Source organism: Dermochelys coriacea, chromosome 2 (assembly GCF_009764565.3).
Source record: "Dermochelys coriacea isolate rDerCor1 chromosome 2, rDerCor1.pri.v4, whole genome shotgun sequence".
Taxonomy (NCBI): Eukaryota; Metazoa; Chordata; order Testudines; family Dermochelyidae; genus Dermochelys; species Dermochelys coriacea.
In genome coordinates, this window is record NC_050069.1 from 217,655,258 (window position 1) to 217,727,346 (window position 72,089).

Below are 72,089 nucleotides of genomic sequence, written 5' to 3' on the forward strand. Positions count from 1 at the left end.
GTGCTAGTCCCAGCTCTGCCGCTGGCCTAAGTGACATTGGGCAAGTCACTTTCCTTTCTTCAGCCTCAATTTCCTAATCTGTAAAATGGAGATGATACTGACCTCTTTTGTAAAGCACTTTGAGATCAACTTATGAAAAGTGTTATATAAGAACTACATAGTATTTAATAAGTGAATTTGGTCCTTAATCTGTAAGTTTAAAAAACAGAATTGTCCATAATCAGATCTTAAACTATATCTAATCTGAACCATGTCAATTGCCACAAATGTGAACTATTTGCCAGTTTTAATCTAAGTCTAAACATCTGGGTAAAACATTTTGAATGCTGTATCAGGGAGAAGTGAAGTGTCAGGAACTGAATATGGTATAGCAATGCCTTTTTAATCAGTTTTCTCCTGTTCCAAGGAATTGTTTTGGTGTGCGTTGGTTTTATCCCAAAAGTATTTTGTACCTACATTAACAGTTTGATTAATAAATTACAACACAACCCATAAAAACAAGTTGAATTGCAAGTTAATACCAATATTTAAAACTATAAGAGGTCAGAGATAAGGAATCAGAGACAATTGCCTTGGTCACTGTTCTCCTCCCAGCATATCTGCCTCCCTTACTTTATGTGTTATGATAGAGTATTTCATTACATGGTCACAAGACATTAGACAACAGAAATATTCTTGGATAAAATGTTGACAAGTATGGGGTACTGAGATGAAGGCAGAGAAATATGGTTATGTTCCCTCTAGTAAGTTATCAGACGATACAGGTTTCCAGCTCAGTTGTCCTATCCTGATACTAAATAGTGCATGAAGATATGGTGATAACTGCAGTTTGAAAAATTTTCACCAAAATCCTCATCCCAGCAGGACTGGAGTTTGCTTGCCTACATTTGGACACCACTGTCAGGACTTCTACGGGGAAAGACTGGAGATCTTTGCCACAAGGAAGATCAAGCGTACAATGATAGTGTTTCTTAACATGAAGCTTGGAGGAAAGGCAGGAAATAGAGAAAAATGGAAAATTAAGTGGTCTGATTTGAGAAAGATTCAAGGCAGTGGCCAGATCCTCAGATGGTGTAAGTCAGCATATTTGCATTGAAGTCAGTGGAGCTAAAACAATTTACATCTGCTGAGGATTTGGCCCATTATCAGAGGCCTTCCCTTCCCCTTCATTTGTTGACCAAAGGGTCACCTGGGGCCTTATTTTCCACTGACTTGAGTAATAAGGGTGCAACAAACAAGAGAGCAAGTAAGAAACTGATCTTTAGTGACTGATTCTAGTCACAGGACATGGGTCAGGATTATATGGCAGGGGCCAGTATCCATTGGCTTCACTGGCTACTGATCTACTTTGCTCATGTGTAAGAAATGATTCAAGGTGTGGGTAACATTACCAAAATCAGATAGACAAGGGAAGTGGGGTAACATCTTTTATTGCACCAACCTCTGTTGGTGAGAGAGACCAGCTTTCGAGCTCTTCTTCAAAGCTCTCTGTAGCGTGAAAGCTGTTTTTTCTCATCAACAGAAGCTGGTCCAGTAAAAGATGTTACCTCACCCACCTGGTCTCTTATATCCTGGAATCAACATGGTTACAACACTGCAAATTCCAGATCAGATTGGTAGTATTTTATGTACTTTAGGCAAAGGAAAAAATAAGTTTTCTGGATGTTATTTTTAGAGCCAAGAAGTGCTGATGTGCTGCTGACAGAGATTTGGTTATTTTTCTTTCTACTGGTCTGAGTCTTTAGAAAATAGAGAAGGGGAAATTCTCCCATTGCTGTGCTTTTAGCAATGTAACCATTAAAATAAATAAATGTAAATAAAAATAACATCCAGAAAACTCATTTTTTAGAATTAGATTGAACCACAAAAACCCTAGGAAATCAATTGAAGTTCTAGCAAACACACTACATAGCAATCAACAACAATGTACAAAAAGCACAATCTTCTTCCAGTCCCATTCAATGCAGCATCCATCATACTCATAAATCAACTGTCCACTAAGCTTTACTTTTCCTTTACTCTGTCCTGGTAATGATGCAAGCATTAAATATGAAAAAGATAGCAACCTTCTCCATCCATAATAAAGTGTTTTATCATCAGTGACAATGAATCTCAGAATATCACTAAGAGAACTTTTGTCCAAAGGAGCTTATATTACTGGCACACACATTAACAAATTTAATGCTGTTTCCTTGGGAGTTTTCCAGCAGCTGTAGAGCAAGTTGGAAAATGAGACTTGTTTTTCCGTGAAGAGTTTTTCTTGTTGGTAAAGTTTCCCCTATCCAATTTTTTTAATCAAAAACTTTCTAATTTGTTGTTTTGTTTTAAAAAACAAACAAACAAAAAAAGGGGAGGAGGGCTTCATTTAGACCATGACATTTACGGCGTGGAGTTTATTTAAACTAAAATATTTTGTTTTTAGAGTTTGGAGGTACCTCTACTTTAACTTTCTCTCAAATGGAAAAAGGGAGGCAAAGTGTGAGGAAGGGAGACAACCTCAGTGTTTACTCCTTTTACTGTATAATTAAAACAATAAAAAGATGTAAACAGCGGATCTTCCTGCACTTTCCCAATACTTTGAAACTGGTTTCCCAACTGACAAAAGTTGGAAAATAGTACTAACAGGTGGGGGAAAGCTCTATGGAAAATCAAAATGTTTTTTAAAAAAATAAAACTTTAGTTTTGAAAATTCAATTTTTCATAACATTTTTTATTTTGAAAAAAAAATGGAAAATGAAAATTCATTTTCATCAAACCCGTTTCTTGACAAAAAGTTTTCAACCAGCACTAAGCACTTTGCTTCATATTCTGCAACAGCTCACGAACTCATTCCAACCAGCAGTACTGTGGTTTTTGAGATATAGCCATATGGTGGCATTAAAGAGACAATTACAGAAAAATATCCTCATTTTATGTAGGGAAATCATAATGATAAACTTGCTTGTCTAGCTCCCTTTCTCTTAAAGCTTTTTCAAATGATTAAAAATAAATAAATAGTCACACTTAGGAGTAATCCAAGATTCAGCACTGTGTAATAAAATTTCAAAATGACAGAGTGTAGCATTAGCAGTTGTGGAGGTTACTGAAAAATAGGAGTCTAATTCCTTTATTAGGAAAGAAACAATTTCAGGTTTTTTACTTCAACAGTACTCTGAAGTGCTGGGAAACATACTACTTTAGTGTGAAGGCTAATAGCCAGGGAGGATGCCAACACAGCTCTTTAGTTTTAAGTGGAGCAGCTGTTCTTCACTTCCTTTTCTCAAACTCTTGTGTATTGATGCTCCCTAGAGGTGGCTACATTTCAGTAATAGCTGGACTTATCCCATTTACTTTATGTGAAGTGTTTTGGGATCCTTCTGAGTGAAAGTGCTATATCAATGTCTGCACACTTTTGAATGCAAGGTATATTAAGTATGTGTTTCAACTACTATCATTTAGGTCCAAGGCACTGATACAAGAAACAAGCCAGTTTATTTGCAATTTGAAAGGTCAAAAATCTGAGTCAGATTCACCACTATGGTCTGGTGATGGAAAGTTGTGAGTTTAGTTTAACTGGCCAGCTGAACTGGGTAGCCAACTGTTTTGCATCACCAGAAAGGCATAGGGCAACTAATGTGTAATGGTGTCTCTGGGCCTTTAAACACATGGCTAGGTCCTTGCTAGCTGAGGTCGGCAACTTTCACTTGAATATTAAAAAAAAAAATCATTTAACTTTTGGTTTCATTGTATTTAATTTTACCCTTATCTTTTCTTCATTGTCTTTGATCTGTTGTTTTTAACTGTTGTAACTGTTCTGCCAGTCAAAGTTAGCAGAGTTGGTTCAGTATCTAGGGGTTCCTTTTCAACAATACAACACAAAACCGGCTCGAGCCCCCACCCAGTGACCTGGGACAATTACACACCACACCCTGGGTACGTCTAAGAGGCAATAATTCCCCCCTTGCAAGCACAAAGTCTGAGTGTAGCAAAACATTTAATAAAAGAAGGGAAGTAACTCAGCATTTATTTGGGAAAACACCATAAACAGGGTCCATAAGCATGAACCATGAGCAAAAGACCCACCCTTCCCTCAGGTTCTTAAGTCCAGTAACCAAAAGTCCTTTTAACATGCCCATCCCCTTCTCTGCACCCAACTCACAGTTGCTGTCCTTGGTCAGTGCAGCCCAGAGATCAGAGGTGCATCTGCAGAGTTCACTGCCCACCCTGGGTGGATGGGGGAGTAAAAAGGTACCTTAGTCGCTCTGCTGTCCGGGCACTTGCTCACCACACCTCTCTGCCCACTGCTCTGTTGGCTGATCATACCTCTCTGCCAGGCTCTGCTCCTCTCCACTAGCTGCCCTGATGGCTGATCACCATGCCTCTCTGCTGGGCTCCGCTCTGGCCCTCTCTGCCTGCTGCCTTGCCAGCCAATTGCAATACCTCTCCACTGGCCACCCTATCACCCAGATGTCTTCAGGTCCCACCACTTAACCCAGTTCTCAGTGATTTCAGCTATTGGTACACACTTCTCAGTCTCTTGCATCAGTGACACTGTTCCAAATCAGGTCTAATACTTAAAGCTAGGTATTCATGATTTCAGTCCTGTGCACGTTACAGGACTCTCAATTGAGTCTTAATTAGCTCTTTTATTACATCAGGGAGAGATAGATAAAGCATTAAATGCTATCTAAGACACTTAAGCCAGACCCACACCAGCAGGTATAGGTACCTATCCCCACCCTTTCTCAACTCAACAGGCTTTGGAATCCATGTCCCCTGCCTAGCGAGTGCTGTTTAATTGAGGGTGTATGCCAAGTATGGTTCTACTGCCCTCGATTCACACAACAAGGATAACTAAGCTTCATTACTCCTGGCCCAATAACAAGGAAACTGGGAATCCAGCACCAGCCAAAAGTGATCAATTGGGCAAGCAATCCCATCATGCTGAGCATGTAGGCATGGTGGGTGTGCCCATGCAAATGAGATCAGCTCCTGAAGTCCTTTTCCACAGCTCATCACTAAATGTCAGGGGAGAGCTCATTCAGACTCTGCTTACATAACATTTGTATGAATCTTAAAATAAATTAGAAATGTCAGTTTACAGATCCTTCTATTTTATAGTAATTCATGGAAATATGGGCTCAGTGATCATTTGCATAAATTTTTATGCCAGTGTAACTCCAGGCTCCCGTGATGTAAGTAAGTCAGTGCAGTAAGTTGCAATAAAACCAGTGTCAACTATGTCTAGAGAGCTTGGGCAGAAGTTACTTAGAAACCCTTTATGATGTGTTGGTGACTGTGGGACTGGAGGGATGAACATTTTCCAGTTTGTTCAAGGCATCAGAATTCTTAAACCTAGCATTTAAAGAAGCTAGTTTCAGACTCATGTTTGGCTAAATACTACTGTGTTTTTGTCCATCTTCAACTAATAAAGGTCAAAATGCTTTCAAACTACACTTAAAAATACTGTTTTAAAAATATAGAGATGGGTCATGTTTAGTGTCAGCCTGAAAATGAATGTTAACAGCCAAGTTAGTTATACATGCACAAGATGCTGACAGGCTGTTGAGAGGAGCTCTGCTGAGCACTGCTCTCCTAACCGAGAGCCTCTTAGCATGAATGTACACATGGAGTTTTGAATTCATTTGATTCCACTTGGACTGAGGCAGGAAACAAGCTCAGTCCAATTGTTCAGCCTTCCACACTAAGGATCTGATTCACAGCCCACTGAAGTTAATGGGAGTCCTTCCACTGAATTCCAGGGGCTTTGAGTCAGGCCCAAAGTGGGCCACCCACCCAGCCAGAATAGATAAGTCCAGAGATGGACATTTCCATTTCCAGGTTAAGTCAGCCTGAAATATAATTTAGAGAGAAACTGCCCCTCCTATACCTCTGTGGAAGCAATAAAGGGTATTCTTCTTCTGCAGAGCTCCTTGGAGCTCTCTAGAGTGGCTGGGAGCAGTGTCTGAAGCAAACCTCTATTGATAGGCCGGCTTGGTTGAAGTCAATTTTTATTTATTTTATAATTTTGACAGATGTTTATTTTTAAGTGGTTTTCACAGTTGCTGGAAATAGTGGAGGGGGATTAGATAATAATCCTGTAATGACAGAAGACATTGAGATTAAAAAGTTAAAGCTTTATAACCATTCAAACCCAAACTGTCAACATTGCATGTAAAAATATACAATGTAAATATTTTAAAATCAAACTCTAATAAGGTCTCCAGCAGCATTTTTCTAGACTTGGCTTATCTGTAAATTTTGATTATCGTTGATGGAGATTTTTTTTCCCTTTGTTTGGGCATGTATAATGAAATTGACATTTACTAATATAAATCTAATTCTTCCAAGCCTATTGATAGGATACGGTCAAGGCAAACACTTTAACCTAGAGGAAGGTCTATTTTAAATCAAAGCTTGGGATTGGTTCCTGTTTCCAGATACTAATAAACACATTTAGTGGAAAATGACACATTTTTTCCTTTCCCTTTTCTGACTGCTACTGAGCCTCAGAAGCATGGGGAAGGTGCTCTGATGTTGGAAGGCACATTATCAAAATAAAATCCTTTTCAAGCTTATTTCACTGGCTTAAAGGACAAATGGGGACACCAGGATAGATCACATTAACTTATAAAATGCAGTAGATGATTTTTACTGACAACTGGGCATGTTAGGGGCTTTTATTTTGATTTGTATATTTCAAAATGCATCCATCCTGCATTCCAGGCCCATGTACCAGAATTAAATAATAAAACATACAAATTAGGGGAAACATTATGTTAAGCATGGTCTCACATCCAGGGACCATCATGTTTAGCACTGTCAGCAGCACATAGGTAAATTTTACTGGAATCACAGTTTATCCAGGATTAGCTGATAAGATGTCAAACCCAACTTGTCCCTAGCTGCCAGGTCACATTAGCATCATGTTAGTGCCAGGGTAGACAAACTTTTTGGCCCTAGGGCCACATTGGGTCCAGAAATTGTATGGAGGGCTGGGTAGGGAAGGCTGGGGGAGGCTATGACTGCCCAAACAGCGAGGCGTGGCCTGGCCCCTACCCCCTATCCAGTCCCCGGAACTCCTACCCCCATCCAACTGCCCCTGCTCCCCAACAGTGACTGCCCCCTGGGACTCCCACATCCTATTTGAACACCCATGCTATCTGCCTCCTTATCATTTCCCCCGGGACACCCATCCCCTATCCAATCTCCCCTGCTCCCCACCCCCTGACTGCCCCCCTGGGACTGCCCTCCCTGCTCTCCCAGCCCCACATTACCTGTGGGGTGTGGGATGGGGCGCTCAGTCCTTTCCCAGAGCATTTCCCCTGCTCATTTGGCTGCTCTCCCTGGCAGTTGGGCAGGGCTTGCTCCCAGGCTGGGCTTGGCTGCTGGGAACAGGAGCCAAGCATACTGGGGTGGAGGGCGGGGGCCCTGGCTTGCTCTGCCTCTGTCCCTGGCAGCAGGACCCATGCCGCTTGACCGCCCCGCTGCACCCCCCAGAACTCTCCCTGCTCCCCTCCCCCGACCATGCCACCCTGGAGCAGCAGGTCTGGAGGAGCTAAACCCGTGCCACCCGGCCAGAGCTGCAGCCACGCTGCCCAGATGCTGGGGGGGGGGTGAACCGTGACTGCAAGGGAGGCAGGGAGGGAGGGGAGCAGAAGGCGAGGGGCCAGGGGCCTAGCCTCCACCCCACTCACCCGCTGCCGGGGAGTTGGGCTGGCTCCTCCGCCAGCCAGTCCTGACCCTGCTCACTGGCAGGAGCTCGGGGGCCAGAGGGAAGGGTCCTGAGGGCCGGATGTGGCCCACGGGCCAGTTTGCCCCCCTGTGTGTTAGTGGATACATTTCCTTAAGTTGATATGATAACACAAACTAATTTTGTACCAAAGACAAACCCTCTAGAGCATAAATTGTCTTTTCAGCAAACTCCTTTGTTCTGACTGTTCCCTGTCTATTTCACTGTGTAGGCTGATAACCAGCCAGCAGGTACAAATATCAGAATGCTTAATTAACACAAGGACACACCTGGTCCCTGCTTTCCTGGGCACAGCCCTGATGTGAAGGCTTTTCCAGCAATATAAACGCACCCTTCCCAACTACCAATGTACATAGGCACCAGCATTAATCATTTGTGGCTGTAAGCAAGAGACTTACCTCTACAGTTACCATCACTTACCTGCACCTCATTTCCCCCATTTTCAATCTTCCACAGGCTTTTAGGTCTCTGGTGAAAAGCCCAAAGTGTCAACCCCTTCTAGAGTTAAGTAGAAGCCCAACACCATCAAATAGCCTCCCAGCCATCAGTAGTTCTTTATTCCTGTCGTCATCGGGTGCATCCTCCTCAGGCTGCAGCTCCTCTTTGTGCCTTCTCCAAGCTACAATAGTCTATTTAACCCCTCTCCACAGTGAATAGTACCCATAGCTCCTCAGCTCATTTGCCCTGTTTGTTCAGAGATAGACAAGAGGAACTTCCTCTCACCCTCACCAGAGGCCATGTCCCTGGTCGCTAAGTGAATGCAAGTGTCAGCTCATGCCTGAACACATTCTGCATTCTTTTTTCAGGGACTTTTTCTTTTCTCATCATTCATTCCAGGAGTCTTTCTACATCCTATCTTTTAACCCCTCAGGGCCCTCCAGGCTCCATTCCTCAAGCCCTCCTGCCTAGTCCCTGCAAAGCAACCAATCCTAAATTTTACCTCCAACCAAACCACTTTTAAACTGAGCTCCATGTTTGCTTTACACAGAGTGGCTGATGTTACTGACTTCCCTAGCACTACATTTCCCAGGACTCCTCCGCCTTAAAGAGCCAAATCCCCACTAACAATGAGATTAGTGGTTCCCACTGTTACAGGGCCCAGATGCTCTGGTACAGTCAGTGAAAATGATAATGATAATAGGTGATAAAAATAGGAGCCCTACAAATTCAACAAATACACGTGTTAGATTTACATAGTATTTTTGTACAATACTTAAACCACAACACAATAGCATGAGGATGGATTGTGTCCCAGGCCCAATTCATGCAGCTAATGCACTAGGACAGAGGTAGGAAAACTATAGCCCGTGGGCCACATCCGTCCCACGGGACCATCCTGCCTGGCCCTTGAGCTCCCCGCCAGGGAGGCTAGCCCCCGGCCCCTCCCCTGCTGTCCCCCCTGCCCTGCAGCTACGCTGCCACATGGGCAGCACTCTGGATGGCAGGGCTGCACACTTCTGCAGGGCAGCGCGGCAGCATGTGTGGGTCCGTCCGGGCGGCGCAGCTACCAGACATGCTGCTCTGAGTGGCATGGTCAGGGGGCCGGGGGTCCCGGGGGCAGTCAGGGGACAGGGAGCAGTTAGGTGTGGGACTCTGGAGTGGTTGGATGAGGCAGAGGTTCTGGGGTGGTGGTCAGGGGATGGGGAACGGGGGGGGGGGGTTGGATAGGATGGGGGCGGGAATGTGGATGGGGTCAGGGCAGTAGGGGATAGGGAGCAGGGGGGGTTGGATAGGAGGTGGGGTCGGATAGGAGGTGGGGTCCTAGGTATGGCAGTTAGGGGTGCAGGGTCCAGGGAGGGGGTGGTCAGGTACAAGGAGTGGCAGGGGGGGTTGGATGGGTGGGAGGTTCTTGGGGGGCAGTCAAGGTGCAGGAAGTGGGAGGAGGCAGATAGAGGGCAGGGGCCAGGCTGTTTGGGGAGGCACAGCCTTCCCTACCCGGCCCTCCATACAGTTTTGCAACCCCAATGTGGCCCTCGGGTCAAAAAGTTTGCCCACCCCTGCACTAGGGCCTGATCCAATTCTTATTGAATTCTATGGAAATTGTTCTACTGACTATGATGCAAGGCATTAATGGAATCACAAATTATTGCACAATCCCCTCTCCCACTGTCCAGACATGTATCTAGCCTCATGTTTTATGTATTACATATCATCCAGTTGCTATAGAAGTGATCAATGGACAGTGTACATATCATCCTGGTACTTTAGAATAAATTACACCACTATTTTTCCTTTTACATAGTCTCCTTCACTAGCTCAGAATATTTCGTTAATTGAAAAAAAGAATCTCTGTTGTATTCTTTGGCTTTGTCTGGTTCAAATTATGCCTGACTATTAACAGTGGTCTTTCTTCCAAAGGTACATAACTGGCAACAGAAGGGACTTTTCCTCATTGGAAAAATATGCACCAGAATCTGTTTACTGCATTGTGATTTAACTTTCCACTGTATGCCATGGGATTGTCGTGTTCCTAACTGTTTGCAGAGAAGGAAACAGAGTATAAAACCACTGCTCAGATACAAGTCTCTTGAGCTAAACAAGGATACAAACTGAAAAGAAACTGCTGCAATTTTCATTTAGAAAGTAAAAAACGATCAGTTAACAAAAGAGAATGAGAGCATACACCAAAGTGCTTTGGACTGAGTACAATTTTAGTACAACCTACATGACAGACGTTTCCTTGTCATATTTTTCCAACTAAGAATCAGTCTTTTTGTAAGAAACCCAGCACTTGTCTGTTTATAAATCTTTGTGCATCAAGTGAGTGCAGCACAGGGTCCTCTGCAATGCAGATATGTAAAATTCAGCAAGAGTATTTCCAGAACCTACTGGCTGCTCTAGGGATGAGGGTCTGAATAAAAGACCTGGTTCTCATCATTGATAAGTAGCACCACTGAAGTCCATGTAGTTACAGAGTGTAAAACTTGTGTAAGTGAAAGGAGGCGCAGGCCCAAGGCATTTCTTCTTTAGGCCCCAACCCTGCCTTGAGCTCTGCCCCAACATGCTTGTGTGGTTCTCAGTGCAGGAGTGGGCCTCTTACAGAAAGCTCTTTGAGGCAGGAAGCATCTGGCATACTTGTGTGTGATACAAGTTAACTGTTTTGAAAACACCAGCAACAATAGTGTACAACACAGAGAGACACAAACGGCATTTTCTATTCCAGAGTAGTGACTGACAACAACAAAGCATTCACTATTACAATATTATTCGCTCAGAGTAAATGCTGATTTGGACCATGCCACATTGATCCTCTGCCCAAGAAAATTTGCAATAAACTGTGCACCAGCATTGAAATTTTTGGCAAATTAGGCCCTCAGGATTCCTAATTAAAAACAATGGTGGCTTCTTGAACTGTCAGGTGATCAGTCTAACTCAGATCCTCAAAAGTATTTAGGTATGTAACTCCCATTGAAATAAATGGGAGACACAAATGCTTTTGAGGCTCTGGGCCATTGTGCTCACAATGATTCTCCCATGTCCTTTCCTGGCACCATTTAAGAGGGAAGACTGCAACCTTAGCCATGCCCAAGACTGGTACACAGGCTGTCACTTCTCCTGTATTAGGACAGAGATACAATCTCGAGAGATCAGCCAGCATGTCCTCCAGCACGGACCAGACAAAAACCAATACACAATAGTTAAAAAACAAACAAACTGATGTTGGTAGTTAGTAATAGAGAAAACAGAATTTTACATGTGTTTTGATTTTTAAACATCAAATGACTGAGATGGGTGGAGAGTATGCAAATTTCTTTCAAGTGATCCTAGATGTCAGTTATATATGAAAACTGATACTGTACAAACAATAAAATTCCTCTAATAGCTAAATTGGATCAAACATGAGCTATGAGTCAGGACTTTTGGGTTCTAAACTAGACCCAAACACCAACATGCTGTGATATATTGGACAAGTCACTTACACCTAGATCCTCAAAGGTATTTAGGCACCTAGCTCCCATTGAAATCAATGGAAGTTAGGCGCCTAAATATCTTTGAGGATCTGGGCCATATGCCCCACTTCAAGAAAGCATTTAAACACATGCTTAAGTCCATCCCTGATTAGGACAGCATTTAAGCACATGCTTTACTTTAAGCATGTGCTTAAGGACTGTCCTAATAGGGATGTTTTCCTGAATTGAGGCCTTCCAATCTGACCTCCTGAGTTTTCCTGACTCTAGAATGGAGTTATTAAAGATCTGTGAAGTACGTTAAGATCTACAGAAAAAATTACTATCTAAATGTCAAGTATCAGTAATAGATCATGAGCCTGCTGATTTTTCCTTTTAAATAGCAAGTTTTCTTGGAAAGCAGATTTGCCCATACTCTTGTTCAGCACTCTGATTTCAGGGCATGTTTCAGATCATATCATATAACATTAATTTATGTGCGTGTATGGAAGTTACTGTTCTTCAATCTTTTAAAAGGACCCAAACCAGAAGTTCTCAGATTTGTTCTACATACATGTATAATGAGGCTGCAGAAGTTTGTATAAAAGTACCGTGTAAAAATACCAGAAAATGCAATCCACCTCAGATTTATGCCATGTGGATAATACTAGTACTGTCCCAAACAAAACAAAGGAATAAATTCATTCTCTCTGGGCCTAATCCATAGCCCACTGAAGTCAATGGAAAGACGGTCATTGACCACAATGGGCTTTGGATCAGGCCTTATATTTCCAAAGAGATTTACAGTAGAGGTATTGATTGTTCTTCCTACACTGTGCAAAGTGGTGTTCGCACTGCAGCAATCCCAGAATGGAAATAGCTGTCAGCAAGATTTAAAATGCATTGCTCAGTGAGAGTGAAAAAGTAAAAAGGATTAAAAGATTTTGCTAGAATCTCCAGCACCAATGCTTGTTGAGGCATAAGAACAACACGCTCTAGCCAGTGCTTACTACACAAAACATACTGCACTTTCTTTGAAATTTAAAGGCTTTGTAAAGCATGTCAGTGGAGATAGAGGTCTGTTTGAGTGGCAAAAATCTTTGCGATGGAATCACAGGATCTTTTGTGTTGTGAGTGGATTCAGACCTAGAATACAAAGACAAAGCGACTGTTCTAGGGCTTGTCTCCACTTACCAGGGAATTGACATGTGGCGATTGATCCACTGGGAGTCGGAGTCTAGTGAAGACCCACTAACTCAACCACTGATCGCTCTCCCGTCAACTCCACCGGAACGAGAAGCATAAGGTAAGTTGATGGGAGAGTTTCTACCAACGATTCAGCATGGTGTAGACGTCGCAATAAGTCAACCTAAGCTGGAGTTGTGTAACTTAGGTTGACTTAGCCTCGTAGTGTAGACCAGCCCTCAGTTGACGAGAGAGTGATCGGTGGTTGATTTAGCTGGTCTAAGACCCGCTAAATAGACCCCTGGTGGATCAATCATCGCGCATCGATCCCCCGGTAACTGGGGACAAGCCCTAACAGCAGACACAGTTCTTTGTGTATGTGAGTGGTTTTCCTGTGTTTATATCAGAAAGCAGCAGTGTAAACCTTATAAAAAGCATGCCTTTTTCTTATTTTGCTGAACAGTGAGTGCAGCACATTCTTCTATGTGCACTTTGTCAATTGTAATTGTGGAAGGCTCTTTCCAATTAGCACCAGAGTGTTTGGATAGTATGTTGTATCATACCAGTCTCACATCATCAGATCGAATGACCGTAGTATACTGATGAGTCCAGCAAAGTTAAATGTTTATGGACGGACACCTGAACAGGGTAATGCCAACTTTGTTTCTAAAACCATTAATTCTGGTCATATTGATATGAAAATTTGGATACTAGGTGGGAGGTTTGGTATGTTTACTGGCCTGTGAACATGCAGAGCGCACATCAAGCTCAGAGTTATTGCACAGCAGTGCTGGTGGTGGAATGCTGTGGGGGGGACAAAGTTTTGTGAGTTCTATATCTTTTTTTCAGTGAGTTCTTAATAGAAACAGGTTCTTCCACTCCTTCCTTTGCATATTATAATACTTCCATCAAAGCAAGAAAAGGATTTGAGCTGGATTATTCCAAAGGAGTGCAATGGAGATAGGCTGAGATTTTGAGCCTTATTTCTTAGGGGATCTGTTAAAAGGTATATTTTAAGAAAGAGTACTATGGTTTGCCAGAAGCTGGGAATGGGAGACAGGAAATAGATCACTTGATGTTTACCTGTTCTGTTCATTCCCTCTGAAGCACCTGGCATTGACCACTGTTGGAAGACAGAATACTGGGCTAGATGGACCATTGGTCTGACCCAGTGTGGCCGTTCTTATGGTTTAATGGACTGAGCACTACCCTGACAACCAAGAACTTTCTTCATCTAAGATGTGAAATGGATTTTTTTCTGTGACCATGGGTAAGTCATTTAATGTCTCTGTGCCTGTTTTCTCATCTGTAAATGTTTGTTGATTATAGTGCTGGAAGAACGCTAGGCACACCACAATTACTATGTATTATTTTCTTAGTTCACAGGGTTTAAGACAGCTCAGATCACATTTGCCAAGTGGCATATGAGTGCTAAGTTTTATTGTTGTGTATAGAAGCATGAGGTCAAATCCTGATGTCCTGACTCAGTTTTTATCAAGGCCCTGTAGTGCTGTGCAAGAGCTGTACAAAGCAAGTATAAAAAAACCAAAACAAAAAGAATGGCATTGTGCTTAATCAGCACACAGAGAAGAAGAAAAGTCCCAAACATGCCTGGAATATGGTTCATTCTGGGTCCAGATGCAGCCCTTGAAAGTTAAACAGTGAACTCCACATTTCAAACCAGACAAGGGTCTGGAGATGTAATGAACTTGTTCCCTGCCCAGTATTACGTGAAGGCAGATGTTGGTGTTTAATATGTAAAAGGTCATTTAATACACACTTCTGCCTCTGGGAAGTATTGGAGAGACACTTAACGAGAAAGCAGTACATGCAGAGCTATGAGATCATTGCACAGGGGAGTATCACTGGTGAGAATTAAATTAGGGTGTCCGTCTTTCCAAAGCAGCATGTGCATTGCCATCAGCCTGAAAGTGAACTTCAATTCAGAATGCAGTTTTCTCATACTAAATCACCATTGGTGTGTATCATACTACATATATTACTTGTGACTTTAGTCTATTTCTGAGTTGAGGGCAATAGTCGGATGCAAAGCCCATTGTGACAGATATGGCAATTTCCTGAAATATCCTGGACAAACCTTGTTGAATTACATTTAAGTATTTTAGAAGTTCACTGTATTAAAAATGAAAATGTTGGTGTATTATTGTAGGATTGTATGTAACATCTCTAGGAGGAATGTAAACCCTGGGAAGTGTTAAGAGTTTCATAAGACTATTTGAAACAGTGTCCTCAGCCTTTTTAAGCTTCATCCTGAGAAGAGGACCTGTCTGCTGATCACCTGTTACATGAAGACAAGATCAGAGGCCCAAATTGTATAAAGGAGGGACCCTCAAATTCATGAGGGGATTCTCAGATCATACTGGTGCTGGTTCTGAGCTAACAGTTGTCATGAACTTGGACCACAGGAAAATCTCTTGGTGGGGTCTGAATGTCTGATCATGGACCAGAGCCCTTATTGGAGTTGGGATGATCTCTAGTAACCCTGTTAGCAAATGTGTAGGTTCTTGATTGTTTTAATATGTTTTCTGCAGAATGGTTTCACCTTAACAATATACACTTAGAAAGAGCTGTGTGCTAACTTGTAACTGTGAGCAATTACGCTGTTCATCAGCCTTCAAAGAGTAAGCAAAGCACAGACACTGGCTGTTTAGGCAGTCTGTCTTGCTGGAGATATCACACTATAGGTAGGGAATTATGCAGTCTGGAGAAACTCCATTCAGGAGGGAGAGATGTGGCTCTCTACCCAAGAGAGATGACAGCTGAGGAGCTGACTGCCTAGGGTGTGTGTCCTTGCTGAATGCAGAGAGGGAATACAGGTGCAGTTGCCCTGAACTGTGACAGCTGGTTTAAAAGAGAAGTTAGAATTTTTCAGCTGGAACCCCAGTGGAATCCATTTAGGTTACTTTGCTTTTTTTTTTTTTTTTTTTTTTTTAAGTATTTTATCTAACTCACAAATCTTCAAGTATTACAACATTCCCCACCACACACCACTGCCTCCAAAGTATTTCAAGCAGGGTATGTGACAAATGGATATTGTCACACAGTGTTATTTATAGGTTGCTGCAATTGTACTTCTGGGGCCTTAGCCCTGGTCTACACTAGGCATTGAGGTCAAATTTAGCAGCGTTAAATAGATGTAACCCTGCACCCGTCCACATGATGAAGCCCTTTTTTTCTACTTAAAGGGCTCTTAAAATCGATTTTCTTACTCCACCCCGACAAGGGGATTAGCGCTGAAATCGGTTTTGCTGGGTCGAATTTGGGGTACTGTGGATGCAATTAGATGGTATTGGCCTCCGGGAGCTATCCCAGAGTGCTCCATTGTGACCGCTCTGGACAGCACTCTCAACTCAGATGCACTGACCAGATAGACAGGAAAAGGCCCGCGAACTTTTGAATTTCAATTTCCTGTTTGGCCAGTGTGGCAAGCTGCAGGTGATCATGCAGAGCTCATCAGCAGAGGTGACCATGATGGAGTCCGAGAATCGTGAAAGAGCTCCAGCATGGACCGAACGGGAGGTACGGGATCTGATCGCTGTATGGGAAGAGGAATCCGTGCTATCAGAACTATGTTCCAGTTTTCGAAATGCCAAAACATTTGTGAAAATCTCCCAGGGCATGAAGGACAGAGGCCATAACAGGGACCTGAAGCAGTGCCAAATGAAACTTAAGGAGCTGAAGCAAGCCTACCAGAAAACCAGAGAGGCGAACGACCGCTCCGGGTCAGAGCCCCAAACATGCCGCCTCTATGATGAGCTGCATGCCATTTTAGGGGGTTCAGCCACCACTATCCCAGCTGTGTTGTTTGACTCCTTCAATGGAGATGGAGGCAACACGGAAGCAGGTTTTGGGGACGAGGAAGACGATGAGGAGGAGGCTGTAGATAGCTCACAGCAAACAAGTGGAGAAACTGGTTTTCCCGACAGCCAGGAACTGTTTCTCACCTGGACCTGGAGCCAGTACCCCCCAAACCCACCCAAGGCTGCCTCCCGGACCCACCAGGCGGAGAAGGGACCTCTGGTGAGTGTGCCTTTTAAAATACTATACAAAGTTTAAAAGCCAGCATGTTTAATGATTAATTTGCCCTGGCATTCGTGGCTCTCCTGGATATACTCCCAAAGCCTTTGCAAAAGATTTCTGGGGAGGGCAGCCTTATTCCATCCACCATGGTAGGACACTTTACAACTCCAGGCCAGTAGCACGTACTCGGGAATCATTGTAGAACAAACCATTGCAGTGTATGTTTGAGGGCGTTCAAACAACATCCGTTCTTTATCTCTCTGTGTTATCCTCAGGAGAGTGATATCATTCATGGTCACCTGGTTGAAATAGGGTGCTTTTCTTAAGGGGACATTCAGAGGTGTCCGTTCCTGCTGGGCTGTTTGCCTATGGCTGAACAGAAATGTTCCCCACTGTTAGCCACACGGTGGGGGGAGGCAAAATGCGACCTTGTAACAAAAGCACACGTGCTATGTATGTAATGTTAACAGCAAGGTTTACAGTGAAAGAGTGTACCCATTGTTCTATAAAATGTGTCTTTTCAAATACCACTGTCCCTTTTTTTTTCCTCCACCAGCTGCATGTGTTTCAAGGATCACAGGATCTTCTCCTTCCCAGAGGCTAGCGAAGATTAGAAGGCGAAAAAAACGCACTTGCGATGAAATGTTCTCTGAGCTCATGCTGTCCTCCCACACTGACAGAGCACAGACGAATGCATGGAAGCAGACAATGTCAGAATGCAGGAAAGCACAAAATGACCGGGAGGAGAGGTAGGGGGCTGAAGAGAGTAAGTGGCGGGCTGAAGAGAGGGCTGAAGCTGAAAGGTGGCGGCAGCGTGATGAGAGGAGGCAGGATTCAATGCTGAGGCTGCTGGAGGATCAAACTAATATGCTCCAGCGTATGGTTGAGCTACAGGACAGGCAGCAGGAGCACAGACCGCCGCTACAGCCCCTGTGTAACCAACCACCCTCCTCCCCAAGTTCCATAGCCTCCTTACCCAGATGCCCAAGAACGCGGTGGGGCGGCCTCCGGCCACCCAGCCACTCCACCCCAGATGATTGGCCAAGTAACAGAAGGCTGGCATGCAATAAGTTTTAAACTTTTAAAGTGCTGTGTGGCCTTGTCCTTCCCTCCTCCACCACCCCTCCTGGGCTACCTTGGTAATTATCCCCCTATTTGTGTGATGAATTAATAAAGAATGCATGAATGTGAAGCAACAATGACTTTATTGCCTCTGCAAGTGGTGATTGAAGGGACATGGAGAGGGTGGTTAGCTTACAGGGAAGTAGAGTGAACCAAGGGGCGGGGGATTTCATCAAGGAGAAACAAACAGAACTTTCACACCGTAGCCTGGCCAGTCATGAAACTGGTTTTCAAAGCTTCTCTGATGAGCACCGCACCCTCCTGTGCTCTTCTAACTGCCCTGGTGTCTGGCTGTGCGTAACCAGCAGCCAGGCGATTTGCCTTAACCTCCCACCCCACCATAAACATCTCCCCCTTACTCTCACAGAGATTGTGGAGCACACAGCAAGCTGTAATAACAGTGGGAATATTGGTTTCGCTGAGGTCTAACCGAGTCAGTAAACTGCACCAGCACGCTTTTAAACGTCCAAATGCACATTCTACCACCATTCTGCACTTGCTCAGCCTGTAGTTGAACAGCTCCTGACTACTCTCCAGGCTGCCTATGTATGGCTTCATGAGCCATGGCATTAAGGGGTGCCATGGCATTAAGGCTGGGTCCCCAAGGATAACTATAGGCATTTCAACATCCCCAACGGCTATTTTCTGGTCTGGGAAGAAAGTTCCTTCCTGCAGCTTTTGAAACAGACCAGAGTTCCTGAAGATGTGAGCGTCATGTACCTTTCCTGGCCATCCCACGTTGATGTTGGTGAAATGTCCCTTGTGATCCACCAGTGCTTGCAGCACTATTGAAAAGTACCCCTTGCGGTTTATGTACTCGCTGGCTTGGTGCTCCGGTGCCAAGATAGGGACATGGGTTCCATCTATGGTCCCACCACAGTTAGGGAATCCAATTGCAGCAAAGCCATCTACTATGACCTGCACATTTCCCAGGGTCACTATCATTGATATCAGCAGATCTTTGATTGTGTTGGCTATTTGCATCACAGCAGCCCCCACAGTAGATTTGCCCACTCCAAATTGATTCCCGACTCACCGGTAGCTGTCTGGCGTTGCAAGCTTCCACAGAGCTATTGCTACTGGCTTCTCAACTGTGAGGGCTGCTCTCATCTTGGTATTCTTGCACCTCAGGGTAGGGGAAAGCAAGTCACAAAGTTCCATGAAAGTGCCCTTACGCATGCGAAAGTTTCACAGCCACTGGGAATCGTCCAAGACCTGCAACATTATGCAGTCCCACCAGTCTGTGCTTGTTTCCCGAGCCCAGAATCGGCGTTCCACCGCATGCACCTGCCCCATTAGCACCATAATGCCCACATTGGCAGGACCCGTGCTTTGAGAGAAGTCTGTGTCCATGTCCTCATCACTCTCGTCACCACGCTGATGTCGCCTACTCGCCCGGTTCCGCTTTGCCGGGTTCTGGTGCTGCATATACTGCTGGATAATGCGTGTGGTGTTTAATGTGCTCCTAATTGCCAAAGTGATCTGAGTAGGCTCCATGCTTGCCGTGGTATGGCGTCTGCACAGAAAAAAGGCGCGGAACGATTGTCTGCTGTTGCCCTGACGGAGGGAGGGGCGACTGACGACATGGCTTACAGGGTTGGCTTACAGGGAATTAAAATCAACAAAGGGGGTGGCTTTGCAAGAAACTGAATGGCCGCCTCAAGATAGAACTCAAAACCTCAAGGATAGAACTCAAAACTGAGTTTAGCAGGCCGTCGATTTCACAGAGGGAGGGAGGAGAAAATGAATACAAAACAAATCTGGCCTATTTCTTGTTTTGAGCCACTTCATCTATCTTTATACATCATGCTGGCAGCAGACTGTGCAGTACGACCTCTAGCCATCATCACCTCCTGGGTGCTCAGCAGAAGACAGTGCAGTATGGCTACTGGCCATCATCTTCTGCTGGCTGCAAATTAAAAGACAGTGCACTGTTGGTAGGACTCAATCGCGATGAGACGAAACAAGGGAAATGACCTGGCTGACTCACTCCCATGTTTGCCCAGGCGCCCGGTTAAAAGAGCACCCAGGACTACGTCGATGACGGCTACCAGTCATACTGCACTGTCTGCTGCCAAAAGGCAATAAACTGCTGCTGTGTAGCAATGCAGTACCATGTCCGCCAGCACCCAGGAGACATATGGTGACGGTTAGCTGAGCGGGCTCCATGCTTGCCGTGGTATGGCATCTGCACAGGTAACTCAAGAAAAAAGGTGCAAAACAATTGTTTGCCCTTGCTTTTATGGAGGGAGGGAGGGAACGGGGGCCTGACGATATGTACCCAGAACCACCCACAACAATGTTTTAGCCCCATCAGGCACTGGGATTTCTACCCAGAATTCAAATGGGCAGTGGAGAGTGTGGGAACTGTGGGATAGCCACCCACAGTGCAAAGCTCCGGAAGTCGACTGTTGCCTCGGTACTGTGGACACAGTCCGCCGACTACATGCACTTAGAGCATTTGTATGTGGGGACACACAGACTCGACTGTATAAAAACGCTTTCTACAAAACCGACTTCTATAAATTCGACCTAATTTCGTACTGTAGACATACCCTAAAAGTCTTTTTAAAAAAGACAAGCCCCAACCCTCAGAAATTCCCAGTCGAAGAGCCTGACCTTCTGAGGTGCTGATCACCAGCTTCAACAAGAATTGAATCCCCCTCACAGTATCCAATTCTCATGGCTTGATTCTGCTCCCATTGGAGTCGGTGCCAAAACTTCCACTCTTTCAGTGAGGGCGGAGAGGAAGGGATTGGGGGAATCACACTAGGACAGGGCATTGTTCCCAAGCTCTTCGCTTGGGAGAGGGCTGCAGAAGATAAGTTACCACTAGGCATTCTGGCTCTCGTCAGGAATCAAAGAGACAGTTAAAGAGCTTAAGGCCAGACCATCTAGTCTAACCTCCTGTGAATCACAGACTACCAACACCACCTATCACCCACACACTAAACCCAACATCCAGGCTTAGACCAAAGTATTACAGCCCTCAGGAGAATAAACTGTAGACTGAGTCTATTGAGTGCCATTAAGCAGAGAACAAGACGGAATGCGGTGCTCTCTTGCTTTATCCCCTTTCACTCTTCCCTTCCTTCATATAAAATGATGGAGATAAAGGAGAATAACTTGGAGAGGAAATAAAAAAGGGGAAGTCTAGATAGAAGAGGGAGTGGATTTTCTGGGAAAGTGGGAGAAGTAAATATGAGGGGAATGTGGGTTAGTGAGAAGGGGAAGAGACTAAGGGGCAGAAAGAAGAAAGAAAAATAAAAAGACATTCTTAGGGATGAGAAAGTCATAGTATCATCCACTTCATTCCTTCAGGAATAAAAACTCCATAAGGGGGAAGAGTTCCCATGTTCAGTTATAAAGATCATAAGACACAAAACTAGGCAAAACTCTAGTAGATTTAGGGTTTCCATTTTATACCGGTATAAATGTAAAGTTAAGCTTGCTGCATTGTGCTAAAGATATTCCAGTTCCTCAATCAATTGAACTATCCATGCCAATTTACAACAGCTCAGGATCTAGCTCTCATTAGTTATTCCAGGTTGGAGTTCTCAAAGACTTGACATCTGACACAAGAGGACATTCAAGAAATGCAGCGAAGCACCAATACTATCTTTCACAGGATTTGCTGAGGTTTATACATTTCACAGGGCTGGACTTGGTGCATTGACTTGGATCCTGCTAGAGAACTTCCACTGCATTGCTTTTTCCTCTTCCTGCTATTTGGGCTGGCATGCCTGTGAAATTAAGACATTCTCCTTTAGTGCAATCTACAATATCAGGCTGCATTGGATTTTTAATAGACCCCATGGAATTGAAAGCAAAGTGTGAACAGAATATTTACAAAGGATTGATCTATAAAAAGGAAAATAAGGACAACCTGAGAATCGTAGACCAGTCAGCTTGACTTAGGTACCTTTGGCACAAATATGGAGCAATAGATAATGCAGCAAATAATCAAACAATCAATTTGTAAGCACCTAGAAGACATTAAGATAAGTAACAGTCAACATGGATTTGTCAAGAGCATATTATGTCAAACCAACCTAATATCCTTCTTTAACAGGGTTACAAACCTTGTGGAGGATGGGAAAAAAGAGTAGATGTGATATATCGACTTTAGTCAGGCTTTTGATACTGTCTAACATGATCTTATCATAAGCAAACTATGGAAATATAGCCTATATGAACCTACTAAGAGGTGGGTGCACAACTGCTTGGAAAACCATACCAGAGAGTAGTTATCACTGGTTCAATCTGGAAGGGCATATTGAGTTGGGTCCTGCAGGAATCTGTCATGAATCTGGTTCTATTCAATATCTTCAAAAATGATTTGGATAACAGTGTCAAAGTTTCTTCCCCATTCTGAACTTTAGGGTACAGATGTGGGGACCTGCATGAAACCCTCCCCCCATGAAAAAAAAGCTTAGTTTTACCAGCTTGGGTTAAAACTTCCCCAAGGTACAAACTATTTTACCTTTTGTCCCTAGACTTTATTGCTTCCACCGCCAAGCGTCTAACAAAAACAACAGGGAAAGAGCCCATTTGGAAACGTCTTTCCCCCAAAATCTCCCCAAGCCCTACACCCCCTTTCCTGGGGAAGGCTTGATAAAAATCCTCACCAATTTGCATAGGTGAACACAGACCCAAACCCTTGGATCTTAAGAACAATGAAAAAGAAGAATTTTAATTAAAGTAAAAGAATCACCTCTGTAAAATCAGGATGGTAAATACCTTACAGGGTAATCATATTCAAAACATAAAGAATCCCTCTAGGCAAAACCTTAAGTTACAAAAGACACAAAACCAGTAATATACATTCCATTCAACACAACTTATTTTATCAGCCATTTAAACAAAACAAAATCTAACACATATCTAACTAGATTGCTTATTAACCTTTTACAGGAGTTCTGACCTACATTCCTGCTCTGGTCCCAGCAAAAGACAACACAGACAGAGAGAACCCTTTGCTTCTCTCTCCCCACCCCCCCTCTTGCAGCTTTGAAAGTATCTTGTCTCCTCATTGGTCCTTTTGGTCAGGTGCCAGCGAGGTTGTCTTAGCTTCCTAACCCTTTACAGGTGAAAGAGTTTTTCCTCTGGCCAGGAGGGATTTAAAGGTGTTCACCCTTCCCTTTATATTTATGACAAATGGCACGGAGAGTACACTTATAAAGTTTGTGGATAATATCAAGGTGGGAGGGGTTGTAAGTGCTTTGGAGGATAGGATTAGAATTCAAAATGATTTTGACAAACTGATCTGCTATAACTTGGATGAAATTCAATAAGGCAAAATGCAAAGTACTGAATGTAGAAAGAATAATCAAACGCAGAAATAAAAAGTGAGAAATGACTGCCTAGAAAGGAGTTCTGCAGAAAAGCATCTAAGTTTTGTAGTGCATCACAAACTAAATATGAGTCAAAAATGTAACACTGTTGCAAAGAAAGCGAACATTATTCTGGGCTGTTTTAGCAAGAGTGTAGTAATAAAGGCACAAGAAGTAATTCTTCCACTCTACTCATCATTGATTAGGCCTCAACTGGAGTACTGTGTAAAGTTCTGTGCCCCATTCTTTGGGAAAAATGTGGATAAATTGGAGAACATTCAGAGGAGAGCAACAAAAATGATTAAAGGTCTAGAAAACATGACCAATGAGGAAAAGGTGAAAAAAAAGGCTTTAATCTGGAGAAGTGAAAACTGAGACAGGGCATGTTTCAAGTACAAAAAAGCCTGTTATAAAGAGGTTAATAAATTGTTCTCCCTATCCACTGAGGACAGGGCAAGAAATAATGGGCTTAAATTGCAGCAAGAGAGATGTAGGTTAGACATTAGGAAAAAGCTTCCTGTCAGGGTAGTTAAGCACTAAAACTAATTACATAAGGAGGTTGTGGAATCCACGTCATTAGAGGTTCTTAAGGGCAGGTTAGCCAAACACCTTGTCAGGGATGTTCTAGATAATACTTAGTCCAGCTTCAGTTCAGGGGACTAGACTAGATGACCTACTGAGGTCCCTTCCAGTCCAACATTTCTATGATTCCATGATTGCACCTACTGAAAGATCAAACATTTGCTTTTGAAATGTTAGTGATCATTGTGGGAACACCAATGCACAACATTCAAAGTATTTGTTGGAATGTTCTATTCCTCACGGGGGGCCTACCAGTTGGACAGAGGTGGCTTGAAGCTACCTGGAGAGGACTCGTAAAAGGTCCACAGACTGGGAACACAGCAGGAGAGGCATGCTAGGAGAAATATCTCAGGAGATAGATTTTTCTTTTTAAGTGCTGTGTTGCTGCCCTAACTGATCAGGACAAAAATGAACGTGGAGCTAAGCACAACTCTGAGGGTGCCATTTGGGCATTTCAGAGAATCAATGAAGCACTGAGACTGCAGGGAACCGCATTAGCAGCATAGCTCCTACCAGCATTTCTGACACTTTATTCGGTACAGCACCAGGTTAGAGTGGCTCTGGCTTTAGAAGATTGCAAGGGCAAATATGGGGATGCTAGTTCACCAGGGTGAAATTCACTTCTGTCCAGTGGGATAGGATAAGGCTTTATGCACTATGTAAGACTCATGTTAAGAGCATAAATGGGATGTGGGCTTTGCAGGCCCCCAGCATTGGGGTGAATTTCCACCCCAAATACAGAGTAAAAAAGAATTTTAATTGAGTTAATCACAAAACCAACATCAGATAAAAATACTAAACTTTCCCTAGAAAGGTGCCCTCTATTTAAAGAGGTGCCTGGCAGTGGATTTGGATTCGAGTCTCATTGTCAGTTTGGAATGCACGTATGTAAGCAAAGCTCATTTCAGCAGCTCTCTAGTCACCAAGAGCAGCTCTTCTGAATCATATTCTGGCGAGAAATATAAGAATGCGATTTGGCAGAAGGTAACTCTGCATCTGAAAAAGAATGACTCATCATACATCTCCTGCTTTAATCAGCAAGTCATCCAGCTCTGCTTTTTAACCACGCAGTTATGAATCTGAGAGTCACTGCAAGAGGGGAGGAGGTGCACTGCCTGGATGTTAATGGATGGAGACATCATTCCTGTGTAGGACAGCCACAGGCATATCATCTTCCACGGCACTTCAAATTCTCCCAGGGCATTATAGGGAGCTCAGTCACCAGTGACCCTTGTTGTTCCCTTCCCCTGCCATTGTGCAGAGGGTTGAGATTGTAACTATCAGTATCAGTCCAGGTCTGAGCACATCCCACATTCTAAAGCAAACACCTGAGGATTTCTGCAGCTCTCCTCTCCATCCCCCAGGAGGGGTTTGTATTGTTGTGTTTAACCTCCTTCACTCTACCCAGCTACGCCCCCTGCTGAGGTATGGAGTGCTTCTGGCAGCACCAGCACTCCCTGCCTCCTTGAAGTCATGAGAAACAAATAATTGTATCATAGCTACCCCCTGCACAAGCAACCATCATGTGGCCCTAAGGAGACACTGGGTTTGCACCATAGGGAACAATACAACATCACCACCTACTTCCTCCTGCCATATTGTACGTAGCTTTTCATCCACACGACCTAGGAATGCCGTGTGGGCACCATGTCACCTTCTGTGTCTCTAGAAATAGAATAGTAAAGATTAATTAGAGCAATTAAATGACACACGGGATAGGAGAATGCTCCTATGGTCTTTGATGGGAGGGCTGAAGAACAAGAATCTCACAAAAGGCTTACACATCTGAATCAGGGAATAGGTCATCCAAATGCCTATTTAGGCACATTTGTATATGCAATCACCTTATTTGCTTGTGCAAATATAACAGGTATTACTTTTAAATAGCAAAACTATTGCTGCAAATAAATTTGGTACAGATTATCTAATGTCTCTCATCATTACACACATTACACAACTTCATAACTCGGGCATCTACTACCCATACAATATCCGTGTTCAATACATTCTCCATTAACACTAATGGGAGTTGAGTGCATGCACTGGGAGCAGAGATCCTTTTATGTTTAGAGACATTTTAGTTTTAAGTGCTTGGTTTATGTTTGTAAACCATCCCAATATCATTCCCCCCCTCTGCCCTCCCCCACACCTTCGGAAATAGTCAATGTCTTGCACAGGGAATATGACACCTCCCCCACCCCAGTAATAACTTCCTTCCACCTTCCTTCCCCCTGGCAGTTTGAAGATGTAAGGGGTATGTGCTTTTGCCATGTGCTGTGTTGTATAATTTAACTTTAATTTAATTTAAATTCATGGAGGTTATGTCCATTAATGGCTATTAGCCAGGATAGGTAAGGAATGGTGTCTCTAGTCTCTGTTTATCAGAGGGTGGAGATGGATGGCAGGAGAGAGATCACTTGATCATTACCTATTAGGTTCACTGCCTCTGGGGCACTTGGCATTGGCCACTTTCAGTAGACAGGATACTGGGTTGATGGACCTTTGGTCTGATCCAGTATGGCCATTCTTGTGTTCTTAACATTAAGGGCTTAATTTTCAAAGCAGCCCCAAGATAATTATCCTTCCAACTCCCACCATGATCACCTAACCCCCCTATCAGGTACAAACTACATCCAGGGACAGGGGAGAACCCAGTAATCCATCTACTGAGTCTCCTAAACTCTCCAGCAGCCTGGTGCCCTCATTAGCTGCATCAAAACTATCCACAAAGTCCCTAAGGGCCTGATCTGAAGCCCATTGGAGTCCAACAGAGAGGCAGGGAGCTTGGCTCAGGGTTCATCTAACCGTAAATGAAGCAGACTTTGGTGGCCAAGGGTTCTTTGGTAGGATTAGCCTGGATTCCCATTTGCATTCATGAGGCTTGCATGTAATGAATCTCCCCTTTGTGTCCTTTTGCTTGTCTTTCAATGGCTGAAGTCCATGAACTGAAGAAGTTAAGTAAATAACATGCTAGCAGCTATAAAACAGGCAGTCTATGCTCTGGAGTTATATCCTACATCACTATCACCAGGAGCTCTAGGATCATTAGGGTTTGGAGAGCTGTAAGCAGATGGAAGTTTGGGAGAGTGTCCCAGAAAGAGGAGTACGTGAAAAATGCATAACCCTTGTGAATTCCCTGCCTGTCCCATTGCTGTAAATGCTTGATGATATTAATGTTTTACTGTACAGGATGTATATATATATATATGGTGGACAGAACTATTGTGTAATTGTTGACAAGAAATATGTAACTTGAGAGCTATGGCAATTACAATAAGAGCACTCTTCCCATGTTCCATCTGCTTAATATGAGATAGCACAAGTGAACTCTGAGCAGAGTCTGCATACGGAAGAGCACACTCTTGAGTTCAAATCTCAAATTCTAAGCCTCAGCTATGCCATGTAATTATGGCCCTGCATTAGGAGATTGTGGAGCTGCACTGCCCCTGCGGAATTCCTCCCTGAACTTCCCCACATGCAGGCAAGCACACCTGCAGCTATCCATCTCCAGGGAGCCAGCTTGCACACCTTCTGGACAGGCTTCCTTCGGAGGGCTGGTATTGAGGAGCAGAGAGGCCTTGGCCCTGCTTCCTCACTGCACTCTGGGGTTGTGGATGCCCCTGCAGGGTGGAGGAGAAGGATGGGTCCCTGTGCTCCTCCAAGGGCAGGGACTGCAATTGTGCCTGTCCATTATGCAGGCCATGCAAGTGATTCAAAGATCTCTTGTGCCCTCTCCCACTGCCACATACTTTCACATGGGCCAGGCACAATCTGGCTCTAACAGTGAAATTTAGCTGACTTAGGAACTTCTATCAACAGTAAATCTGCGTCTAGAAGCAATTTATCCATCTGCTGTTACTTTCATGCATGAATGCTACTTCCCCTCCCCCCAATCCAGTGATATAGGATGAGGACCCAACCCTGCCCTCATGAGGTATTCTGAGACAATGAGATGATGTGCATGAGTCAGGTCTGTGAGATAGGTCACATATGTTAACTAGGGGAATAAACTTTAATTTGTATACTAATACCTCACAGCCTTATTCCTACCCACTGAAGTTACCACATCAATAGCTAACTTCTACCATACAATGAGTTTGCATGTCAGCAAAGACTTACCTGCATTTAAATGCTGGGATTTGAACTTTTAAATTGAAAGGGTCTCTGGGGTAACTTGTCACAAAGTCTGGTATATTAGTTTCATACTGCACAAGACAAGGCAACATTGCAATGTCAGACATGTCATCATACTGAAACCATGAGTCAGAGAAGCCCTTATTTGCTCAAATAAGATAAAGGGAAAGATATACCAGTACATCCAAAATAGCTTTAATGGCTTTTCAATTAATAAAACAGAAGATTTAGGGTTAGCTCTCCAGCTGGCTAAACTGGTATAGTGCCATTGACTTCAATGGCACTACACCAGCTAAACATCTGGTCATTAGCTTAGTTGCCCAGAGATAAGCTCTCTGAGGTAGGAACCATCTTTATATTCTGTTCATATAGCACCTAGCACCATGGGATCCTGGTCCATGAGTGGGGCTCCTTAGCACTACCACAGTATAATTAATAATAGCAATGCAGCAGTTTTCCACAGAAGGGAATCCAGGTCCTAAAACAGTGAAGGATGAGGATGTCTTGGAGTCAATATGTCGAGCTCTCTGTACAGAGGGAGTACTTAGCATCGCTCTCCTTCAACCCCATTTGGTTGACCTAAGGAGCATCGTGAATATACATCTTATAATAGAGCTGGTCAGAGATTTTTCAAACAAAATGCTTTTTTTCAAACAAAAGAACACTGGTTCATTGAAACCCAAAACTTTTTGCAGAAATGTATTAGTTCCAATGCAACTTTCTTGGGTCCAGAATGGGATTTCTGATCGTGGCAAATTTTAAAACATCTCAGTTTTGTCCCAGTGCAGGTTGGAAAATTATTGGCAATCTCAAAAATTTTCAAAGAATGGGAAACTGTTTCCCACCATGCTCTAATCTGTACTCCAATGAGTATGTTTAAGGGAATCCTGTGGCGGGAGAACTAAGACTTGCTAGAAACAATGCTTGAACAAAGCAGCCAAGGAGCTTCAAAGAGATGCTTTATTCAAAAGGATGTATTTAGTGAAAAAGGACTCTGCACTCAAAATAGACAAGATTTAAAACAAACAAACAAAATGTCCTGGATTTTGCAACAAAAGGGAATGAAGGTAGCTGATGGTTACCAGCTTTTGGCTGAATTAATAGCCTTTCTCCAAACAGAGTCCTCATGTGCACAGGACAAGATTTGGCCCTAATAAAGTGGACTTAGAAGTCTGCAGGAAAAAGAGACTTTCATTAGGGTGAGCTCTTTCACCTAATTTTGGAGTTCTGTGGAAGGTAATGCTAAAAAGGGAATAAGAACACTTCCTTGTTGAAGCCTGCTGCTTCCAGTTGGATTGCTGGCATGGTTGACTGGGCAGTTGCACACAACAAAGGGTGAGCTGCTAGGTGTGCTTGCCAAGGTGGGCAATCAGGAAAAGACATTTAAAAAAAACACACAGGGCTTTAAAGTGTGGGGGGGGGCAGGGGGGGGAGTAATTTCTTGTCTCAGTGACCCCTGGGCAGTGGAGTTTATAATTATGATCAGAGTAATCACTGTTACAGGGAATGGGGCATTGTGGGACAGCTGCTGAAGGACTGTTAGGGTAGACACAAGTCTATACCATAGTTTATAGCCTGGCACTGGATTGACTTCAGTAGGTTGACCATGTCTCTATGCCATTCAGGGAGATGATTTTACAGCATTGCTGTAATGGGATATTTATGTTGGCCGGAGACAAATCTGAGTACACAAGTAGGTTGATGCAAGGTGACTTATATTGACCTAACTTTGTGTACACCAGGGCCTTAGATAGAAGCACAAACCAAATTCATAACTTTCGCAGAGCTCCAAAAGATGTAATGGATATAAACATACCCGTGTTTAGGCAGTGACGTCCTGGTCAGATTACAAATGAGCGATCCAGTATTTTGGAAGAAAATTGGTAATCACCAGGTTTAGTGCTGTCTGGGTTAATGATCTGTACAAGTTATGCGGACATTATGCCTTAGTTAACTGGACATGTGAAAACTGAAATGGTGAGAGCCTGTGCAGCAGAAATAGTCCTAGGGCCAAATTTAGAGGTCACCTAAATGGCAGTGTAAACTACAGGCTGGTAATTTGATGAAAGCAGATGTGAAACTGTGAACGGATGGAATGTAGTATAATATACACACCAGTGGGTCAGAATGGAGGACAGCAGGAAAAGCTACTAATAGGAGTATGACCTTAAACTCTATTAGCGGCACCCACTTTCTAATCCTATGGGGCCCAATCCTGCCTACAGGATGCAACTCCCACTAATTTCAATGGGAGTTGCACCAGCCCTGCTTACACGGTGTAACCACTAGGTGAACTAGGAGGTCGCCTATGGCACCAAGTGGTTGGGGGCACTAAAAAGCGTCGGCTTGCGTGGGTGGCGAGCCCCAGCCATGGAGGAGCCGGCAAGGCGCCAGGGGGGCAGCAGCCCTTCAAAGGCGGCAGCGCCGCTAGTGGGGAGCAGTCACGACCCCTGCCCTTCCTGCCCAGGCTGCAGCCCAGCGCGCCCCCCACCCCAGAGGGCTCCTGCAGGCTGCAGGAGATGCATGCGGGTGCCAGCCCCCGCGCGCCTCGTTGCGCTCGGGCTCTGCAGCTCCCGGGCATGTGTTGTAAGAGAGGGTAACTGGGCTTTTAGTGTGTAAAAAAGACACCAAATTAAAGCCATTTAAATCCACTTACTATCATATAATCTGCATCAACATTTACTTCACCTCTGAATTTTGTACCTTGTTTTTTTGTCTCAGACCCTGAGGCTTTGGGACCAATATAACTACACCCTTGCAAATCTTTAATGCAGATGCACGGCACTGGTGTAAAAAAGTGACTTGCACTAGTGTTGCTTACCTCATTCCCAAACTCCTGCAGCTACATCAATGGACAAGGCCTAAACCATCCTGATCCTAGGAAAACTCCGCAGAACAGGTTGCAAATGTGGCTTTAAACCACTAAAACATCTCTTCCAGTTTATGCTGGTGTGATTCTGCCATGGCTTAAAGGCAGCTTTGCACTGATGGCAATGCACAAAGCAGCCCTGACACAGGGGAGAACCTGGGACTGAGATTGTAAGGGCTTGTTTTTATGGAGATTTTTATTGGTATGATTATTTCAGTATAATTGTGCCAGTAAAATTCCCTAGGCAGACAAGCCCTTCATATCTCTCAAACTTGAATCACTATCCAGAAGAATATTCTAGGGCTTACTAGACTTGTGCAGTTTGTTTGCCAGTTGGCTGCAACTGTGGTGATATGATAAAGTTTAGCCAATTGGGGTATGTCTACACAGCAGCTGGGAGAGCAATTCCCAGCATAGATACACAGACATGCTCTAGCTCTGCTCCCGTTAGTGCACTAAAAATAGCAGCATGGCCATGACAACACAGGCAGTGGCTCCAGCTAACTGCCTGAGCACAATTCCCCCCAAAGCCCTGGCACAGATTCAGGTGGCTAGCCTGAGCCACTGCCCATGCTGCCACGGCCACACTATAATTTTGAGCCTACTAACTTGAGTGGAATTAGCATGTGTATGTCTACCTGAGCTAGGAATCACCCCCCCACACACATCCACTGTGTAAACATACCAGTTCTTACTTTGTAACGAAAGAGGTGCCTGGGCTCAAGCAATTTTTTTTTACATTCGTAACAGATGCAGCAAGCCCAGAAGTGCCAGGGCTATGAACCGCCAAGCCCTAGAGGTGCTGGGGCTCAGCCCTGGCAAGCTTACTGGCACAAATTAAGCACTGAAACATACTCTTAGACGCTTAATACTGTATTGCTCAGACTGTTAGAGTGGGGAATCATCTCTCCCCCTGGGCCTGATCCTGAAGACAATGGGTGCTGAGGATATTTAGCCCCTAGCAGGAGCTGACTCTCAGTGCAGGGTTGGAATCAGACTTGCTTGGTTGAATGTGTTTTCTTTGCGTCAGTGGCAGAGTTTTGCCTGGGAGGCAGAGGTGTGAGAAAAAGCCTTCCTCTCTAAAGTATTTAGTTGAAGGAGAAAAGTTTGGATTTGTGGATATTAATGGAAATCAGTTTTTCACTAGGATTTCTGTAGAATGAAGGTGTTGAAGCGCAAGGGGATTTCCCTTGAGACAGCATTCAGTTAGACAATTTTCCTTTGCCAATAAGAAGGGACTGAAACCAGGTCTACACTACAGACTTCTGCCAGCACAACTGTGTTGGTCAAGGGCTCTCCCTGACTGTCAAAGCCCACTATGTAGATGCAGCTATACTGGCACAGCTGTGTTTTCACCATTCTAGCTTGTTTTGCTCATGGGCAGTGCTTTTGGTATGCTGGTACAAATTGTAGCGTTGCCACAATATAGTTGTGTCCACACTAGGAGCACTTTGCTGGCAGAAGAGACCAGTATTCCTTAAATACTTCTACTATAGACATGGGCCTGAGAATCGGCTTTCAAGTAATCTGAGAAAAACACAAAGTATAGGGAAGATAAATTCCAGTGAAAGCAATTTGGCAAAGGAATTTGGCCCTGGGTTATTGCTGCTGAAAGAAAGTAGGGAAAAGTTATTTATTGTTTTCCTGGTAAATGTGACCTATAAAAGAAAACAGTAGGGTCTATGCTGCTTTTTTTAGTTTATTTGTGAATTATAACAAAAGTTTAAAAGTTTGTTTTGGAGGCGGGAGGGGAAGTTGCTGTTTTTCATCATAGAAATCTTCTTTTTATTTTTCCTGGTTGTTTTTCTCCCCATACTCCTAGCTGATGTAGCTATGCTAACAAAACTTTGTAGTGTAGACCAAGTTCTAACCTCTCTTTTTGAAGCTATTCCACTTTGTATAAAATACTTGAATATACCTTAGGTCATCCACACCACCACAATGTCTGTTTTGTGATGGGCATCTCAATCTCTAGGTGAATCTAGCCTGAACCAACTGAAAAGATTCACTTCTACATTTTCATATTCTTTTCTTTTTTTGTTTTGACAAAAGCAATTGGCCAAAATTGACATGAATTCACAAAATGTTTCAGTAGATCTGAATCTGCATTTTTGTGGTTTTTTTGGTAGGGGGGGATGGAGTTTTGGTTGAAAATTTTCACCTCATTCTACTCTAATGCAAATAATTAATAATAAATACAAATAATAAATGTGAGAATAAGCTTTCCCCTCCAGTTAGTTGGGCAATTCAGGCACTGTTGTTGGAGACCAGACATTGCAGCCAGTAGGAAGGAGGAAAAATCATAAAGTAAGGGGGAATGAATTAGTCATGAACTAGTCATATTCATATTTTTTTATTTCAATCTCTTATGCAAAATTCATGGAGAGCTCCAAAAAGCTAGATTCATCCGGGAACCCATGTGTTTTCAAAAAGCTTTTCAGGGACTATTTTTTTCTTAATTATAGCTTGTATCCAGCTGCCTACAGCAAAGCTAGATGTTAACTACGGCACCGCCTTGTTTGGTCAAAGTTTTTGTTGCAAGGGTGACATCTAGTGGCCTATGTAGTGCGTGGTGTCAGTCCCAGGATATTAGAGAGAGAAGGTGGGTGAGGTAATATCTTTTAATGGACCAACTTTTGCTAGTGAGAGAGAGAGAGACAAGTTTACACACAACTCTTCTTCATCTTGTCTCTCTCACCAACCGAGGCTGGTCCAATAAAATATATTATCTCACCACCTTGTCTATCTAGTGGCCTAATAAGTTAATTATCATGGTTTTTATGGCTAATGAGAGAGAAATTGCTTCAAATAGTCTAAGGGTAAGTCTACACAGCATTTTGGAGCAAGCCTCCCAGCTTGGGTCAACCTGTCATTTGCATTGGCCACTGTCGGAAGACAAGATACTGGGCTAGATGGGTCTTTGGTCTGACCCAGCATAGCCGCTTCTTATGTTTTTATGTGCTAGCACTCTAAGAATAGGTGTGTAGACAGTGCTTTGAAGTTGTGACTCGGTCTCTGAGGCCTAGGGAGAGAGGTGGGCTTCAGACCCCAAGCTGCAACTTCAAAGTGCACACCAGAGATTAGCAGTAACTTGAACCCCACTAGTCCAAGTCTGTTGACCTTGACTGGGGGGCTTGTTCTCACTTACTCCAAAGTGCTGTGTAGACGTACCACTATGGCATACTCTTACATACCTTACCTGCCTAAAATCATGTGGTTTGAGATCTTGGTAGATGCCAGTCTTATATTTTCCATTCTCCACAAACATTATATCCACTTCATATGAGCCCACGTGTGGAAACCTTGTGACAATCTTGGGCAACTCTTTCTTCCTTTCCAAAGCAGTGTGGAACTGGCTGGTTTTTATCTTTGGCAGACGTTGCTTAGTCTCAGATTCTGTGCTATTGGCCTTCTTCAGTTCTTCCTTTTCCTTTTCTGTTGGTTTTCGTGAAGGCCTGCCTGGAAGATTTATAGAATTTGTGGCTAAAATCAGGAGGCTGCTTTTGCCATATATCTCTCTGCAAGGTGGCTCGGCGCGGCTGCACAACACTTTGATTCTACGCAAAGGCCAAATCCGGGCATGTAGAAAATTTGAATTGTCTTTCAAAGGTGAAGATGAGCCCATTTGCCTTTGTAGCTAGTGGTGAACATTATGGGATTTTTCCTCGCAGGTATTTTAACCCCTGGAAAAAAAATGCATCTGATTAATGATTGTTTTAAATGGGTTTAACACAGACTACATATCCAGTGCTGCACAGTATTATTGTAGTTAAGATAAATGAATGTCTGTAAAACTTTGTACTTCATTACATTTCATTCAACATCAGTATTTAGATTAATAATATCATTGGGTGGTTATAGCTGGGAACAGGGTGTCATAAAAATAAAGGGAAGGGTAAACACCTTTAAAATCCCTCCTGGCCAGAGGAAAAACCCTTGCACCTGTAAAGGGTTAAGAAGCTAGGATAACTTCGCTGGCACCTGACCACAATGACCAATGAGGAGACAAGATACTTTCAAAAGCTGGAGGGAGGGAGAAACAAAGGCTGTCTGTCTGTCTGTGTGATGCTTTTGCTGGGGACAGAACAGGAATGAAGTCTTAGAACTTAGTAAGTAATCTAGCTAGATATGCGTTAGATTATGATTTCTTTAAATGGCTGAGAAAATAAGCTGTGCTGAATAGAATGGATATTCCTGTCTTTTTTCAGAGTAGCAGCCGTGTTAGTCTGTATTTGCAAAAAGAAAAGGAGTACTTGTGGCACTTTAGAGACTAACAAATTTATTAGAGCATAAGCTTTCGTGAGCTACAGCTCACTTCATCGGATGCATTCCTGTCTTTGTGTCTTTTTGTAACTTAAGGTTTTGCCTAGAGGGATTCTCTGTGTTTTGAATCTAATTTCCCTGTAAGGTATTTACCATCCTGATTTTACAGAGGTGATTCTTTTTACCTTTTCTTATATTAAAATTCTTCTTGTAAGAAACTGAATGCATTTTTCATTGTTCTTAAGATCCAAAGGTTTGGGTCTGTGGTCACCTATGCAAATTGGTGAGGATTTTTATCAAGCCGTCTCCAGGAAGGGGGGTGCAAGATTTTGGTGAGGATTTTGGGGGGAAAAAGACATTTCCGAACAACTCTTTCCCAGTAATCAGTTAAACATTTGGTGGTGGCAGCGGAAGTCCAAGGGCAAAAGGTTAAAATAGTTTGTACCTTGGGGAAGTTTTAACCTAAGCTGATAAAAGTAAGCTTAGGAGGTTATCATGCAGGTCCCCACATCTGTACCCTAGAGTTCAGAGTGGGGAAGGAACCTTGACACAGGGGAAGGATGATTTTGTAGTTATGGCAGCAAACCGGGACTTTGGAGCTGGGTTCAACTTCTTGCTCCACCAGAGATTCTATTCCATTCTACATAGGTTCCTATACCTCACTCAATAACCATAGTATCTGCATTGCCCTGGATGAGTCCCATAGGCCTCAATTCTGTAAGCTGATCTGAAAAGCTGAACCCTTAAGCCCACTTAGAGCCCCATTAAAGTCAACTGGATATGAATAAGGTTAAGATTTTGTCATGGTTATTTTTAGTAAACATCACAGACAAGTCACGGACAATAAAACAAAAAATCATGGGAGCTATTTGGCCTACAAGCCAAAGGGACATGCCAGCTGCTTCTGGGAGCAGCCTTAGGTAAATGCCGGCCGGAGCCTGCACACCTCACCCTCTCCTGCACCACAAGCCCCAGCCCCAGCCCTGTGCCCCCTCCTGCACCACAAGCTCCTGCCCCAGCCAGAGCCTGCACCCCCTCCTACACCCCAAACCCTTCATCCCCAGCCCCACCCCAGAGCCCACATCCTCAGCTAGTGCCCTCACCCCCTTCCACACCCCAACCCCCTGCTCCAGCCTGGAGCCCCCTCCAGCACCCCAAATCCCTTTATGCCATCTTTGTGGTTCTCCACATTCTTGGATCTGCCCACACTGCACTGCTCCAGTTTATGCCCAGCTGCTATGTCCATCTAGAAACCGTTGCATCAGGCAAGGATAGCTAGTGTGCAACTGCACACCAGCTATGCCCTCTCCTTCCAGGCATATCATATATCATGGGATATCAGGAGGCAGCCCTCACTACGTTATCCAGGGAAGCCTCTATGCTAGGTGGAGAAATCTGATCCTCTTATAGACCCCTTACATCATTGAAGTGACATTAATTGGATGATGGGCAATAGAGAATTTATCCCAATCTCCCTAGCTACATACTGCTGTGGCTCAATCCACAGAGGAATTCCCATTGATCTCAAAGACAGTTCTATAATTCATTTCCTTTTCTTTTTACATTATATTTTTAAAAGTAGTTTTTAATGAATTCCTGGCATCTCAGGCAAAGTTTTGAAAAACTGCATTTGATTTTAATGGCATTACATCAGGAACTTGGCCAACATACTAGGAGCCAGTATGCCAATAAATCATAATGTTAAGATTTCCCGCCCCCCTTGCTTTCATATTACTAAGGAAGCCTACATAAAAACTGTAACCTTACTGCTTAGCTGTTCATCTGCTCTTGCTACTTATTATTTATCTCTTTGAAGTCATAATCTTCTGTGATATCACAATCAGTTACTGTGGACATATCTGCATGAGATTACAGAGGATTATGAGTAGAGAATGGCCCAAGTGAAAACAGCAGAGCTGAACCCCCGCCCCAAAATCTTTGGAGGCCATTTGACATCTGAACCCAGGTCAGAACTTTGCAATGTTCAGTTCTGGAGTTCAAATCTAGATGCATACTACCTGTAAAGTCAATTCAGAGTGACTTGAGCCCACTCTCAGGACTCTATCTGCATTAAGGAAATTCATAACTATGCTGTGCCAGTTATAGTTTATGTTGATGGGGCTTCAGTGGATAATCTACAAGAGCAAATTGTACCAGCAAAAGTCATGTTCTGTACTAGTGCAGCCATATGCATTAGAAGGTTTGCACCAATGTAAATTGCTCCAGTGTAGGTTTCCTTAATGTTGACAGTGCCCAATTACGACTTTAAGTGAAGGATAAGCAGCAGGACCAGATGAATTCCCAAGCCACAAAGGTTTCATCTAAATGTAAATGTCCGGAGCATTAGGAAGTGGGGGAAGAAAAATTCCTAGAGTCCAACATCTACAGAGGTCTCATTGCAGGTTCCAGTGGGCAGGTTCATATTCATTTCAATGCAGGATGGGGTCTCAGATTTATGTCCTGACCACAATCAAATTATCCTCAGAATATCAAACACTCATCATGAAGCAAATCCTGACCCAAGTGCACAACCTAGGTACCCACCTCTGGGCTTGGGAGATTACTGGAAGCTTGGGCTGAAGAATCCTAGCACCAGGCCATCAGGCAGCAATAGCCCTTGCAATCTTTGCTTCCTCCACTCTGCAGGGCAAATGGAAAGAGATTCATACATTCCAAGGCCAGAAGGGACCATTGTGATCATCTAGTCTGACCTCCTTGTGACAGTGCCCCCCATAAGCCTTTATGGAAATATGCTTATGAATGTGTGTGTATATATATATATATATATATGACATAACTGGAATATGTTTTATGCTACATATGCCATGCAATATATTTCTGTAGAGGTTATGATCTACTGAATCTCTTAATCCTATTTGTATGCATGTATCATTTTTGTATTCAAAGTTATGAATATTGGCTGCATACTTGTTTGATTCTGAGTAGGTTTTAGTGAAGTAGTTGGTCAGCTTCCTGAGAAAAGACTATTCTCAGTAAGTGCCCAATCAAGAAGCCCTTAAGACAACAATGAATTTGGAGACGCCAATCCACATCTGGGCTTTCCCAGGAATGTGGCTTGGCGTAAGGAACTCTGTCATGCATGGGCATGTGACTTGCACAAGGTGACTCCAAAACTCCATTTTCTAGCTGGATTTCACATAGGAGAGAGGAGGGGGTCTCCACCCACAAGAGAAAGTCTATTTAACCCCCTGGGAGACCCCTCCATTTTGTCTTCAACTGGCTAAAGAGAGAGCCCCCTCTCCACCCCCAAAGATACCTGAAAGAAACTGGAACAAAGGGCAGTAACTACAAGGGGAAGGGGGGTGTGAGTGATTGCTGGACCCAGACTAGAAGGAGATTAGTCTGTAAAAGAAAGCTTACTGGAACGGGTGAGGTTTTTATCTGTATTCAGTTTGATTAGACATAGACTTGCGTGTTTTATTTTATTTTGCTTGGTAATTCACTTTGTTCTGTCTGTTTACTACTTGGAACCACTTAAATCCTACTTTCTGTATTTAATAAAATCACTTTTTACTTATTAATTAACCCAGAGTATGTATTAATACTGCGAAGTGGGGTGCAAACAGCTGTGCATATCTCGCAGACAGTGTTATAGAGAGCAAACAATTTATGAGTTTACCCTGTATAAACTTTATACAGGTAAAACAGATTTATTTATGGTTTGGACCAAACTGGGAGTTGGGCATCTGAGAGTTAAAGACAGGCACACTTCTGTAAGCTGCTTTCAGTTAAGCCTACAGCTTTTAGGGAATGTGGTTCAGACCTGGGTCTTGGTTTGGGTTTTCAGCAGGCTAGTGGGTCTTGCTCAAACCAAGCAGAGCACTGAAGTCCTAAGCTGACAGGGCAGGGAAAACAGGGGCAGAAGTAGTCTTGGCACATCAGGTGGCAGCTCCCAGAGGGTTTCTGTGATCCAACCCATCACACTCCTGTATAATATAGGCCATAGAACTTCCCCAAAATAATTCCTTTTGAACGAGAGCATATCTGAAATCAAGACTGTATATATTTTTTTGGTCACTGATGAAGAATCCACTATGATCCTTGCTAAGTTGTTGCAATGGCTAGTTACCCTCCATGTTAAAAGTTTACACCTTATTTCCAGTCTCAATTTCTCTCGCTTCAAACTTCCAGGCATTGGACCTTATTATACCTCAGTCTGCCACATTGAAGAGCTCATTATCAAATATTTGTCTCCATGTAGATACTTGTAATCAGGTTAGACCTTAACCTTCTCTTTGTTCAGGTAAATTAATTGAGCTCCTTGAGTCTATCACTTTAAGGCAGTGTTTCTCAATGACTGGTCCATGGACTGGCACCAGTCCCTCAGATATTCCTGATATAATTAGGAAGGCAGCAAGCCTGGTCCCTGGTCTCAAAAAGGTTGAGAAACACTGTTTTAAGGCATGTTTTATAATGCTTTAATCATTCTCATGGCTCTTCTTTGAATCATTTCCAACTGATCAGCGTCCTTGAATTGTGAGCACCAGAAATGGATAGAGCATTCCAACAGAGGTCACACTACTGCCAAACACAGAGGTAAAAATAACCTCTCTCCTCCTACTCAAGATTCCCCTTTGATCACATTAGCTCTTTTGGGCACAGAGTCACACTGGCAGCTCATGTTCAGTTGATTATCCACAATGCCCCCCCAAAAATGTTTTTCAGAGTCACTGCTTCCTGGGATAGAGACCCTTATCTTGTAAGTATGGCCTACATTCTTTGTTCATAGTTGTATACATTTACATTTAACCATTTAACCATATTAAAAATGCATATTGTTTGCTTGTGCTCAGTTTACCAAGCAATCCAGATCACTCTGCACCAGTGACCTGTCCTCTTCATTTACCACTCCTCTAATCTTTGTGATTTCTGCAAACAATATCACTAATGATTTTATGTTTTCTTCCAGGTGATTAATGATGTTGAATAGCATAGGGCCAAGAACCAATCCATGTGGGAGCCCAATAGAAACACACCCATTTGATGATAGTTCCCCATTAACAATTACATTACGAGACCTATCAGTTAGCCAGTGTTTAATCAATTGAAAATATGCCATATTAGTTTTGCATAATTCTAGCTTTTTAAATTAAAATGTCTTGTGATACCTTGTCAAATGCCTTACAGAAGTCTAAATATTGGATATTGCTATTGCCTTTATCAAATTTATAATCTCTTAAAATATCAAGTTAGTTTGACACAACCTATTTTCCATAAACCAATGTTGATTGGCATTAATCATGTTTTTCCCCCTCCCCCCATAATTCTTTATTAAAGAAGTCCCATTTCAGCTGCTCCATTGCCCAGTATTAATGTCAGACTGACAGGCCTATTATAAACCAGGTCATTCCATTCTACCCCTCAAAATAATGCCCTTTCTGTATTACTATTGATAATTCTACCATTACCATCCAGAAAGAGGATGCAGGTTGCCATGCCTTTACTGACCCTATTCCTCAACCTGCCTTCCTTGTCCCCTCACAGCAAGGCCTTATGGTAGTCAGGAGGTTTGCAACCCCTCTTGTGGGCTCCCAGAGTCCTGCCCAATAGAACTGCAGGCAGGCAGGCCCTCTGGGAAGGGAAACAAGGAGGAGAGTAGATAATTTGCCTCATGATGAGTAACCACCATGTAGATTCAATTGTTTTTAATCCTTAACAAAATTCTCCCTCGATTATTGGTTTACTTAGAACTGTCTCCTTGTGTATTACAGCCACAGAGTGTTTCGAGGTCCTGTTTTTAAGCTTTAATGGGGAAAAAGGAAGAGGTTGGGATTATCCATAAACTTCACCAAAGAAACAATCACCACACTTACCAACGCGGTTACCCTATCGGCTCTGTAGAGTCTGCACTCTTGATTTGCGGTGCATGTTTTAGTAGCTTAGAAACAGAAACACTTAATCGCTGGGTGCACACAGATTCATACATGTGGTGACAACCACAAAAGCAGCCCCAAAGAGAAGCATTTAACAGAAGAGGTTAAGAGACACCACTCACCACTCTGTAAAGTCAGGTTTCTCTGCCGAGTTTCTCGTATTGTATCACACAGCTAGACTTCTCTTCTCTACAGTGCTGGGGGAAGCTGAGCAAAGAGATGAACTCACAGCACATGTTTATTCTGGGAGCTATTTCTTCTTTTGTTGTACAAAAGAGCTCAAATGTATAATCTGGCTCTGCCCATCTGGGTTGCTAAGAAACAAGATCATTTCGCCTCAGGGCTTGATTGAGAATTCAGAAATGAAAACAGTACCTCAGCTGGCGGCATAAAATTAACTTGAAACCTAGCAACAAGGCCACAAGTTCACTGCAATTGTTTCAAATGTTAGAAAACAAAGATATTATAAAGGAAATATGATCCAGGGGGAGAGAGCAGCAAGTTGAAAGGAGAGCAGATCTGCTGCATTTTGTATGGTGTCAAGTGATGGAATTTTGCTGAACACACTTTTTTTCCGGAAATATAGGGCCAGAATCTTTGCTGCTCTGCACCTCATTTAGTCATATTGTAGTGCAGTGTGTGTGCAATGCAGCTGTGAAAGAGAATGGTGATGTTTTGCACAATATAATACTCACTTTGCACTGATGTAGGTGACTATAAGGTCCAGGGTAACAGCATCAGGTCTTCCATTTGTATTTCAGTTGGTAACTAGTCCAACTCATTTACTGATTACCTCCCCCTGCCCCCAAAGTACACTATCCTACAATTTCATAGAGTATATAACTTTAAGGAAAAAATAAAACACACACACACACACTCACACACACACACACACACACAGAGAACATATACAGAATATTTGCAATGTGTGCTCATGGCATGCCTTCAGCATAAGGAATTGCCAATAACGAAGTGTGAAGTTATAAATACATTATAATGTTTGCCCACCTTGATGTCCTGTGATTAATTCATGTGGGAAACCTAGTATGGTACAAACATTTAGTTACAAAACCTGTTTCTAATTTCAGTGGAAATTTTAACCTCAGGCCAGGACCCCAGAAAACACTGCAATTCTAGGCCAAGCTTTGAGCAAGACTGGTCTGAGTTATGGCTTTCAGCTTGGTAAACCTTGGTAGTTTCTTATTCTTGGAGGAAACCAAACAAAACTATAGTGAGTCTGTTCATAACGGACTCAATTGGGGGTGAAAAATCCCAAAACATAATGGAGACATCAAGCTGTGCTACCATCAAAACTGAGTGACCACTTTCCTTGCCTTATTATTCTCACACAGAGCATACCTCCAAAAGAATAGCCAGATTCGGTTCTTACTTACCCACATGTAAATCTGGAGCAACTCCATTGACTTCAGTGGAGTTGCTCCAGATTTGCATTGGTGTAACTGATCAGAATCTGGCCATTAGACTGTAAATTTATGCAGGCAGGCAGGCAGGATCTTTGTCCTTAAAATTTTTTTTAGTGTTTACATAGATAGTAAAGCACAATAAAGCTTCTCATGGCTTCAACCCAAAACCAAGTTGGCAGTTTCAGCTGAGATGTATGATAAGGTTTTGGCTGTGAAGGAAAGATCATGCAGGCATGCTGAGTTAAAATCAGGGCATGCATTTGCATTAGTCTTCTGCAAACCAGCACAGCTGAGGTTGCAGTTTCATTGAAGAAAAAATGCCTTCAACCATAATTTAACTTCACATCATAAGTTTTTAAAGTAATTTGAAATAATTTTTGTTGCCACTGGATGGCAGCCTATTACTTGCTATAACAAAGAGTAAAGCACTGTGAAAATTAGGACAGGACCTTTTTACTATAGATCTGCTGTGCAAGTGAGCGTGATATTTTCTAATCAAAATAACCATACACGTGCAGCTAAATGCAATCCACTGTTACAATTAAATATGAGTAAGCAGACCATGTAGTTCAGCGGATAGGGCAAGGAGTGAAACTAAGAGGATTCTAATCTGAGCCATTAAATCATTGTAAAAAGAAAAGGAGTACTTGTGGCACCTTAGAGACTAACAAATTTATTTGAGCATAAGCTTTCGTGAGCTACAGCTCACTTCATCGGTTTTGTGAGCTACAGCTCACTTCATCAGATGCATGTATCCGATGAAGTGAGCTGTAGCTCACGAAAGCTTATGCTCAAATAAATTTGTTAGTCTCTACGGTGCCACAAGTATTCCTTTTCTTTTTTGCGAATACAGACTAACACGGCTGCTACTCTGAAACCATTAAATCATTGTGTGATCTTGGGGAAAAATCACTTGTGTGTGACTGAACATGGCTGGAAAATTGTGCAAAGAGAATCTCATGTTGAAAAGCACATGCTGCCATTGAATTGAGCTATGCCTATTAATAGCTTCTCCTTCAGAAAATAAATGTCCAGAAATATGATGCCAGTCCACCATTTATTTTTAATTATTTTACTTGTATTGTTTGTATTCTGTTTTGTCAACAACTTGGAAAAGGTAACATCATCCAAACACTGCTTTAAGAAAAAATATTCTATTGTATATTATCATTAAAATGACCTTTCATATGTGCTGGTTTTAGTTTTCCTTGAGCTTTTCTTATACAATATGGATTCCCATTGCAGTAACTTTATTCAAAGAATCATGAAAGGAATTTTACTATTGATTTTGAAGGCACATACACTTTATTATAAACACTCTCCAGGCTTTGAGAGAAGTAGATTCTTTGTCAGGAAATTCATGTGGACACCATTGTATACTTATGAATCTGATTCTGATCTCGCACTGGTGCAAAATATTAGTAACCACATTGAAGCCAATGGTGTTATAGCGAATGTAAAAGTGTGAGATCAGGATTAAGCACTTAGTAGAAAAGCACTGGAAGCTGCACCAAACGGGATATGATCATAAGTACTGCCATCCTTATCTATCAGAGCATAATGTTAATCCTCTGATGTCAGGGAAAGATTTCCTTTCCCATCTTCCCTATGGAGAGGGATTTGGACAAGAGCATTATAGGGCATTATGGACCAGATTCTGCTCTCTGCTACACTGGTGTAACTATGGATTAAGCTCCCTTCTTACTCCTCGGAATCCAATTGCTGACTAGACAGGGTCACTGGAGAGTTACACCAGTGTATTTGAGAGTAGAATATAGCCCACTGTCTCATCTACTCTGGGGAACAGCTCACCAAACTCAGGTCTCTGGGAGATCATTTCCTTACCACCCATGCGCTTTACCCAGAGGCAAGGTAAGCGAGCAGAGCATTCTCCCAGGATAGACAGGAAAGTTATGACCTCAGATTCTGCTTCAGGAGCAACAGACAGGCGGAACATTTTGGATGGCCAGGAAACCAGAAAAAGTAAATTGCAACCCAGCCCATACATATCACATTTCCATCCTCCAACCTCAGTGGTTTCAGTTGGGTTTTGGGGGTATTTTTCATCTCCTTTATAAGGTATTGGCTTGATTCTCCAGTGCCTGCAGCAGCTTAGCACTACTCCAGTGCATATGGGAATCCTGAGGGGAAAGGAGGTATAAAGCCATTGTAGTGGTTTCTAAGCCGCCTCCCTCCCAGCTACCAATGTGGGGAGAATGGCCAGGAGAAAGAGGGCAAAGTGAAGATATCCCTGCATCCTGCTAATTGCCAGCTGCCGGAGTTACGTGTGTGTGTGTGTGTGTGTGTGTGTGTGTGTGTGTGCACGCACACGCTGGCAGCGGTAGAAGGCTACACCACCTCCTGGCCAAATTGATACTGTACTGAATATGCAGCTGGAACCAGCTGTGCCAAGCCAGCCCAGTCAATCAGCCAAGCTTGGGTAAAACAAGGACAATCAGGAGCCTCATTTCTAATTAAATCCTGAATAGTTGAAACTTCATTGCCACCAAATCTTGCATTTTACAGCATGGACCTAAGACAGGGCTCTGTTTGCAGCCTCTCTGCCTCTTGAACTACAGGCAAGAGCAGCACAACTAAGATTAAACATTTTCACTCGGGATTATGCCATACACATGATTTTTCCCTACCTTGTCCATTCCCTGCTCATTACACTGGGCTCAAGGGACCCAAAGCTTCCATATCCTCAGCAATTGTTCAGCCTTCTTGGTCTCCTTAAGGCAGCCTTTGAAGGACCACAGCTGCTATTCCCAGAATGAGGCTATTCAGGACAGACTGCAAAGCCACCTTAGCCCATTTCTCCCAACTCCCAGAATATATTTATTTATTCACTCCCACTCTTCAAATCCCCTTGTCTCTCACCCCTGCCAGACATTAATTGTCCTTACAGCTGTTACATTTTAATCAACAAACATTATTTCAAAAAACAAACTTTTCTGGAGTTTTTTTTCCCAAGCAAACAAAACATTTTTGTGGGAAGCTTAGAAAAATTATAAATGTGAATGAAAAATAAATTGTCTTTTTCCAACCAGTTCTGGTACGTCAATCCTTTGTATAGTGGGGTTTCCAAAATGCAAAATAGGGCTGAAAAGTAAACGAAAAGCAAACAAAAAAGCAAGCAATGTCTTAGCAGCAGGTGAAATAAATAATGAAGCTATCATAATTCACAGGGACCTACCAAATCCCAGCCTATTACAGGATGGATTGGCCTTTTAAGAGAGTTTGGTTTAGTTCCCACCTGTGACTAATCAGCTGCCTCCCAGGTCAGATAAAAGACCAACAAGCTGCTCAGCTGGCTGTGTGATCTGCAGGAAGTAGGCAAGTTCCTACTGGAGACCCTGGCTCATAGGAAAGAACATTGTTTATATGTGACTCTCAAGCAGATGGCTTGGGGGCTGTAATTCTGCAGGGAGTAGACTAAGAAAGAGAAGGGAGTCAAGAGGCCTTCCTTGACTGCCAGGTGGATGGCCTGAGAAGTGAGATCTGAGGGGAGTAGATGGTCTCCTGCTGGTGCCCCTGGGTCAAGGGAAAGGCCATGATTTATATGTTGGAAGAAAGAGATTGACTCCCTATGCCTGGTGAGAGCTGTTGGTTCAACTGGCCTGTGAGTTTGCCTGCTGGTGTACACAGCAATACATTTTAATGCTGCTATTCAGACTCCGACCTCCCGAATACCTTAACTGTCACACTTCAGAGATGTCATAAGCATGACTAGATCTTCACCACCATTCTTGAAAAAGTTTTTAAATAAGATCTGTTTAAGCAGACTTTTCACTTCTCGGTATTGGGCGCACAAAACCTACAACTTCTAAATTACTAAGTTTGTGGCCAGAAATGAATGGAAAAAGAAAAATCAGAAGCAAATCTGCCATGTACAGTTTCTCAGCTGATCCTCAGAAGTGCAAGCTGCTGTTAGAGTGCTGTGACTCGCTGTATCCTTGAATGGTACGAAAAGACAACATCCCCAGCTGTGCTAGAAATCAAGTGCAGATCTGCATGGCATTGGGGCTGGATAGGGTAGCACCCCACAGAGACCCATGTTCCTGTTCCCTTACCAGCTACCCAACATGGCTACTCTGGCTTTGAGTCTTTGTGGTTTGTAACTCACTATTTGGGCTGTGTGACTTGTCAACTAAATCTTATGTAAAAAGAAAAGGAGTACTTGTGGCACCTTAGAGACTAACAAATTTATTTGAGCATAAGCTTTCATCAATGTTTACCAACACTACAGAAAGAAGATTCTGGGTGGACTCCTCCTGAAGGTCAAAACAACAGACTGGACTTTAACAGAGTGCTTCCGCCGACGTACACAGGCTGAAATGGTGGAAAAGCAGCATCACTTGGCCCATAACCTCAGCCGTGCAGAACACAATGCCATCCACAGCCTCAGAAATAACTCTGACATCATAACCAAAAAGGCTGACAAAGGAGGTGCTGTCGTCATCATGAATAGGTCGGAATATGAACAAGAGGCTACTAGGCAGCTCTCCAACACCACTTTCTACAAGCCATTACTCTCTGATCCCACTGAGAGTTACCAAAAGAAACTACAGCATTTGCTCAAGAAACTCCCTGAAAAAGCACAAGAACAAATCCGCACAGACACACCCCTAGAACCCCGACCTGGGGTATTCTATCTGCTACCCAAGATCCATAAACCTGGAAATCCTGGACGCCCCATCATCTCAGGCATTGGCACCCTGACAGCAGGATTGTCTGGCTATGTAGACTCCCTCCTCAGGCCCTATGCTACCAGCACTCCCAGCTATCTTCGAGACACCACTGACTTCCTGAGGAAACTACAATCCATGGTGATCTTCCTAAAAACACCATCCTAGCCACTATGGATGTAGAAGCCCTCTACACCAACATTCCACACAAAGATGGACTACAAGCCGTCAGGAACAGTATCCCTGATGATGTCACAGCTAATCTGGTGGCTGAACTTTGTGACTTTGTCCTCACCCATAACTGTTTCACATTTGGGGACAATGTATACCTTCAAATCAGCGGCACTGCGATGGGTACCCACATGGCCCTACAGTATGCCAATATTTTTATGGCTGACTTAGAACAATGCTTCCTCAGCTCTCATCCCCTAATGCCCCTACTCTACTTGCGCTACACTAATGACACCTTCATCATCTGGACCCATGGAAAAGAAGCCCTTGAGGAATTCCACCATGATTTCAACAATTTCCATCCCACCATCAACCTCAGCCTGGACCAGTCCACACAAGAGATCAACTTCCTGGACACTACGGTGCTAATAAGCGATGGTCACATAAACACCACCCTATATCGGAAACCTACTGACTGCTATTCCTACCTACATGCCTCTAGCTTTCATCCAGATCATACCACACGATCCATTGTCTACAGCCAAGCTCTACGATATAACCGCATTTGCTCCAACTCCTCAGACAGAGACAAACACCTACAAGATCTCTATCGTACATTCTTACAACTACAATACCCACCTGCTGAAGTGAAGAAACAGATTGACAGAGCCAGAAGAGTACCTAGAAGTCATCTACTACAGGACAGGCCCAACAAAGAAAATAACAGAACGCCACTAGCCATCACCTTCAGCCCCCAACTAAAACCTCTCCATCAAGGATCTATCCTGAAGGACGACCCATCACTCTCACAGATCTTGGGAGACAGGCCAGTCCTTGCTTACAGACAGCCCCCCAACCTGAAGCAAATACTCACCAGCACCACACACCACACAACAGAACCACTAACCCAGGAACCTATCCTTGCAAGAAAGCCCGTTGCCAACTCTGTGCACATATTTATTCAGGGGACACCATCATAGGGCCTAATCACATCTGCCACACTATCAGAGGCTTGTTCACCAGCGCATCTACCAATGTGATATATGCCATCATGTGCCAGCAATGCCCCTCTGCCATATACATTGGTCAAACTGGACAGTCTCTACGTAAAAGAATAAATAGACACAAATCAGACGCCAAGAATTATAACATTCAAAAATCAGTCGGAGAACACTTCAATCTCTCCGGTCACTCGATTACAGACATAAAAATGGCAATTTTTCCAGCAATTGGAAAAACTTCAAAAACAGACTCCAACGAGAGACTGCTGAATTGGAATTAATTTGCAAACTGGATACAATTAACTTAGGCTTGAATAGAGACTGGGAGTGGATGAGTCATTACACAAAGTAAAACTATTTCCCCATGTTTATTCCCCCCCACCTCACCCCCCACTGTTCCTCAGACGTTCTTGTCAACTGCTGGAAATGGCCCACCTTGATTATCACCATAAAAGGTTTTCCTCCTTTCCCCCCTCCCCTTCCTGCTGGTAATAGCTCATCTTAAGTGATCACTCTCCTTACAGTGTGTATGATAAAACCCATTGTTTCATGTTCTGTGTGTGTGTGTGTATGTGTATAAATCTCCCCACTCTATTTTCCACCAAATGAATCCGATGAAGTGAGCTGTAGCTCACAGAAGCTTATGCTCAAATAAATTTGTTAGTCTCTAAGGTGCCACAAGTCCTCCTTTTCTGTTTGTGAATACAGACTAACACGGCTGCTACTCTGAAATAAATCATACGTGACATTCTTTTTGACTCCCAAATGACAAAGCACTTTCAAGATGTATCGGCAAGTTCAGTTCAGGCCTGGATTGCATGCACAGTCCCTGCGCTTTTTCCTTTCTGTGGGCATTCTTGCAAACAGAAGCTCTTCTTAGCCGTGGTGCCTACAGAGGACTTGGGAAAGTGATGTGCTATGACTGCTGTGCAGCATGCTTCCATTATCTCCTTCTTAGCTTCCATCTGCTTGTTGTATCCACATGTTGTTTCTTGTCTTATGTTTACACTGAGCTCTTTGGAGGAGGGACTTTCTTTTTGTCATGCATTCGTACAGTGCCTAGCACAATTGATTATTATGGCCCCCGAGTACTACTGCAGCATAAATAGATATATAATAAATGATTGTAACAATATATAAATGGTTTACAGAACGTGAATGAAAGCAGTTGTGAACATAGTCAAATCAAAGTTTTTATTCAGACAAATAGCCCCCACCATTCATATTTCTCCTGCTCTGCTGGGTACCATCCACTTCTTTGACATTCAATACCATTGAGGACATTCAGTACATTATAAGATTGTGTCCCTTCTTTTTAAACACAATTTTTTCCAGAGGAAAAGGTCTTTAAAAGTCCCCCTACCCAAGAATGTTTATTTATATCATTGATTTGTTTATGGTAATCCCCCAATATGCCGTGGCTTTCCAGACACACAGGAATGGATGGATACTTGCCTTGGGGAGCTTAGACTTTTGGACAGACAGACATCAGGGAAGGGGAACAACAAAAGCGATTTTATATGCTGAGCAATAAGATTCACTACAGGCTGCTTTCAGGAGAAAGTAAGCATACGGTTGTAAAAGAAGAATCGGTTTTTAAGCTACTGGATGTGAATAAAAGCTGTTGAACCTAATACACTTTCTATATTTTAAAAGAAAAAACCTATATCCTGCGTTTAGCCCCAGTATGCCAAAATATAGTCTAGAGGCATTATGACCGAGTTGTATAAACCCTTACAAATAAGATTTTGCACACTAGAATTGCTGACAAAAGCTCAAATGGTGATTCGATATCATAATAATACTATGGCTTTGAAGCCATTATTAGTTATTGTTAAATCAATTATTCTTTTTTTCAGTGTTCTGAATCTAATGGAATTTGGATGGCCACAGGTTTTGAATTAACAAACTTACAGTGTATGAAAGATAGATGACAGGGTTTCAGTATATATTTACTGCATTATCATTTTTTGTTTAAAGAACTCAGCATGTCTCCTCTGAGCTAAGTAACTTCAGCATTCTACATTTACCTCTTATTTTTCGTGGTTCCTTTCTTTGTGATTGATGTGCCCTACTTGACTTGATTTCACACACACAAGATGCTTCAATATACAGATTTCCTTGGGTGGCAGGGTTTTGACAGCCACACATTTAATAGCTATTTGATGACTGGATGAACGTTAGGGTCAGAGGACTGGTAGATTTTGTTACAGCTAATTAAGCAGGATGTTTGGAGAATTTCCAGCTGCTGCACTTCTGCAGGAGAATCCTTACAGTCCAGGGATTCTCAAACTTCTGCATTAGTGTGGGCCATATCTTAACCAGGATTATTTTGAGGACCACCTCACATATATGTGGAACTTTGGTAATCTTGTAAGAATCCTATGGCAACCAAAGGAATTGTGTATGTAGAAAAGTCATATCAGGACAGCTTTAAATGTATCTACAATGGCTTTTAAATGAAATTTAGCAGCTATACGCAAGGAGTAGAGGTAGCACTATATGACCAACTGGCCATCAACATACTACCAACCAGTGTCCTGTGGATGCCTATCCACTGACCCCCTGCTGTGGTATATAACTGAGTTTCTGCCTTTCCCAAGAATGAGCTTGTGATAAATCTTATCATACAAATCTCCTGGAGATGCTGTGTTGGATGGTATAATTTCTACAGATGGAGCAGATATCAAAGGAACATGTATGTCTAATCCAAGCAATGCAATTATTATTTATAGAACAAGGAGCCAATAAAATTCCCCAGAAGACTTTCAGACTTGATAGCATTTCCACACCAGATTTGTCCAGAGATACCAAGATAACTAGGATGCAAGCTTTATGGAAAGTAAAACAAACATGTCTGTACTTATTTAAAAGAGGATGAAATCTAAGTTAGACAATGTTAAGCAGCATTTAAGCACTTGGATGTCCGAGAGCCACATTTTGAACATGAGCTATTCTGCTTGGCTGAAGTTTGGTGAATCTGTGATTTCTACCACAGCCTCCTCTCCTGAAGTAGGGACAGGCTTCAGGTGTCATATTAACCAGTTCTACCTGCAGTGTGCAAATAGCAACCATATTGAACCTGCAGATCAGACAGTCCCCATTCCCAAAGATCTTACAGTCCCATTTGGATGGATTTTATTCAGAGTTTTAAAAAAGCTGAGCTGACCAGCTGCGAGCCGTTGTGCCAGTTTCGCTTTCAGAGTCACCTCTTGGGTGAAATCCTGGCTTCTCCGAAGTCATTCGGACTTTTGCCAGGAATTTGATGGGGCCAGGAATTCACCCTTTATGTGCAACAGTAGAATGCACAGAACAATTGAGACAAGCTTAACAAGAGCATTGCAAACAAAATGCTATGATCCATTCTGCTTTATTGGCAACAATTTCTTTATTCTTAACTCCTGCTCTCTAGGGTCTCATTCTTTTTTATTTCATTTGGTTTATTACGACTCCCAAGGATAGACATGTAAGAGGGAAGTCATTCATTGCTCCTTTAATTTGGAGCTATATTTTTGCTTCTACTTTCGGCCTGCCAGCCTGCACAGCACCCCTCCTTCTGGCCAGGAAGAGAGGCTCCATGGCCTCCTGCAATAGTTACTGACCATCCACTCAGATAGGCTGGTTAGAGATACTCTTCTGAGCTCAAAGCAGTCTGATGGGTCTTTGTGTTCTCCGCTGGCGCAGGGGGCATTCAGAGCAGAGCATTGTCAGGCCAGGTCACTCCCTTTTTTCTCCTGCTATGAACCTTATGAATGTGCAGCCTAGCAGGAGATGGTGGCACTCAGGGGATATGCCATTTCAGTGCATCGTTGGTGACATAGTCAATTTTATTTTTATTGGTTTTACAAAGTCATCAGCTACATTTTAAATATAAGGCCCTAACGTGCTGGCCTTACTTCAGTTGCAACCTACTCTATGAATAGTCCTATTGTTTTCCCATGGGTTATTCATGGAGGCACTTAAGGATGTGCCTAACATCCTGGTTCAGTTAGGCACTTAAGGATGTGCCTAACTTTAAGCATGTGAGTGGTCCCATTGGCTTCATGTACGTACAAATTTAATTAACACTTTTTTTTAAAAAAAAAAAGGAGCATCAGCAGCATGGAAGCATGTCCTCTAGAATGGTAGTTGAAGCATGAAGGGACATATGAATGTTTAGCATATCTGGCACATAAATACCATGCAATGCCAGCTACAAAAGCGCCATGTGAATGCTTGTTCTCACTTTCAGGTGACACTACGAATAAGAAGTGGGCAGCATTATCTCCCGTAAATGTAAACAAACCTGTTTGTCTGAGTGATTGGCTGAATAAGAAGGACTGAGTGGACTTGTAGGCTCTAAAGTCTTACATTGTTTTGTTTTTGAATGCAGGGGTTTTTTGTACATAATTCTACATTTGTAAGTTTAACTTTCATGATAAAGAGATTGCACTACAGTACTTGCATGAGGTGAACTGAAAAATACCATTTATTTTGTTTTTTTACAGTGCAAACATTTATAATAAAAAAATAAAGTGAGCACTGTACACTTTGTATTCTTTATTGTAATTGAAATCAACATATTTGAAAATGTAGAAAACATCCAAAAATATTTAAATAAATGGTATTCAATTGTTTAACAGTGCTATTAATTGCACGATTAACCATGATTAATTTTTTTAATTGCTTGACAGTCCTAGAATAATTAAACAGCATCATGTAATTTGAGTGACCAAACATGACTTTTTTTTTTAGATTTACACACACACACACACACACACACACACACACACACACACACACACTAAAAAGAGCACTGACCTATATGCTCTCCGCATTCTTGACATAATACACCAAAATTAATTCCCAAACAGCAGCATAATTCAGTATAACCCACTACCAGCAAACCATGAAACTCAAAAAATCCAATTACCCTTTGCCCCTTTTAATACTGAATTGCCAAAGGTCAAAGAGAACAGTTTGCAACTGAACCATAGGGTGAAAGTTGTCTGTATTCTTCTACAATACCACTTACACATTAACAGAAATCAGGTTCATTCACAAATGGAAAAAAGGGCTAAATTCAATGACTCTCAGTCACAACAAATAACTCAACCAGTTCTAATCTCATCTATGAGAAATGTATGTGAAAAACATGACAGATGCACTCTGCATTCTTAGGAGTGTACATTTGGGATATAATAATATTTGTTTTAAGGATATAGAATGACGTACATTCCCACAGCTGTACTGCAGGACACAGCAGCATTTTGTGCACCCATAGGGCAATGAAGGCATAACCTCCCTTTTAAAAATGGTTAAAAAACATCAGTGAACCTGAACTGGACCACAAAATCCAGACCCCTTAAAACTTTGCAGACTTACAGATCTGGATCAGAACTCTGTGGTTCTAGTCCCTCTCTATACAAACTAACAATACAGCACACGATTCACTGCCTCATGAAAGGGTCAGAGAATTTATATTAAAAAATAAATACTGAAAGTGATAACCAATCCAAAGAAATGGACACATTTACACAGTACATTTCATGAAAGAAGTTCAAGGGAATATCTGTAACCAAATTGTCACCTGGAAGAAAAAAAAAAAAAAGAACCCTCCCTCAACATTGTTTTCCATGAGAAAGGGAAAGTGGGGAGTTTTACCAATGCAAACCAAACCCTCATGCGGAAAGTTTACATAATCTAGGTGCTTGTGAGGGCTATATTGTCCATTAGGGACATTGCTGAGACTTTCTGACTCATCTACTGTCATTCCAATCTCTCTCTAATGCAGACATGCTGGCTGCATTAGATGGATATGCATGGGTCAAACTATTTGGAAATTATTAAACATTTGGCCCAGACCAGTATGGGAGTATTAGTTATTATTCAGTCTCTAGATTTGAACCATATGAATAATGCTCATCCATAGAAAAACACAACAAAACCATTTCCATAGGAAACCCAGCACAGCACCAACACAGCATCTACCTTAATACATGTCCTGGGCAGAGAGACAAAGGAGAGCGGCCCGGTTCCTTTGCAAAGAGAGAGAGAGACCCACACAACCAAACACAGTGCTCCTGATGGGGCTGAGACAATGAGCTCACAAGGATCTGTGGCAAAGGAGCAATCCTACATGCTATACACAGAGAGGCAGTGACCTCATAGAGGCCTGTTGCATAAAAGCAACGAAAGACTTCTCTGCTTAGCCAGGCCCAGGATACAGTAAATAGCAAACTAGTCTGTGTGTTTCAATTACAGTGTGGTTATGCTTTTTGATTCCTACATATTAGTCAATCCACACAATCAGAAGGTTAACAAAGCTACCTCTTTGTTTCACATTTAATATATGTATTTTTAGAGTTCAGGTACATTAACTATACTGTATTTTCATTGTAATTTCTCTATCATTAGTTAACCTGGCTATATAAGTTAGTGGTAATTATAGTTATCAAAAATAATAACTACAATGTATCTACAGTCACTGCACTGTTAAGTGCAACTCTTATCCCTTTGGTATGTATGCTTACACTCCAACTCACTTATTATTCTAATTCAAGCAAATATAGGAAGCCAAAGCATTCTTGTAGAAATAGGGAGATTGTTTCAAGCACAGTCAGGAAGGCTTAACACTTCTAAAAATAAATACACCTTCTGTTTTTTCCAATATACTGGGATCAAGTCACCTCTCAATTTTCTTTTAATAAAACTGTACAGATTGAAAAGGAGTACTTGTGGCACCTTAGAGACTAACAAATTTATTTGAGCATAAGCTTTCATGAGCTACAGCTCACTTCATCGGATGCATGCAGCAGAAAATACAGTGGGAAGATTTATATACACAGAGAACATGCAACAATGGATGTTACCATACACACTGTAACAAGAGTGATCAGATAAGGTGAGCTATTACCAGCAGGAGAGCGGGGGCAGGGGGGACTTTTTGCAGTGATTATCAAGGTGGGCCATTTCCATCAGTTGACAAGAACGTGTGAGGAACAGTGGGTGGGTGGGTGGGGGGAAAACATGGGGAAAGATCCACTTCCTGGACACTACAGTGCTATAAGCGATGGTCACATAAACACCACCCTATATCAGAAACCTACTGACCGCTATTCCTACCTACATGCGTCCAACTTTCATCCAGATCACACCACACGACCCATTGTCTACAGCCAAGCCCTACGATACAACCGCATTTGCTCCAACCCCTCAGACAGAGATAAACACCAACAAGATCTCCATCAAGCATTCTTACAACTACAGTACCCACCTGCTGAAGTGAAGAAACATATTGACAGAGCCAGAAGAGTACCCAGAAGTTACCTACTAGAGGACAGACCCAACAAAGAAAATAACAGAACTCCACTAGCCATCACCTTCAGCTCCCAACTAAAACCTCTCCAACGCATCATCAAGGATCTACAACCTATCCTGAAGGACGACCCATCACTCTCAAAGATCTTGGAAGACAGGCCAGTCCTTGCTTACAGACAGCCCCCCAACCTGTGATATATGCCAGCAATGCCCCTCTCCATGTACATTGGCCAAACTGGACAGTCTCTACGTAAAAGAAGAAATGGACACAAATCAGACGTCAAGAATTATAACATTCAAAAATCAGTCGGAGAACACTTCAATCTCTCCGGTTACTCGATTACAGACATAAAAGTGGCAATTTTTCCAGCAATTGGAAAAACTTCAAAAACAGACTCCAATGAGAGACTGCTGAATTGGAATTAATTTGCAAACTGGATACAATTAACTTAGGCTTGAATAAAGACTGGGAGTGGATGGGTCATTACACAAAATAAAGCTATTTCCCCATATTTATTCCCCCCCCCCCCAACTGTTCCTCACATGTTCTTGTCAACTGATGGAAATGGCCCAGCTTGATTATCACTACAAAAAGTTTTTTTTCCTTTCGCCCCACCCCCGCACCCTCTCCTGCTGGTAATAGCTCACCTTACCTGATCACTCTCATTAGAGTGTGTATGGTAACACCCATTGTTTCATGTTCTCTGTGTATATAAATCTCCCCACTGTATTTTACACTGCATGCATCTGATGAAGTGAGCTGTAGCTCATGAAAGCTTATGCTCAAATAAATTTGTTAGTCTCTAAGGTGCCACAAGTACTCCTTTTCTTTTTGAGGATATAGACTAACACAGCTGCTACTCTGAAACCTATACAGATTGAGTTCTAAGTCTCACTGTAAGGCGTTTTCTCCAGTCCTCAAGTCATTTTGGGGGCTCTTCTCTACACTCTCTCCAATTTTTCAACATCCTACACGTTAACTCAGATTTTCACTGCCGGGAGACAACACACCATCCTGTCATCCTTGTGTCCCTTCCAGAATTCTTGGTCCACTCTTTTTAGGATGGAGTTTCTAATGACAATTGCTTTCCTTCTCAGGAAGATTAAAGAACCTCTCTTCATAGGTGCTCACTTCATACTTTAAAGGACACAATGGAGGAGGTCAGTGCTCAAGAAGTACCAGAAGTGCCATAAAATGACCTTCTGGCTCCCAAAGAAAGTGCTAGAATGGTATTTCAGAGTGTTGCAGTGTGACTCAAGCAGTGGCAAGGACATCCATCAGGTACATCCTCTGGAGCCTTCTATTCCAGTCCTCCAGAAAGAGATTCCTTGATGGTTGACTTGATGAGTATCTGATAGTGATTCAATACTTCTATCTGGGATGAAAGCCACCTGGTTCTCTTTCCCCTCTTTGTCACAAACTGACAGTTGGTTTCTTCAGTTTCTCCTCTCTCTAGTTCTCTAATTGCTGATCCTTCTTTCTATTGTTGGCTTTCTCCTTTGAAAAAGACTTTTGCACAAATATCTACACAGTTAGCTTAACTGAATGAATGTATTGGATATTGTTGCCGTTATGTACTGATTTGGGAAATGAATTAAGTGGAATAAATCTATTTCAGAAACACCACGTGCATTTAAAAAAAATCACTGATTTTCATAAGGAATGTAAAAAGAAAAGGAGTACTTGTGGCACCTTAGAGACTAACAAATTTATTTGAGCATAAGCTTTCGAAAGCTTATGCTCAAATAAATTTGTTAGTCTCTAAGGTGCCACAAGTACTCCTTTTCTTTTTGCAAATACAGACTAACACGGCTGCTACTCTGAAACCTGTCATAAGGAATGTATTATCTTAAACAAAAAAGCGTAAGACGACAGGAACTCTCAATGATTTCTATTCAACTGCTTTAAAAAATGTATCAATACAGTTACACTAATCTGATCACAAAAATGTTAGGGAAAGCAATATCACATTGTTGCAAGTTTTAAGTGTTTTAGATACATAATTTAATTAAAAGTGACAAAGATGTGGAAAAGAGTTTCTGAAGGTGGCTGTCTGGCTGAGTTCCTGTTGAAATGTTTACTGTTTATCCTAATTCTTCTAGCATTTATTGTATTATTAATAATATGCTAGGATACCTTTGAGCATTGGATAGGTCTTTTTAAATCATTTAAATCTAAACAAACAGTAAATATTGGTGTTAGTATAATAATTCAAGAACTTATTAAATTTCACTCTAACAGCATCAAGATCAAGAGCACAACTGGTAGCATGCGTCAGACATTTTATCTAGGTCCCTTGTGACTATATGGCCTTATTCTGACAGGTACTGGGAACTCTCTGAAATAAGTGGAATTGGGGAATGTCAGCATCCCTTGGAGTTAAGCTTTCTGACACAGCACGTTTTCACACTCTTCCTCTGCTGTCGGTAATTCTCTGTAAAACCTACTGACAAAGTGCGTGTCAGTCCCCTCTAGTGCTGACAACCTGCTACTGCTATCAGTTACTTCATTAGCTCAAGTGGATGGAAAGATTCCAGCCCTGTTGAGGACTCATGTGGGGTCAACATAATGCTACATGATGGATTTTTTTATCCTATGACGTTACACACAAAAAGCTATGTTAAAGGAATGTCAAGGTTGCAAAGTCGAGCACTAAAAAGTTAGGAAATGTCAAAATTAATATTGTGTTTTCAGCCTTTATTCAACTCCCTTGTTTCTATTCATGATACAACCTTTAATTGCATGTTCACCACTTTTTTCCACACAGGGACCCTGCTTCATTCAGTGCACAGGATGGCCAGTGTATAACAATTTCACCAAGTTCTAGGTCTCATTACACTTGACACTTTCAGTATCTGTAACTCCATCATGCATGAATGGCAAACTTGAAAATGGGGGGACCAGAATGCCAACATTACCTTATAATGAAACTGGGACTGCTAGAATAGGGAGGGAGAGGCCTCCCAGAGGGGGATCTTAAATTTTCTATGAAGACAAGTTCTAATTACATTGTTCTGTATTTGCCAACGAAAGATAAGAGTAATTTGCTGAAGGATATTTTTCCTTGTAGGAAACTTTCAAATCATCTTAGCTTACCAGAAATAATTACTTAATATGGACAATTCTCTAATGATATAATAGGGCCCTAATTTGTCTTATTTACTTGTAGGCTTTTGAACAACACAAACTGAAGTAGCATTTCAGTACAGACCAAAAATCTTTCCATCTTCTATAGTTTGGAAATTCTCTAGACATATCATGAGGAGAACCATAGTCAAGACTTCCATATGTCTAAGGCCTTTAAAATTAATGATTTTGTCAGAAGATTTACAACAAGTCATTGGTTCACAACTGACTTTAATTCACAGCTGAACAATTCTTGTTCTGCCTATCTGTGTACCTAACTGAAATCCATATAACCCTGTGAACATCAAAGTGCTTTTTACAGCTCCATGGCAAAGGGCAGTCCAGAAATTAGTTTTCTGTAACCTGATAGCCTCAATGGCCTGACCTGGCACACCTGCAAAAACCAACTTGTTTTTATGAGCATCATGCTATGCCAACACCCTTATTTTTCACTCCCTGAAGACATCTCTGGATTTGTTTACAAAGTTCCAGTCACATAGAAAAACAAAAACAATGAGGAGTACTTGTGGCACCTTAGAGACTAATAAATTTATTTGGGCATAAACTTTCGTGGGCTAAAACTCACTTCATCAGATGCATGGAGTGGAAAATACAGTAGGAAGATATATAAAACAGTACATGAAAAGATGGGAGTTGCCTTACCATGTGGTGGGATCGAGACAATTCAATTAAAGTGGGCTATTATCAACAGGACGAAAAATCACTTTTGTAGTGGTAATCAGGGTGGCTCATTTCAAACAGTTGACAAGAAGGTGCGAGTAACAGTAGGGGGAAATTAGCATGGGGAAATTAGTTTTTAGATCTTGTAGTGACCCATTCACTCCCAGTCTTTATTCAGGCCTAATTTGATGGTGTCCAGTTTGCAAATTAATTCCAGTTCTAAAGTTTCTCGGTGGAATCTGTTTTTGAAGTTTTTTGGTTGAAGAATTGCCACTTTTAAGTCTGTTATTGAGTGTCCAGAGATGGTGCAGTGTTCTCCGACTGGTTTTTGAATGTTATAATTCTTGATGTCTGATTTGTGTCCATTTATTCTTTTGTGTAGAGACGGTCCAGTTTGACCAATGTACATGGCAGAGGGACATTGCTGGAACATGAAGGCATATATCACATTGGTAGATGTGCAGGTGAACGAGCCCTTGATGGTGTGGCTGAAGTGGTTAGGTTCTATGATGGTGTCCCTTGAATAGATATGTGGACAGAGTTGGCACCAAGGTTTGTTGCAGATATAGGTTCCTGGGCTAGTGTTTTTGTGGTGTGGTGTGTAGTTGCTGATGAGTATTTGCTTCAGATTGGGGGGCTGTCTGTAAGCGAGGACTGGCCTGTCTCCCGAGGTCTGTGAGAGTGAGGGATCGTCCTTCAGGATAGGTTGTAGATCCTTGATGCGCTGGAGTGGTTTTAGTTGGGGGCTGAAGGTGACAGCTGGTGGCGTTCCGTTACTTTTGTTGGGCCTGTCCTGTAGTAGGTGACTTCTGGGTACCCTTCTCGCTCTGTCAATCTCTTTCTTCACTTCATCAGGTGGATACTGTAGTTTTAAGAATGCTTGATAAAGATCTTGTAGGTGTTTGTCTCTGTCTGAAGGTTTGGAGTATAGTATAGTATAACAAGAAAACAATGCTTAAGGTAACAAATGGAAAGCCAAATTTCATTCTCTCTAGATACAGCAAGACTGACCATTGCTTTAGTTATTCATTCACTAAAAACTATAGGCCCTTTCTGAGAAAAACATTTTTTTTTAATTCATTGCTTGCAGAGATAGGATTCTTCCATCCCTAATATATATAGTTTAGATTGTTTACAAAATACTTCACCTTTTTAGAATACCTCCACACAGTTTACCAAAAAATAATAAATTTTGCAGCTCCCCTCCATGACATGAGGTACATCTTAGTCTTCCTTATTTATAAATCAGAGTCAGAGTTTAAGGCTGGAAAGGACCACTAGTTCATCTAGGCTGACTTCCTATATACACAGGCCACAGGCCACCACCACCCATTAGCCTCAGCATCGCATCCTGCCTCCACTCTTCACGCTCACTTAATTCTTTCCTGGCCCCTGCCACTGAATGCCTCCATGCATTAAGCTGTGCCCTATCAGTGCGGGAGGACTGCATGAGCTCAGAAAACATGTCATCGCGAGTGCAGTTTTTTCGCCTTCTAATCTACGATAACCTCAGGGACGGAGATGATAGGGGGAGCGTAAAAACAATCTACGCTCTACGATTCTGGGGGGACTGCATGGTCACCTCTGCTGCTGAGTTTGCCACGCTGACCAAACAGGAAATGAAATTCAAAATTTCCTAGGGCTTTTCCTGTGTACCTGGCTAGTGCATCGGAGTTCAAAGAGCTGTCTAGAGCAGTCACAATGGAGCACTCTGGGATAGCTCCCGTAGGCCAATACTGTCGATTTGGGTCCGCACTACTCCAAATTCGACCCAGCAAGGTCGATTTTAGCACTACTCCCCTCACTGGGGAGGAGTACAGATGTCAATTTTAAGAGCCCTTTAGGTCGGCGGAACGGGGTTGGTTGTGTAGCCACATTGCTTATAAAATCGACCTAACCTGAGCAAGAACCGGCCAGCCAAGCACCCGAGATAGAAAATGCTTGGTGCCACCTCAGAGCCCTGGCCCACCCCACCCAACCTCCCCATCTCCACAATAGCCATCCTGGATACTTCAAAGGAAGAAAACAAAAAACACTCCTAGAACACACTGGGGGAAACAATTCTCCTGCTGGTGGACAGGAGAAACCCTGAAGCATGAGTTTTAGTAGGAACATAACCCATAAAATCAGAGCCCTGCCCCCAACTATCAAAAGCAATCCTGTCATACAATTGCACTCATAAATTTGTCCCGCTCTCTCTTAAAACTAATTAAGTTGTTTGCCCTAAATGGGGGAAACGAAGCATTAGAAAAAGTTAGGTGACTTATCCAGGTGAAAGAACCAGGAATAAAACTCAGGAGGAGTCCAATTCTCAAGATTCAAGTAACAATTGTGACTTCTATAAGAGAATTAACAATGACCTGTGAGAGGGAAATATGGGCCCAGGAGTCCTCAGCCTAGTGCCCCACTCCAGCCATAACCCATGCTCAATATATTGTATTAACTGTTGACTTCAGTTTAAAATCTGAATTTAGGTTTCGTCAAAGTGGTCAGGTGGACAGCTCTGGAAAATGAAGTCCCCCTGTTTAGAGATAGGCTTAAACTTCTAGTTCCATACTTTGTGGAGGTCCCAATCTGAACTCTTTCCCTGATGCCCATTTCTTCACAGAACAAGCAGAGCATGGGCACAGGGAGCAGCGTAAACTTCTCCTCATTGCTCAAATAAGCATCGGTCTTGTTTTAGAAGAGCCACTTATGAGGGAAACAGGATAAATCATTCTCAGTTGATTCAGTCCTTAGCCTTTCCATCTGTCTTACATGGGCCCCATTATTATAGTATCATCATTACTCCAGACTTACACCAATGTAACTCCATTGACATGAAAGGAGTTACTCTGGATTTATGCTAGCATTATTCGGAGTAGAATTTAGCCCATATTTTCCTGCATGAAGAAACTGACCATGTTCCATTAATACCAAAGAAAGAGGTTTTTGCAGCACAGACATGTCTTATCAAGTGAAAAATTGCTACCCTAGAATTTAACATCAAACCAAAAGAAACAAGAAAGCAGTGATGAAATGAAGCAAAGAATTTTTCAAAGTTAAAGGGGCTCTATTTTTTTTTATTCCTGAAGATTTTTAATGTTCAAAAATACCATTCCCACTTCAAATGTTTCATGTTTTGCATTGTATGAGCCTTGCTCTGAACAGCAAAGTGTGTCTGATAAACAGGATGTATGTTTTCTCATGAAGTTTGCTGGTAAAACATGGTCTTAGTTATTACCCTTTAACTATGGGGCCAACCTACTTCGATAGTCTAAGGTACTTTAAGCAAGAAAGTTGATTTTTTTCCCAGCAGCCACTTCCCTTTCAATGAGACATCCTTGGCAGGCTTATCTGCATGACAAAACACAAAATGAAAAACACACCTAACCCAATCCAACCTGCCTTTCTCAGCCAAACACCTCCATGATGCCAATGGCAATTTTGATGTAGTAAGAATTGCAGGATTGGGCCATTTAGAATCAGTGTAGTGCTGCTTAAAAAACAAAGACATTCTCAATAATCAGAGTTCATTTGGCAGAGAAGTCAGAAGAAAAAAAATAGACTGGAAATGAGAAGTTTTCTAACAGGCAAAGTATTGAAGTCAGAGGTATGAAAGTCACAGTAGCTCCTGGGCTAATGCACAACCTTTGGTTGGGGCTGAAATAATTTAGACCTTATTATTGCATGTGATGTTACAAACTGTGAAATCATGTAATAATGTATGTATGTTAATATGCAGTTTTCTGAAATAGCCAATTATATTTGAAAGTCAACAATCCAACTGTATATGAAGTCAGTCTAATAGAATGCATAGAAGAGACTATTAATTATTATGTACATGAAATAATTTCTTGTAACCTACTTATACAACTTTCACATAAACTAAAGATACTTTAATGAGCACCTCAGGGCTCATGATGCAGTAGTGTGGCTAAGCAAACATCTTTAAAATATTGTCCAGATGTTCAAATTGTCATAGAATGCCATGATACAGATACACCATATCATTTTGTCTGTTTTATGTAAATAAAGAGCTTGAGCTTTCTTGGTGCACTCAAAATTTCTAAGTGTGCAAGAGTAATCAGAATTAGGCCCCAAATATCCAGTATCTCTTATTCAGTAATTACTGAATAATATTTACAGAATTGGGGGGATTCATTTATATAATTTTATATCTACACTAGATATGAAATGTGATGATTCCCCTTATTAGAGTTGATGCATTACCTTAGTTAGAAGTTACCAAGCAGTGTTGATCTGGCTTTGATAAATTACCATGTACTTACAAAAAAAAGAATGCCTATTCTTTAGGTTCTGTTTATAAACAGTGTCAAGTTGGTGTCATTTATTTTTCCTTGCCCATTTAAAAAAATAGTCCGTCCAATTAGTTTTTATCATCATAGTCCTGTGTCAGCTTTTTGGAAACACAATTAATAAATTCTAAGTCATTGATAATCACCCTTCACACACACACACACACACACACACACACAACACCCCACCTTTCTAGCCAGTATTTCACTATGTCAAGACAATCCCATATCAATGTTTACTTTTAAGCATTTAATTTTTTAAATCTATTTAAATTTTCAAAATTACAGGAAATTATAGGGGTCAGACAATAATTATTTAATGACAGCAGACATTGAGATTCAAAAAGTTAAAAGATTTATAACTGTTAAAAACACAAAATTGTCAACATTACATGTCAACATATACAAAGAAAATGGCTTTAAATCAAACTCTAATAAGTTCTCAAGCAATATTTTTCTTACTTGCCCTATCTGTAAATTTTGAATTGTATGAATGGAAATTTTTTTGTTCGTTTGCATGTGTATGGTGAAATCAATCTTTCACCTGGATGCAGTTTATGAGATAATACAGATTCTGTCTTCCTTACTCAAGGTGAGTAGTACCTTATTCCAGAATAAATCCTGAGTAAGAATGGCATGATGGTCTTGCAGGATACAATGGCCTAACTACAAGCACCAATGTCCAACCACACAGAAGGGTACATGGAAACAGGGGAAAGTAAATGGCCATGGATGAAATAACCCAAACTGGAAAATTATAAAAACAGCCCCAGGCCAGCTCCTGAAAATCCATATTACAATCATTTGTTTATGGGAGAGTCTATGATTATATGAAGCACAGACCTTTATCAATGTTAATGCAAGCCCCAAATATTTTGTTTTATTTGTTTGTGAATGAAAGAAAGAAACCTGATTCTTCTCATTTCAGGAAGAGGGTGATTACAGAAGAATAAATATCACCACTTGCACAGTGCTTAGGAATAGGCTAATAGACCTTTACATAGTTTGTGAGTCCTCTAGTATTTCTCACTGTGTTAGGTGTTTTAGAAGCCAGCTTAAAACAGCCAGCAGGAGGATACAAGTAGCGAGGCCTTGCATGTTGTGTAGATTTGGCCCCACAATGATGATGTGGTTAATTCATATTATATGTGTTGTGCAAGAGCAAAAGTCACTTCCCATCTCCAAACGGTTAGCTTCCAACTTTCTAGATACCTGCTCAACCTCTTGCCATTCTTTCTAAGAACCTCCTGCCCAGCAATCCATTCTTCACCTACTCAAGCCCAGCTATTTAGACTTCCCTTTCCTCCAAGATGCCTACTCTACCACCACCCCACTCTCAGAAACAGAATCTCACACTAATACATGCTCCTTCCATCCTAGAACTGCTTCAATATTTGCTTCACCTCCCTCCTAGCTCCCACACTGTCCTGCCATCTTCCTCAGTACCACCCAGAACCTGGAGCCCCTCCCCAAAAGGCAAAGCTCATTTTCTCACCTTGTAGCCTTCCTTCCATGCTACATGAAAGCTGACTCTGTGGATTAGGGGATTCTTTGCAGGAGATATCAAAAGTGGGATTTTCAAATGTACTAAGAATTGATCTAACTCTGCTCCCACTGAAGTCAAATGATAATATTCCCATTGACTTCTAGGGGAGAAGAGTCAGGTCAACAGTGAGTGATTTTTAAAAATCCCATTCCAAGTCTTAAAGACCTACAAGCAAAGGTGGGATAGGGTTGGAATGGGGCCTATAAGGGCAATCCTGGAGAAAGGATCTCTGGATTGCAGAGGTGGGGACCTATAAGTTCATGCCATTACAGAATACAATATTAGATTTGCATCTGACTAAAGTATATCTTTATTATTAGTAGTGACTTTTCTAGTGAAGTTATAGTAAAAATGTATTGTGTTTTTATTGAGGACTCAAGAGATCGCTTAGCCAATGAAAGAGGTTCGGACTCACATTCAAAGAAATTATAGGTGTCATACATGTAAACATCTCATCTAGGATCTAGTTAATGAAGGATACAGATTGCAAATGCTCAAGGGAATCTATTAGCAACAACATCCTGCTGTGAGGATACCCAGTAAGGTAACAGGATTATTAGTAAGAAACAATAAATCACGGATGTGTTCCAATGGTTTACAACATACAGAGAGACAATTATGGTAACAACTGGGCTGGAGGATGTCAAAAGCCTTCAGATACAGAATAACAAGGAAAAATATCCTCTCCACAAGTCTAGCAAGTGAAATGAAGGAGCACAGTTTCCTGGTCTGCCCGTTGATAGGTTTTTTAGGAGATGATGTTATATCAGTTGTTTTCTAATCCACAGCAATCCCTTTTAAATTAGTGAATTTAGGCAGGGGGTTGATAATCCTGTGTTTCCTTGTTAAACATTATCTCATTAGGGTTGTTAAGGCCTAAAGTCAGTCAGGAGTTGTGTGTGGATCCAGGATTTATTACTCTTGAAAATTGCTTGTGAAGGTTGTTTTTCCCCCAGTGGTTATTCCTCAGCATACTGGGAGGCGGGTGGTGGTGGGACTCTGGAGAGCCAGTGTTTGATTCCTACATGAACATCAGAGAAGTCTTCAGTAAGGGTCAGATCCAACTGTCACTGAAATGGGTGGGAGACTTTCCATGCACTTTAATGAGTTGGATCAAGCCAAGAGAGATATGTCGACTAACTCCACACACCTGCTCTTGCTCACAGTATTCCCTCTCTTACCATGTTAGAACAAGAGTCTGTGATATCCCCAACCAATGCTACTTATTCTTTACTACTACTAGTTCTTTGGGTTTTCCCCTCTTTGTGGTGTACTCTCAAACAATGGAAAGCCAATGGGAATTGGATGCCTGACTCCTCATGGCACCTTGAAAATACCAACCCTCTGCTTCTCAGAGGGGTAATGCTTAATTCATTAATGTTTAGTAAACACTTTCTGATCCTCAGAAGGAAGGCACTAGATTAGGACAAAGTATTATTGCTATATGGCCTCAATAGCTTAGAGCAAGACTTGTCTGGATGTTGCACAGAGAATTCAGCATTTGGCTATAAAGCTTGTAGTCCTTCTGTACATTGGCTCTGTGAACTCCCTCCTGTTGAAGGAAACCACATCACAATGACCAGGCATTTGCTATCATCTTACCTCTTAAAAAAGGAAGAAAAATTTTTTTGGTATTATTTTTAACCCCCGATGATATATATAAACAGTATTTTTTTAAGCTCTGAGAAGCAAAATATTCAGGTTTGACAGCATCTCTTCAATGATGTCCTTTCTAAAATGGTCCTAAGGGACAAAAACTACTATTGATTTCTTCCAGAAGCTCAGCATTTCCATGAACAGGAAATATACCCTTAGATGGTCTGTTATGAGCAACTACCCAGTGCCAGGAAATTTAACATATTAGTTAATGCCCTCCAATCCTGAGGTATAGGAGGTTAGATAAAAAAGGATTCTTAACTTATTTTCCCATTCCCATGAAATCTTTATTTTCCTTTTTCAATTGCAATGCAGTGATTTTCTTTAAAGAATTAGTCTCTCATAAACAAGTATATTAGTAAGTTTTTCTTGTATTCTTTTGAGCAAAATGGGAGTGTAGCTCAGTAAAATGAGATAACAAATGCTCTCCCCACATTCATTAACTGGTTAAAACTTTTTTTTTTGTTCTCTGTGAGACATAACTGCCTGGTGAATAGTGAGGTAACCATGTTGTTTAGCATTGTAACTGAAAATATTGAGTAAAGCCAAATTTTAGAGCTTGTGGCAATAGAGTAGCCCCCCAATTTGGGGGACCAGAAACATCTCCAGTGATCTCAATTTTTTTTAAAAAAAAAGTTTAACCCTTTTTATTACAAAGATGATATAAACTGATCAATAGTGTTGCAAGCTTTCCACTGATTTTTCCTAAAGATCACAAATTACTTCAAGTCTGTCCCTAATAGCCACTCACAGGCAGCTTTTGAGATCGATGAGGTGATGGCTCCAGGTGGATCAATTTTGCTGGGAACTCCAGACCACTTCATAACTGTTGGGGAGTTGCTGTCTGGGCTCCCTTCCAGAGGACTCTCATGCTGCCTTGCTTGTGACATTGAGAGTCAATAAAGCCTTTCTGCCCTATCAATACACTGGGGGATGATACCAGGGAAAATGAGTTTCTGCAGAGCCAACTGTCTCCCTGTAAGATCAGTTTTTTCCCCAGCTGACCAATGGCCAGCAAGACAGATTGGAGCCCTGCAGTAACAACAGCACTCTCCCAGCTGACTGTTCCAAAATGGAAGTGCTACAGGAGACCATGGGTGGCAATGTGGGCAGGAGGATACCTCCTCACTCCTCCCAATATATATACACATTATTATGTTTATGTTAGGGACCCATCTCATTCTCTCTTTTGCAGCTCTTAATATTGCCAGTGCACCTCCAAAATTTGCCTTATGAAACTCTCATTTTCTAAATCAAGGGTCATTCTGCTCGAACTATCAATAGCATTGATCTGAAGTTCTGCTCCTAGATGTGACTCTGTTTTGCATCGAGGTCCCTGTCAAGCCAAAATGGGGGCATCATAATAACCTAACTGAAATCCAGCCATATTGCTTTATTGTGTACCTTCCAAATTACTATGCCAAAACACACAGCATTTTTAAAAATAGAGAATGAACTAGCAGAGTTTTTCTTTTAATATATTCAGGTTTTTTCCTTGCAGGTTTGCTGGAAAGATGCTACAGCTCTAAGTGACTTAGGGCTAGATCCTGGTCCCATTGAACACAATGGTAAAACCACAGAGTTTTATGAAGTCAGGATCAGCTCCTTAGGCAAACCCATGCAATACACAATCTTAGTGCAGTAATAGGCATTGGATAGGTCTGCAAGAGGATTGGGTTGAGGAAGGGATCTCTCCCTCTCCAAGGCCTCAGACCAGCTTCAGAGCCACTCAGTAGCCATTACTGCAGTCTTGAGGCTACATTGGTTCCCACAATCATTACAGGTTCCCCTCTCTCGGCCAACTCAAACTTCATTCTATCTGCCCTATGGCTAACTAGCCCAAAGGGAGAACTGAACTCAGTGCTCACATACTGCAAAATCCTGCCCCTTTCTCTTGCACAGTGGAACCATACCATAGTGGAACATCTGCAACTACACATTTGCCTTCAAAAAAATACATACAGCTTGTCTCAGGAATTATCACACAACACACCAACTTCCCCCATCGAGTTTGCTTTGTATGGCTAGTGCTTTTCTATCTAAGGGAGGCATATGGTCACCATTACCATAGCATATGAGCAATTCAGTCTTTCATGCATATATCCTTACAACACTCCTGTGAGGTAGTGAAGTACGGTTCTCCCCCTCCCCCCGCCATTTTACAGATGGGTAACTGAGGCTCAGAGAGACTAAGTGACTTGCCCAAAGTCTCACAAGAAGTCTGTGATGGAGCAAAGGATTGAATCCAAGTCTCCCAAGTGCTAAGCTAATGTGCAAATCAATGGAGCATCCTTTCTTTTGCTATGCCCTTGAAACAAAGGGATTTGTCATGACAATGTCCTTAGACTTTCAACTAGACAAAAAGGAATACATCTTCATCCTAATGATAGGAAAGTCTATTGAAGAAAGCTAGTTCGTGGAAACCTTCCAAAGAGCTACAATAATTATCCAGTGATTTGGCATTGGTAGACATTAGAATTTAAAATCTTTAATAACTAACTTTGGCTTATTGGGTTTCCTATTTGAATTTATAATTTGTATAAAGGATGTGTTTGTTTTCTGTTGTGACTAACACACAGTTCCTCTGCGATTCTCACCTGAGTATCCAATCATGTTAGCACCCCAGCATCAGTGGGACACGTTGGCTGCTCAGTTAGTGTTTATTGCCATTTTGAGGCTGCTGAAACACTTAACCCATCAACAGCATTATTTATTTTTTGACTCATACTGCTTTTGAACACCACCTTTCCTGGCAATCGGTGAAGCCCAAGATCCTGTCTCAGCACAGCCATATTGAAAAGTTTCATATTGTGGTCAATTAGGTATGAACAAAGCAAGTGTTGTATTCACAATACAGTGTGTTAAAGAAATTTCTGTGAACTATGTTTGGAAAGTAGCGTTCCTGAAATCCCACCACTATAGGAGGTAGAGTGGAAGGAAGTGTAACTTTATCAAATATAAATAGAAGAAAATCACAAAAAACAAGGAGTTACTATTGCATCTCTTAGTAATTCACTTTAGGCTTTAAAAAATCCCAACATGCTTCCAGAAAGTGATTTTTAATATTGCATTAGAAGAATCTGTGATTAGGACGTGGGTTCTCATCTGAATATCTTGGTTTCTATTGCAGTGTTAGCATATTTTTCACTCTATTTGGATACAGCCATATCTCCTTTTCTGCTCTAGTCTCCCTGGACAAAATTCTGCCTTAAGTTAGCTGATTGCATATCTTAGGGACTTGAATGGAAATGACACTGATAACTGAGTGCAGAATTGAATCCTAAAATTTTTAAGTTGGAAAACAATTGCAAAAATCTTCATGTCACATAAATAGGATTTAGGTTTCCTAAACAATTCAGGCCAATTGCTGAGGGGTCTTGTATTATGCAAGGGACCGAGTGGATATCTAGAAGTCCAAGGTGCCTGGCTACTTAAGTTCTAAGGAGACAGGAATCATCATGGTGGCCAGTTTGTGCAAACAGCAAAGGGATACGACTTATAAGGAAGTAGGCATGTTTCACCCATGCTCAGGCTGTACACATACAATTCTTCCTATTCAGCCAGCAAGTGCTGTAACATTCCAATCTGAACTGAAATAAGTCATAGGGCTGAAAAGGGGAAGGTACAAGGAGATCCGGACTGGTAGCTAGACATGAGGGCCAGACATGGTTGGCTTGTTTTGAAGATGATGATGCTCCAAGTGGTTTGTTACTGGTGGAGCTGGAAAAGCATCTCAGGATGGGCTGATGGATGTAGTTATGGAAGAGGTATGTTTTATGATCCCACCTCCTGGGACTACACATCACAGTTTCAAGCACTAATACAGGGTACAGGCACAAATCTTTCACCTCAATTTTGGCAAAAGATTTAGCCCTATGTATTGGTGACGCATCAAGTATTTGGTATTTCAATGTAGTGGTTGAGAGTTTGAATACTGGTAGGACTGCTGAAAGAAACTACACATATAGTGGAATGAGTGACCTGTGTCTACTATCACCTTCATTGCATTAATTCACCCCTTCTTCTATGCCTCATCTGGTTTTGGTCTGCTTAGATTCTAAGTTATTTGGGCCAGAGATCTCTCTAATTATATATCTGTAGAATGTCTGGCACACTTTTGGGCACCATATAAATAATAATGGCCTAACACTTGGTTCCTAAAACAAATATCAATTTAGACTGGAGTCTTCTGTAATGAATGCTACCATATATTAGAGGAACTTCTATCACTTACAGTTGCCACTCTGGAAGCTGGAATGAGAGGAAATTTCAAAACACATGAAGACGGGGCATAAGAGAAGAGAACTGAAAACAGCTGTGGAAACAAACTATCTCTATGAACAATGTTTTTTAATCTCATTTTCTTCATTCTTTTTACCTTCAGCAATATTCTGCTTGAGGCAGTGCAGAAGAGTGCAAACGAATATATCCTCAGCATGCCAGCTGTTGCAGTATAGCTTGATATGCTTATTTCATGTCATGCAATATTTATGCTTAAAAAACACTTCATTGGGAGTAGGTATCTCCCTGGGATTCCATTGCCAGAAGCAGCAAGATCAAATGTGTTCTCAGGGATTCCAATTACCAACTCAAATTGTAGCATGGTGAATTAAAACCCACAGTTCAGAGCAACAGGGTGCAGAGGCAATAATCCTACCCTGTTCAGCGACCCTGCCGGCTCTTCTTCCACAGAATTAAATGGCTAGATATTCATTAAACTGCTCTGAGAATGTTAATCTACCAACTCAACTGACCGCATTTGATTTGGATGGGTGCGCACGTTGATGGGAAATCCGATTAGTAAGAGATGTCTCCAAAGACGCAGTGAAAAATTTTGTGGGATAAGACAACCCCGCTGTGAAATATTGTTGTCTCATAGCCATGCCCTGCTGGGAGAGCAAATAAAGCAGCATTACTTGTCACTATAAAAATTTACCATATGACTAAAATGCACCAAGAGAATTGAACTTATTTTAAAGATGGCACTCGACTTTAATTGTACTGATCACACCATATGGAAGAAGGTCTGCTGAATTAATGAATAGGGACGCAATTTTACAGTAGCTCAGTCTTGGCATCAAATTTGTAGGTACACAGTTTGGGGCATCTAATTCACTGCAGTCAGTTTTGTAAGTGCAAATGGTGTTTGAATACTT

The 72,089-nt window shown here is 42.1% G+C and overlaps 1 protein-coding gene across 1 annotated transcript; it reads right to left on the minus strand.

Moving 5' to 3' along the window:
- Positions 1-23,228: 23,228 nt before the first annotated feature.
- On the minus strand, positions 23,229-41,317 carry LOC119851173. Its single transcript, XM_043509241.1, is given in 7 exon segments — positions 23,229-25,547; positions 26,688-26,827; positions 28,002-28,029; positions 28,031-28,087; positions 34,085-34,568; positions 37,693-37,788; positions 41,165-41,317. Coding segments are annotated over 5 exon segments (795 nt in total). The 5' UTR covers positions 34,511-34,568; positions 37,693-37,788; positions 41,165-41,317; the 3' UTR covers positions 23,229-25,403.
- Positions 41,318-72,089: the final 30,772 nt, after the last annotated feature.